Raw genomic sequence first — 72,089 nt, 5'->3', positions numbered from 1 at the left:
TCATCTTTTTCATCAGGTATGATCCCAAGTAACTTAAAAGAATCTTGGGTCCTTCCACTTCTCAAAAAACAACCATTAGACCCCTCCATACCTACCAATTACAGGCCCATCACAACAGTGCCTTTCTTACTTAAAATACTACATAGAGTTGCCTACCTACAAATTCAGGAGTACCTAGAGTCTAATCAGCTCCTGCGCCTCCGACAATCTGGCTTCGGGCCTCAACATGGCACAGAAACTGCATTGATAGATCTTAAAACCCAGATCGACGACCTCAAGGACAGGGGGAAAACAGCCTTGCTGCTCCTCCTTCACCTCTCGGCCGCCTTCGATTTGGTGGACCACAAAGTACTATGCAATCACCTTGACTCAGCAGCGCACTTCTCTCAGGATGCCATATTTTGGATTAAATCATTTTTGGCAACATGACTATGGGAGTCTTCTTGCCTACTGTGGCGGCAGACCCTATTCCCATTACTTGCGGAGTACCGCAGGGGTCCTGCGTCTGACCCACAATGTACAACATCTTTAATAAGCCCTTGTTTAATGATCTGTATGGTCTGGGTGTTATCTACACTAGCCATACAGATGATACCCAGATCCTCATACCACTTACGGGGGATTATGATAAGGATGTGGGCCTAGTAAACAAAATATACCTCATCATCCAGTCATGGATGGCCACCCACGGTCTATGCTTGAATGATGACAAAACGGAGCTCCTCATTTAAGGGACTGCTCCTAACCTCCTTAAACGTGCCCCAAAATATGCCTCATTTAACATTGACGGCAACATCATTAAAGTTTCTACTAGACTCTACTCTCACCTTTGCCAAACAGGCTAACGCCTTGGCATCGGCCTCAGCAATTACCCGTAAACTGATTAGAGCAGTTAAACCATTTCTATCTAAAGACAGTTGTACCATTCTTGATAGAACCCTAATACTGTTGAAGTGGGACTACTGTAACTCACTGTACTTGGGCGCCAGCAAATACACCATCAATGAGATCCAATGACTACAGAACAATGCCTTGAGAACAACACAAGGCATAGCAGGAAGAGAAAATATCTCGGAAAGTAGAAGGCAGATCAATTGCCTGTCCATCAATGACAAAATTCTGCTCAAAACGGTATCACTGACTCACAAATGCCTTAACAATGCTGCTCCACGCTACTTCATGGAGAGAATCAACAGAAGAATCACTAACCACCCCACCAGGACTGTTAATTCTGTTTGCTTAGTATTACCTAGGTTTAAATTGACAAAAGGAGGGATTGGCTTCCCAGTCAAAGCAGCACAATTTTAGAACTCTCCCCCCCCCTCTTTGAGGGCTGAACAAACCTTTCTCAACTTCAGATCCAACACCATCAAATGGCTTAGAGAAAACAACCACTAACATTTCACTCTGCCCCTCTCTAGCACGCTGCAGAGTTGTAGCAATTAGATCTAACTGTGTCATACATATCCTACATGTGCATTTTTTAGATCAACACTGTAAATTGTGCAGCCTTAGACTGCTTCAATCTTTTGTATGTACATAAACTGTTAATCCTAACTGTAGAAAATATGTGTGATCGCTCAAATATGTTGTATATTAAGACTGTAAATCTAGTATTCTTAGTCCTCGTGACCAATTGTTTGTATATATTTGCTGCTAGCTCCCTAGTGGCTTTGTATTAGGGAACTACTGCTCAATTATTTTTGCAACCAACGTAACATAAAGATGAAAGTATACATTTACCTTCCTGCTGCTTGCTGCGACCTGATACCTCCGGGTCTGGTGTGCATTACAAATGAATCAACAAACAATAACAAGGTTGTACGGTTTTGAATTTGTGGTTGAGCATATACATTGGGAGGAAAATGTTGTGGATTATGCATTATCGAGGCAAACGTTTTCTTGAAAATGATGAGCTTGAATTTTTGTCTGATGAAGGGATTAAGGCTATATTTGTTGTGGTGGAGTCATTACGTGAAAGAGACTGGCATGAAGCTTGTCATGATGATGAGTTATATCAAGAGGTAAAGAGGTTGGCGGAAACTTGACGGAGGCAGAGCAATGATGAAGTTTTGGGTGATCGACGCAAGGAATTCAGGAAAGTGAAGGATGAATTGAGTGTGTCGGATGGATTGATGTGCAGTGGTCAGAGATTATTAGTCCCTGTGTGGATGCGAGAAAAGATGGTAGATGTAGGACAGAGAGCATACATAGGAATCTGTAGAACCAAGGCACTCATAATAATGGATTATTGGTGGCCTGGCATGGACAGATTTATTGAGGCAAGGAGTGTAATGAGTGCAATAGTAGTGACAAGGTACTGGAGACTAGGACTCCACCCATGGTGGTACCCAATCAAAAGGAGTTCCGTGGGACACCATTGCCATTGTTTTATTGGGACCCCTGAACTTTCATGGTAGTAGGGACTCGTATGTCATGGACTTGCTCACTAAGTGGCCAGAGCTGGAGTGATCAGAGACAGCATGTTGAAGAATGTGATAACATTTCTAGAAGGCATATTCTGGATAGAGGGTTGGCCAATCTATTTGGTTAAGGATAATGGTCCCCAATCCATTTTGAAGGAGTTTCAGATTTGTGCTGAGGGGACGTCTCTATATCATCCGCAGAGCAATCTGTGTGTGGAGCGTTTTAATAGAATTGTCATGGACGGCATTTGCTTGTCGGTAGAAGGGGGTGGTAAATTGCAGAAGGAGTTACTCAGGATGATCTATCTGTATAGCAGCACACCCCATTCGGTTAGTGGTGTGTTTCTGTTTGAGTTGACAAGGGGTAGCAAACCAAACACATTGTTGTTTACAGGATGGATGGGTCACTCCAAAATGGTGGGAGTGAACACTGGTTTATTCATGAAAGAATGAGATCATGTGGGGGAGAAGTCTAAGAAAAGGTTTGATTTGTGGCAGGGAAGTGAGTCGATGAAACTGAAGCAGCGATTAAGTCAATGTCAGACTCCCAAGATGAAGTAGGAAAGTGGACACAAAGTTTTTGGGTGTCAAGACTGTATGGAAGGACTATGGCATTGTGGATCCGTTGGAGGGAGGTGAAGTGTGGAATATGGAGGACATTGCAAAGAGATCATAGTTTCCATCCAGCTGTTTAGGTATTATGTGTAATGACATATGTTTAATTTCTTATAACATTGTTCATTGATTTGTCTAATTTCACAGGTACAACTGTTATTTTAACATTGCTCATTAACCTGTTCTGTTTCACAGGCACAGCTCATGATGTCATTTTCTTCAAGCCATTGGAAGAGAAGAAAGTATGTTATATAGTGTGCATAGTTAAAGGGTTAACAATGTACATAGTTGCATACTTAATATGTAGAATTCTACATCAGCTGGTGACACAAAGAGAACCTCATGATATCTGCACAGCCAACATAATGTTATGATTAGAATGCTGTCAGTTGGGATAAGGAAGTCTGTAGCCCTGTAATGCTTACGTTAGTAAAGCTTTCTGACCTACCTTCATCCTCAGTGATGTCATATTTTAATATGCTTGTGATTACTACCAGGCAATAGAGAATTCCAGTGACCGCCTTGCATGACATACACACTTGTGACATTTGTTGTAAGTGCGTCAGTGACTAGGGACAAGAAAAGCTCAGAGACTACCATTTAGTTGCTGTAACTGAGTGTACCATCATGGTCTGACTATCTAGTAGAGAATACCAGGGAAGAGTAAAATCCCAGAGGTGGTTGGAGGAATGAGATTACATTCCCTAGTTGTAACTTGGTGTGCAGTGCATGTACATCTTTTTTTGATGCATGAAGATTAGAAGCATGGAATGTTTCTGGCTGCCACCAGCAGACACATCCACTGATTAGACATAGAATAATGATGTTCATAATGACGATGAGCAAGTTAAAGATGAGGACTCGTCCAAGTCCAGGCTTCAATACAAGACTCTAGGAAGCACACATACTGTACAGTTTGGGAAGGAAGACTAGCCCACAGTTACAGAGACAAGAGGGAAAGACAGAGCTATTTTACCACCTTTGCACAGTCTTTCACACACAATTTTGTAAAACTTAAGTAGAAAATATCAGCATGTGGTGCCCACATCATCAAACCACCACCCTCTTTCTAGACATCTGAGCATAGTAGGATATGGCTTAACCACAACAAAAAGCTCATAGTATGGAATTTATTGATACATGACAAAAATCAACAACTTGCCATCTTCACTCTGTGCAAGAAAACATTGTGCCCCGGAAATGTGTTATCAACCTGTGTACCACATCTGCATGGTCCCCTGACATGTGACACAATGCACAGGACTGGGATTAACTCACACACCATCAACTACAGTCCTCCCAATGCTTGCTAACAATTACCATTGCATCCCAGCTCAAAATGCACCAAATAAAACTTAGCTTCAGTGCCATTTTATGGGTTTCTAAGCCACATCCCTGCATTTACAGCTTAGCAACGTGTACACTGGCTAAGCAGTGATCTCCCTTTGAGACAAGTCATTTTGATGGAGGTATTGAGTGTGGGAGTACATATCACAGGTCACATTACATGGTGTGCTTCCTTAGCACTGCCTGCCAATGATGGTGTCAATAGATCTCTTGTTGCATTGTTTTGTAGAAAACAAGGGTTTGTTTCTGTTGAGATATGCCAAAAGTCAGTGGGCCTCATTACGACCCTGGCGGAAATCGAAAAACGATGGCGGAAATGCAATACCGCCATCGAATAGCGCTCGGTGCGACTATGACCCGTCACCGCAAAGTACGAAGCCATTAGCGACACCGTAGTGAACGCCAACGCTAACTGCACCAAGTACGCGCGCGCGCGCCATGTCAAACCGTAAATACCACCATGGCGCAAGGGTACGCGAATTCCGACCCTAGCGGACATGTACCTAACGCCATCAAGCATGGCGGAAAGTACCATTCCGCCATGGTGAGAAGTACGGCATCGCGAATCAACCGTAAACGGCCCCACTGAGTGCCTGTACACCGCTCCCTGCCCACAAAGTACAACTCCCCGTAGGTGCAATGAAGTCACAATGCAACCAGTGAAATGTACAAGTCACCCATGCATGCCAACGAACAAAAGAATCACAAGAGGGGCCAATGGGAGCTGCAGGGCACAGATGGCACGAATACAGAAGCCATCCCAATGGACATGACCACAGTCCCCCCCCCCAGAAACGCACGCAAACACAGGCACCTGTGACCAGCAATATTCCGAAAATCACATCATTCCACCAGTCGACCTGGCTGACCGGCATCTGTCACACAAAACCCAATCCCCCGCCCCTGAGCATGACAACATTCAAACAGTCATATTGGCAGCCCCCATCCCTGACCTCACTGGGCTTCGTAGGCAAACGCGCCCAGCACAGTACCACGCAACTAAACTCCGAAGCTGGAACCCAATGCAGATCTCCTCACAATACATCGCTCCCCAAATAGGAATATGCCACATCACTCGCAAAGAAGAACGCTACACGGCCCATATCAGAATAGAAATTTAATGCACAACAAAATCACCAAGCCCATACAGCCATTAGGCCATGAACTCCAAAACACATATCACCATTGTGGGCTGCATCCGCAAGAAATGACCAGCTACTACTTGTGTGACGCCCTGTTCCATCATGGTACACAGAGCCACATTCACGTACGAAAAGGCAACATGGAAGCGCACAGAACCGCAGGGCCGTCCCAATGGGGAGGCACTAGTCCAGCTGAAAGGCCGAAATGTTGCTCCGAGCCACTAGTACTGCGTAAGGGCATGTGGCCCATTGGCGATCGTCCCATAAGATCGTAATGCTGCTCCACTGATTAACACGAAGCAGCAGGTGTCGGGAGTAAAAGCCATCTGCAGGAGTGGCATACAGATGGCAGTGGCAAAAGGGGAGGAGATACCTGTCAACCAAAAGAAAAGAAAAAGAACAGAATGGCCATCAGAACTACATTCGAACTACTCACTTCAATGATCACACTAAATCCACAGCCATATGCATGCTAGCCCACTCCAAAGGATCATCACCACCCCAAAACCACTTGCGACTCATAACCATCTATATCGAGGTGTAAACACCATCACAAACGAGTGTACCTGTGCATGCGTCTGTGAAAACAGAATCCATCAGATGGGAATGTTAACGTGCATGGACACAGGTGTCTGAAGGCGCGTCGAGACAGGGAGGGCTCAACAAGGCCAGATAGACGATGGTCCCACTATGGCAGCCCTGCATCACATAGCGCAGGGGAGGCGGATAGATTCCAAGAAGCCCTGTACATGGCAAACTCTGTATCAAATCACCTGCCCATGCATCCATTCATCATTCCCTCATCCCGGTATAAAAACGCCTGAATATTTACTCACATAACATTAGAAATATCCATTGAGTCTGTGCGTTATGCAGCCTGCAAAATCCACAGTGCCCCAGCCCGTAATTCCAGTGTTGTGAAGTAACATGTATTTGGGAACGTCCGGCCTCATCGCCCACGTCGCTATTGCGCATCCCAAACTATTCAGATCAATCATTGCATCCTCGCCATGGCCCCTGTCTCAAGGACATTGAACAATAGAACGTTATATTTGCAGTCAGACCTGTGGGCATCTCCTCGCCGCTAGCTGGGAACCGAAAGCGCCGCCCTTTGAATTCCTCATTTGCAACATCACGTCGAAAAGGCATCTGTGGCCGTTTGAAATCACAAATTAATCCATCTAGTGCGGCTGTGTGTGAAAATGGCAAATGCCTTCACCCACAAATGGGACGCCCCGCCCGTCGGTGCAACTCGGTACAGTGATGCATGAGGGCCCACCGTTACTCGAGTACTACGTTCCACTGACCCATCACAAGTCTGTTCGCGACTGCAAAGATTGTATGTGAAACAATGGGACCATAGCCGAATGTACATATCAACCAATGTTACACGGCCATCGGGTACAAATACATGATTGCAATAGCAAGATGCCATTACTCGAATTGCAGCGTTGTGTGCGGGACATGCTCGGCCAAAGGGGAGAGCAGCTTGCACAGGTGGAATGAATCACCACAGGTGGAGGCCATACAGCCTGAAAACACATAAATTGCACACCCAGTCTCCTCCCACAACCACACCCACTCCGAAATGCTACCGGCAGGACTCGCGATGTTGGCCCTGGGGGACCTGATAGCACTGCAAGTACTCCAACTCCAAGAAGAAGACGAACACCAACTACAACCGGCCGCACGGAGGAGACGCAGGAGGAGGAGGAGGCCAAGGCAGGGCCAGCAAGGGCCGCCAGCACAGCCACTACCACCACGCAGGCAGCCCGCAATCCCACGCCTCCGAGCACATCCGTTCAACCTCACTGATGAGCAGATCCACACCCTCTACCGTTTGGACCGGGACACCATAGCCGCCATTGTGGACATGACACAGGCTGACCTTGTCAGCATGATAGATAGCCCAACCGCCATCCCACCCCTACTGAAGGTGGTGTCTGTACTCCACTTCCTGGCCACAGGCACCTACCAGCACACAGTCGGACAGTTGCATGGCATTTCTCAGCCACTGTTCTCACGGACACTATTGCAAGTGCTCGATGCCCTCCTGCAGCACGCAGACGACTACATCTCTCTACCACGCTCGGAGCAGGATATTACCAACACAAAAGTGGGATTCCATGCACTTGCCGGCATACCGGGTTGCATTGGTGCCATCGACTGCACCCATGTGGAATTGGTCGTCCCACATGCCATGGAGGCCCAGTACCGCAACCGAAAACAATTTCATTCCCTGAATGTACAAATGGTGTGTGACTCCAACAGGATCATTACACATTGTTGTGCCAGATTCCCTGGATCAACCCATGATTCTATGGTCTTGAGGAACTCTACTATACCACGCTACATGGAGCGACACGCAGGGAACAGATCCTGGCTACTCGGTGAGTCTCATTTCATGCATGATGATGTGGGGTATGTGATGCGGCAATGACCTGGCAGGAAGGGGGGGGGGTGTGCGTACGTAGCAATGGCATTCCACATCATACGTTTCTCGTCCACATACAGGTGATGCTGGGTATCCACTGAAGAGATGGCTCCTCACACCAGTCCGGAACCCACGGGACCAGCATGAGGAGGACTACAACCATGCCCACTCACGTACCCGTGTAGTCATTGAACAGGCATTCGGCCTACTGAAGACTCGTTTCCGCTGCCTCAGCAGGTCTGGCGGGGCACTCCTGTACCGCCATGAGAAGGTTGCAAAGATGGTCATGGCATGTGTCATGCTCCACAACATGTGCGTACGTAGAAATGTGCCCATGCCCCCTGACGCAGAACTGCAAGCACCTGAAGATGGTCATGATGAGGGTGGGGATGTGGCAGCACCTCAAGGAGTCTGCGAGGCACCGGAGGGCCGTGACATTCGTCAGCATCTCATTGATGCATGCTTCTAGCACTCACGCCTGGTGGCTGATACATGGACACGGGACTCGTGGCACTGTGTGTGTCTGGTACATGCACAATATGGACTGTACGCCTATGATGGCCTAGTACACAAAGATCATTGTCCACACATCTCATTGGTTGATCGTGCACTGTTTATGGCATATGTGATATCATGTTGAACACCCTATCGACCCGCCACCCAAGTGAGCCCAACACACCCCCTCCACCCTCCTACCTCCCCCCCGAACACCAGTGTCCAAAGATGCTCATTGTCAGTGGGCTGTCGCTATTGCAAGCCCCCTCTGCGGGTATCAGGGGCACCCCTGCCTGTGGAGCGCAGGTTCCTCCCAGATCTACGTTGGGGGCTGCCCTGGACGGAACTTGCAACGGATGATGTCTCTGCCTGCTCACGTCCATGCATGTCCCTAAGGGTTTGTGAGAGCTCAGTGAGCACACGGCGCACTGCGTCAAGTTCGGCACATACGACTTTGGACGTCGCATGCAGTTCCCCCCTCAGGCTCTCGGTGCTTCTCTCCATTTGGACTCTCAGGCTTTCGGTGCCACTCTCCATTTGTGCCCTTAGTGTCTCTGTACTTCTCTCCATTTCTGCCCTAAGTGTCTCAGTTGATGTTTCTATGTCTGCCTTAGTGCCCCCACATTCATCGGCATGGTCCTTGAGGAGCGTGGCCAGTTGCTGCTGTTGCACGATTAACTGGTCGAGGGACTGTTGCCTCTGCTGGGCCATGGCCATTTGCGGGGGTGTCACAGAGGGGCTGTTGACCTCATGTTGCCTTGCCACAGGGCTTGTGGGGGATGGCCAGTCGTCGTCTTGTGGGTGCCCCTGCGTGGTATCCTCATGTTGTACGGGATTGGACAGACAGGGGGATTGGGACAGGTCATGGATGGATCTGACTTCGACATCCCCGTCTTCTGTGTCGGAGCATGCTGCCATCAATGGGGTGTCACCTATGGTGCTGCTGCCACCAGAGGCAGTGCCTTCTGTGGCATCCGTTGGGGGGACCTGTGGTGGTGGTGTTGTGGGCATGCTGGCTGCTGGGGTGCCTGTTGATGTTCCCTCCTCTGTGCTGCCACCTGATTTGTGCTGCTGCCGTGTCTTGATGCGTGCAGCTGAGGTGGAGGGTCTTTGGCCGTTGGTCTTGGCCCTCTTTGCAGGTGTGCTGGTAGGGGTGTCCTGATGCTCGTCGTTTGGATCGGACCCTGTGGTGGAGTAAAGGAGGGCGAGGGTTATTAATGGGTCTGTGGGTATTGGAATGGCATTGTATCACATGCATTGGGGTGGTACCTGAGGGTGATTTGGGTCAGGGCCTTGGAGGTGCTTTCATTTGTGTGTGGAGTGAGGGTGCAGTTGTTTGGCAGCCTGCAGTTAGGGTGTGCCTGCTGCACGTGTAGTGGGTGTTTTAGGGGTTTTTAATTATTTATGTATTTATTGTGAGTTTTAAAGTGCGCTATCAGGCCGATGTGTGTGGACGTTCTCCTGGACATGTGTTTCTGTTGCACTGTGTGGACACATGGTACTTCACATGATTGGACATTGTGGATTTAGCATTGTTTTATCTGGCCCACCTACCTGAATCTTCGGATGTCTGCACTCCTTTCTCCATCCCTCCGACTCCCTCTATGCTCTCCATTCCGATGGTGGAGGCACAGATTTCTTCCCAGGGGGTCAACTTGATGGGTGATTCAGGACCTCCCCCGGTGGCTGTGGCAATGTTGCGGTTGGCAGAGAGTATGCTGCGGACGCGTATCCGCAGGTCGTCCCATCGCTTTCTGCATTGCTGTGGGTTGCGGGGTGCGGTCCCCACCGCACTTACCCGCTGTGCCACCAGAGCCCATATGGCCTTCTTGTTCGCAAGTGCCGTCCTGGTCATTTGCGTGGAGAAGACGACGGCAGCATTCTCCTGGAGGGTCTCTGTTAGCACGGTGAGTTCCTCACGGGAGAAGTGGACCTGCCGCTTGCGGTCGCACGCTTTCTTCGCTACTTTTCCCATTTTTCTTGGTTTCGCTAGGGTGGATGACGGGTTGGGGTGTGTCTCAGGGTAGTGTTTTTAGTGGTTGTGTGGTTTTTGTGGTTTTATAGGTGTACGGCGGGATGTTTCCCGTTCCGGGCCCATGTTTTTACTTCCGTTTCCGTATATTTACGGTCACCGTACTTTCCGGTAGGCGCACACTGCGGTGTCTGCTGTGATGGGTGGCGGTATTGCACCTAGGGCGCCGTACGGCGGCGGTGTGGGCCGTTTTGGGGTCATTTCCGCCATCGCGGACTTTGCACTTCCGCCATGGCGTGGTGCTCGTGCCCGATGGGTCGGAATGGGCCGCACTTTGCTCCATCGTGCAATGGCGGAAACGCTATTTACGCTGTGGCGGTCCGGTCAGTCACTTTCCGCCAGGGTCGTAATGAGGGCCAGTCACTACTGAGAAATTCCCAGTCCCTGTTACTTTTTCATTCAAGCCTGTACCAAATTGTACAATGAGGTTGTTTTCACCATGGGGCAGGTATCAGATCAATTAGACAGTTAAAATGTTCACTTCAACATTGATGTGTTGACTAGTGGAGAGAACACTGACTACATGGCTGCCACGGTACCTTATGTGACCTCCCTTCCCTTGCCAGCTAAGAGGAGCGCCGATCCCAAAGTAATCCATAGGTTGGCAAATGAATGCAGTTTGCTACCAGACCACTTTCAGGGTGCAATTATTTTATAGTAGATTTGACATCTTGGAGAAGGTGGAGGAGGAGGTGAAACGGTGGATAAGATCCTAACAGCTGGGATTTATTGCTGCTGACAATGTCCCTGCCGCAAGCGAGATTATCTCCATGAAACTGAACAACCAGGGATTAACCTGTGACTAGAAGCTGTTTAGAAGAGATCTTTAAGCTGATGAAATGTGTTAGCAAACCACTGGCAATGAGATAACTAATGTTCAGTTTTGACAAAGGCCAGGGGCCGAAACACATGTTAACCTGAGGATATCAACCAGAGGACATACGTGAAATAATCTTGGATCCGACTGATTAGACTGAATGTTATATGTCTTGATTATTTAAGGACATTAATAAACAATTATGGAATACAATGTTACACGGGAGACGTTCAATTTCATCCGCTCTCAATTTGTATAAAGTCCAGGGATGGGCAGCAATCCTTTTTGGGGCTGAATTGTGGGGTCATTGTTCTAGTCCACAGATTGATTCATGTGGCAGATAATCACTTCCTGAGGTCATTATTCTTGCAACCTAAGGGTGCCCCGATGGCTAGCCTGTGATTGTCGTGCAACCTGAAGCCTTTGTCTGAAATTGCAGCAAGCAAGCCACTTTGATTTTGGACTAGCAGTGGGCTGAGCCTATATACACGCTCTTGGCACTTAAGGGGTTAAAAGCGCATCCCAAATTCACAAACGGGATGCACTTTTAAATGCCCTGAAACGAGGGCCACCCCCCTGCACCTTTATGATATGATATATGATATGATATGGCATTTGTAACGCGCCTATACACAAGTGTTTCAAGGCGCGACGAGGCAGGGAGGGGGGGACAAGGGGAAGACAGACAACGATCCTACTAGGCCAGGTGTCATTTAGATCGTGCAAGTGCAGGGGTAGGAGGAAGGGAGAAAGTGCAAAGGGAGGAGGAGGGGGGAAGTGCAGTACAAAGTAAGTAGAATTAAAATAAATAAATAAATAGGGCCAGCTGGTGGCAAGTGCAAGGTAAGTGCACACAAGTGCTGGGAAGGGGGGGCTGTAGGGATACAGATACAGTCCCGCAGTGCAGGGGTTGCCAGGGAGGCAGTGCAAGTGGAGAGTGGCTGGGCCCAGGACCAAGGTCGGTGAGAGTGGCCAAGTTGCAGATTCAGTGCAGTTTCAGTGAAGAATTTTGCAGGGGACAGGGAGAGAGAAAGCAGAAGCAAAGAGGAAGGTTTTGAGGTGTTTCGGAACCGGAGATGGTTCTCCTCCTGAAAGGAGGCACAGCTTGAGTCAAAAATGTTGTTGCTTTGTTTAGCTCCTTTCTTTCTAACCATACCTATTCTGTTTCTTGGGGTGGTTCCTCTTCTGAAACACTTCCTCTCTGTCATTGCATCCCCCAAGGCTCGGTTATTGGCTCCTTTCTTTTTTCCCTCTTTACTTCTCCTCTTGCTGCCATTATCTCATCCTTAGGGATTTCCCACCACTTCTATGCTGATGACACGCAATTATTTCTCTCTTTCCCTACCTTTACTCACGCCATTCACAATAACTGAGTACTTGCTATTAAACCATGGATATCATCACTTTCTTGTTCTAAACTCCTCAAAGACTGAAGTTCTTTTCTTCCCTGCCACCACTATTCCACCCCTTCTCCTCTCTCCTCCTTCTGCTTACCCCTTCTTTTTACCTCTCTCCAGTACTGCTCGCAATTTCGGTCTTTACTTCGTCACATACTTATCCTTTCCCCCCACATTTCTACTATCACTCGGTCTTGTCGCTTCCATCTCTTTAATATTCATAAAGCCTGCTTCTTTCTGACCTTTGGCACCACTGAATTCTTGATTTCATCTCTAATTGTTCTCACCTTTTCTTCTGTTCTTATACTTTCTTTGGTCTTCTTTGGTCTTCTTTGTTCACGTTGGGCCACTTTTAATTTCCAACAGTTCTATTTGTCTTCTCTTTCAATTATCACCTCGAGACTCGCAATTTTTTTATTTGTTTACATTTTTAGCAATGCCCAGACCCAGGGGTATCAGAGCGTCAGTACAGAATAATGGTGAGAGAAACAGGTACAATAAACAGGGAAACAAAGGATAAACTCTTATTCATATTTGTCGAAAACCATGTTTTGGCAAGTTTTGTAAAAGTGGTTAAAGATTGCTCATTGCGGATGCGAGCAGGTAGTGTGTTCCAGAGGGTAGGCGCAGTGACAAAGAAGCTGACTCCACCAGCTCTTTTTCTCTTAAAGCGTGGGGTAAACAGTGAGATACTGGAATTAGATCTGAGCATGCATGTAGGGGCAATTCAAGTGATGCAGTTGTTAAGGTACTAGGAGGCATCTTTGTGCACACAATGGTGAGTGATTGAGAATTCTACCCGGGCTTTGATGGGCAGCCAATGGGCTTCGCATCTCGTAGCAGAGATATGGTCTGAGCGTTTAAGGCCAAGGGTGGCGCGAAGAGCTTTATTTTGGAGAAATTTGAGTTTTGACATGTTAGCATCTGAGGTGCTCACAAGCAGGACATTGGAGTAAACGAGTTTGGAAAGGAGTAACGCTCGTGCTAGTGTGATTCAGTTGCTCAGGGAGGGAAAATGCCTTCACAGGGAGATAGAGCCCGGCTGTGAAAGCTGTGGAAGAGGCAAGGGCATTATTCTATCTGTTCATATTTAAGTTTGTTTCCCGAGGGTTTTTATTTGCTTTGAGACCAGGGTAGGTATGCCGTCAATGCAGAAAGACAAGAAAGAGGAGTCGAGGTGTCTGATCCTGTGTGGGGATCCAATAATGAGGAGCTCTGTTTTCTCATCATTCGGGCATAGGTTGTGAGTGGCCACCCAGTTCTGAAGACTGCAGTAGACTGCATTAATTGTAATGGGATCAATGTCATGGTCACCAGAGAGTGAGACAAGGATCTGTGTGTCGTCCGTGAAGTTGGTATAAATCATACCTCTGGAGTCAAGGAGGTCTAACATGGGCTTTGTGGAGGTGTTATAGACACAATCGCAGTTCTTGCTATGAGTCCCTAATCCCCCTTGTGCCCAATCCCGGTTCTGCTCTTTTTCCCTTCTTGCCCTCTTCCCTCTCTGTTCTGCTACCTCCTACTGTGCATTTCATACTTTTCTAAAGACCTATCTTCTCCAATCTTAACTTCCCAATTCCAATTGCTTTTAACCTGAGAGCAGACCAATCCTACCTCAAATTTAGATCCAACACCATTACATGGCTGAAAGCTAATAACCTGTAACTGATCCACTACTCGGGACAGAGCTAGTATCGACCGGCTACTACCAAAGTACCCACTATTTGACTTGACATCCTCACTCGATGCCAGCATCCTTTATTTATCTCTTAGCTACTTTTCTACTACACACTTATATACTCTGCACGTCTGACCTTACTCTGAACACAATGCCTCACCAGAGACTGCCTGCACACTCTCCTCTTGCATACTCTTCTGTAAATAAGTATCCCATGTATGTAGATCTCTGTAATTATTACCTGCGTGTAAACTGAATACTTCCTCATGTAATTAATTATTGCCTGTATGTAAATTGTATATAACTTTGTGTAACCAAGCTTTGCATATACTTGTGACTATTGCGCCCTGTTACCCTAGGGTATGCTGAGCATTACAAATAAACAAACAAACGAACAAACAAACCTAACTAATTCTTGCTCGATTGCACCTAAGTCTTTACCTGAAACATTTCTGTAACTTTACCAATTTTCACTTTATTGTACTGTAACAAATGTTCATGCTCATCGCTTTGGGGTAAAGGGCTCAATAAATTCCAAATAAATACAAAAAAATACAAAAAACAATTCATGGCAGGGTCTTTCCTGACCCTGCCAAGATTTGTTTTTGAAGTGTGGCACCTGTGGACAACTGCGGTTTTAACCGTGCCTGTCACACTAGCATTTCCATCCCCAACCATGGATGGAAATGCTTTTTTTTGTCATTTCACAGAGACTGGCCCTTTAATATACTGTGTCAGTGAAATACCCTCGGAGCAACCCTGTGGCTGTTGGGAGCCTGTTATAGATTAGTATTGGGATGCTCTCCTGACACTAATGATTGCAAAGAGACTGGGCAGCACAACTTTGTGCCACTGTCCAGATCCTACTGAAATGCACTGGTCAACTTTAAAAATAAGGTCACTTACACATTTGTAAAAATATCACAAATTGATTGAGCGCATTCTCTACGCTACTTTAATTTACACTATTTTTGAGAATCTGCTCAGTTTTCTACCCAAACTTCCTGATTTCTTTATTGCGTTTTCAAAATTATCGACATTTTGCATTGTACAAAATTATTTTTAATTTCGCAAATATCTGTATAACAGACAGGTGAGGTGTCTCTTGCAACACTTGCAGGTTACCTAGTTAAAATAATAGGGTAACCTGTGAGATCAACCATTGACTAATCTTTTCTTAGGGCTGCATTAGTGGAATCTGTTGTTGATTTCGTCCTTTGCTTCTGCGCGTTTGCAGGTTCTGAACATTTAGAACCATTTCTAAGTTCCTTGTCCTGCAATATTTAAAAAACATGATAGAAAGTGATATTGTAGAAAGTGTGACCTAATTCATTATTTGTTCTGGTGTGTTCGTAAACCTATTGCTACTGTTAATTGATATTTGTAAAGCTCATTGTTGATGGGCTCTCAGTTCTGAAGCATGTTGGGGAAATGACTTTTATTGCTGGTAGGTGTGCCATTTGTTTTGAGTGTGACCCTGTGCCCCAATGTTAATGTCACTGTGACTGTATCCCAGTGTTTAAGGGTTAGTGTGTCCTCTCCCTGTTCCAATGGGCCTCATTACGACCCAGGCGGTAGGGGGTTAGTGGCGCCGGTAGAGCTGCCAGCGCCGTTTACCCCCTACCGCCTCCCTACGAGGGCTGCTCGCGGGACCCGCTTGGGACGCCTGATAAAACCAGGCGTCCTTAGTGAGTCCCGCGAGCAGACCAGGATGCTAACAATGGGCCCGTTGTTAGTATCCTCTCTGTTCCCATTGAGCCCTATGGGGGCTCAAATGGGAATGGGGGTGTACCGGGTCCGGGTTCCTTGAATGGGAAATACCAGACCCTCCAAGGTCGGAAAGGCCCGGTATTTCCCCATTCAAGGAACCCGGACCTGGTACCCGGTATGGGGGTAGACATGCCGCTAAATGGCTACCTCCATACTGGGAATGAGGCCCTGTGTCTGTGTCTCAGCATACATCACTATTTTTTTAGTCCTTGTCCATCTGTATGTGTCCCCATGCCCCACTTCTGAGCCCTTCAGACCCCCTGCCCATCTCCAACATTATCCTGGGTTAGTGTTCCAATGTCTATGCCGGGTTCAATGTTTCAGTGCCTGTGACACAGAATATCTGTTCCGACTTCTCTGTACTAATACCCAAGTGTCTGTCTCAGAGTCTGTGGTCCAGTGCCATATTCTGATAACAAAGGGTCCAAAGGGGGCTCATTACAGTTAACCGGTCTGGAAAAAATGCAGGTAAAATTGCTGGTTATTCTGGCACCAGCATTTTGTCTGGACTAGGGAAACACAAATTTGACAGTGGGGGCCATGGATCTACCTCCAGGCCTGAACTGCCGGTAGATCAAGCCCCCACCAGCAAAGAAATTCCACAATTACCAGCACCAGTATTTACAGAGATCCCTCCATGTAGTACAATGGGACTCCATGGAATGGGGAGTTACCGGCATTCCTGCTGCAATTATATCCCTGTGATTCCATTTTGGTGGCATCCTGCCAGAATTACTATCGTGATACCACCAAACTCGGAATGAGGCCCATCATGTCTCAATATTCCCTTGTCTGTGTTAGCCCCTGAGCCTCTGTGTCCTGGGCATGTGACTCATTGTTTGTATAAGTGGTCAATGGTAGGTACAAATGTCATGCGTAATGTGCCAGTCATGTATATAATATGTCGATCTTTACCAAACATATTTTTTGCACATTTGCTTCCAGCCACCCATCAGAGTATTTGTGAGTGCAGGAGCCAGAAACAGGTGAATTGGTGTACTGGCAGAAAACTGTCCACAGTCAATGCAGCCCAGTTTGAGTGTCCACATGTTCCAGCATCACATTTTAAGGTCCTGGTTTCCTTGCATCCATGTCTGTAGTGTCCATGTACCCGGTGTTTTTGTTTCAAGGGCTGTGCTGCATAGTTTACACTGCAAAGCCTGTGCTGAAGTGCCTGTGTCCCTGTACCCATGTGCCTCAGTGTCTGTGTCACAGGTCTTTCCCCTGTGTCCTCATCCTGTTGGGAGGCAGATGAATACATCATCAATGACTTCTGTCCCTCCTCAGCCCGATACCACACAAGTGAGAAGCGCTCCTCACTGAGGCAACCGTACCACCCTTATCCCAGGCAGGTGCAGCAGGGCAACAAAACAATTTAAGCAGAAAATGGCAAAAGCAGTCAGCCAAACGTTGCAATAGTAGCAAGCACAGGCAGTAGACAAGAAGCACATACACACTCCACATAAGGAAAACGTACAATAGGTAATACATGAATTTATAGAAGAAGAATATTAACAGAGCATGCACAGACATGAAGAACACTACCGTAACAAATGTATACATTGAATGCAATATGAACGATATGCGAATATAGTGCACTAACATGGAAACACAAATGTAAGTGGACAGCTGTCATCTTAAAAATGGAAACTGCAGTGTGTTTTTAAACAGACAAAGGCCCCAAGACTTTGAAAATGCTGAATCCACAGAAATACAAATAAGTGGAGAGATCAAGCGTTAGCTTGCAATTAGTGTCAAGGTTCAAATGAAATAGGGAGGATAGGCATGATCGAAAACAGGCGCAAGATACCAGTTCCCAAGGCACAAGCAGGATACTCCCAGATTAATTAAAGTTTTATAACAGAACAACTGACCATTGTTAGTCAGGTGCCATAAAACTGTAAGCCAAAAGACTCCCTGAAGAATAACTCAAGCGTGTCTGCGGTGGTAACAAAAAACACGACACTTAAATTAATATAGCTAAAACCCCAATAAATGCAGGCTACATCTATTCCAAACAGGGTCCCATTGCATGCGACCCCTAATTGGAAAACCAAGTCTATTCATTAGAAGCAAACTTAGATTGGACTTCTGCCATATTCCCTACATGTAAACACAGACACGAGACACCATACAAGGCTGAGTACAAAGATATCGCCTTGGCTAATGGCCTAGGAATAAGTGATGGTAGCTCTTAAGTTGAACAGAGCACAATCAATGGGCATCCCTCCTCTACTGCCCATCAGCCTCATATCTTGATGACCTGTCAAGTGTCCAAGGTTGGTTAGCAAGGAGCCAACCTATCAGAATCCCTATTGTTATGCCACCCATGAAATAGTATGCCAACCAATCACTTGTTATAGGGATGATGCATTTTTACCTTTATCAAAATAGAGGTGGTCCTAGGTGGAGCCGTCAGATAGTTGTAACCCAATAGAAAGTTTAACACCTATAGGGCCTCATTATAACATAGGCGCTCCCGTAATGAAGGGTGCTGGTACGGGACCGGCACCCTTCATTACGGGACGCCCTATTACGAGGTTCCCTTTGCGGGACCCGGTGAGGACGCCTGGTAAAACCAGGCGTCCTTAGCAGGTCCTGCGAGGGGAACAGGGAGCTAATAACGGGCCATTATTAACGGGTCTGTTATTAGCTCCCTCCCCATTCCCATTGAGCCCTACGGGGGCTCAAATGGGAATGGGGATGGGTTCCTTCAAGGAGGAATTACCGGGTCCTCCAAAGTCGGAATGACCCGGTTATTCCTCATTGAAGGAACCCGGTACTGGGACCCGGTATGGAGGCCCATAGAGTCTATTTGTAGTCAATCCCATTAACCTTTCCATATTCCCGTAGGTTTTGTAAGCTGATAATGTGATGTGACGACATTGATGATGCAACTTTGTAAAAAAACGAGTGTGTAATCATTTCAAATGCGAAACACACGAATGCTTTTATGCTGCCCATGCTTTATCTGAATGATAATAAAGCTGTATTCTGCTGTACACTTTTGGTTCTACTTCATTTGAGTGCGGTTTGGATTGCCTCCAGTTCCTCTGGGTTAGTGTGGATTTTTGGGACCTTCTTAACAAATGGTAGCAGAGGAAGGTTGGCTAAGTGTCACCAGATTACCCGGGGGTGCTTGACGTGGCCCGAGGACTGCAGAAGTGACCTGTGGAGAGCGGGATCATGCGCAGCAATGAAGGGTCGACTGAAGCCCCCTTTGAAGAAAAGTCATGTCCAGTCACTGCTGGCCACCCCCATAGGGCATGGAGGGTCATAGGTGCTAGGGGATATTTGAGACCAAAGACCTTCAGCACATGCGTGGATTGTAAATATGACATAGGTGAGGCAAAACGAGGGGAGGAATTTTTGTGTATTGCGGGATTGTGAAGAAATAAGAGATTAGGAGAAGAAAATGTAAGCTTTATTACTGGGCAGTAATAAAAAGGATGAATACCTCACACAGACTGAGAAGACAGCTGTATTGTATTTTGTTCTGTAATAATTTCTGGCACCAGCCTCATGTTGTAAGATAGCGTAGGCCTCGTTGAGTGGATTTTTGTGTTGTTGTGACAGACATAAAGTGGTGGTGTGCACGGAGGAGTGTGGTTTGGTGTCTAAGCAGCGAGGTGGGGCTGCTGGAAGGGAGAGTGATTGTTGTTGTGCCACTCAGAAGAATTGTGGGGAGCAGCCAGGTAAGCCTGCTCAGAGTGCGAGTAGAGTTTGTGGTGCCGCTCAGAACGGTTCAGTAATGCAAGAGAGATACGTAGAGATGTTAATTTGTCGGGTAATATTGTTGGGAGGGTGTGTAAATGAGATAAAAAGGTGAGCGAAAATTTAAGTACAGTTTTCGATAATTGGTAAATTGAGTTCTGAAGCTATTACCATTGGGGACACTGTCCTCATTTACCTATGTAAGTCATTGGGCCTCATTACAACCTAGGTGGCCACGGAATGAACGGTGCTGGTAAGAGACCGGCACTGTTCATTCCGGGCCACCCTATTACGAGATCTGCAGCGGGTCCCGCTCTGGAATGCCTGGTCAGACCAGGTGTTCTTAGCGGGACCGGCTAGCAGACCAGGATGACGGGCCCGTTGTTAGCATCCTCCCCATTCCCATTGAGCCCTATGGAGGCTCAAATGGAAATGGGGATGTACCGGGCCTGAGTCCCGCGAAAGGGATTTAGCGGGCCCTCCAAGGTCGGAATGGCCTGGTAAGTCCCCTTTTGCGGGACCCCGACCTGGTACCCATTATGGGGGCAGCCATGCCGCTAAAAGCGGCATGGCTACCTCCATACTCGTAATGAGGCCCATTGCCTCGAGATAAGGACAAAATTATTAAGTACCACATACAATGGGTTACAGACATGGCAGACAAAATGTTTATGGCCTGGCCACAAGAAGGCACTCATTCAAAGACCGTACTGCAACACATGTGCATCTATTTACATGCAGTATATTATGGAAAACAGTTAAAGAACAGATTAGGTATACTAAAACTATGGAAAATGTCTGGCGAAGACATAGTAGAGCCAAATACGAAAGAATGAATGCTTAATCAGCATGACAATGGATGTATGACACCCATTGCTCCTCCTCCTCTTTATCCGAGCGATGAGAAATCCTCAACTGCACACAGATTATACACATTAGACATATTAAAAGCAGCAGCAGGATTTGCTAATCCCACATGTGCACCTCCCGCATACAACAGTGAAAACATTTTATGGGGAGAATAAACAGGCAAAGAAATACCAGCATCCACACGTGTAGAATATGATGAGCATTTCAAATTACAAGCTAGGATAACAGAAGGATAACGGAAGCAGGGGGAAAGGTTCAGAGATAGACAGAGAGGCAGGCAAGACGGCAGGGGTGGTGACAGTAATAATAGGCGGGAGGACAAATAATGCTTAAGTTGGATGAGAATAGCAGCAATGATTCTTAAGAGAAGGCAAAGGAAGTTAGGGAAAGACAGGGTAAAGAAGAAGAGAAAAGAATGGAGGAGTAAGGGAAAAAGATCAACGAAGGGAAGAAAGATAGAATAAAAAAAGGAAGAAGAAAGGAGAGGGAAAAGAAATTAGAGGCAGTACAAGAGAGAGAGGGGAGACTAGAAGAAGAAAGGAAAAATGAGGAAGAGAGGGACACACAACAAGATGCAAGTAGAGAGAGGCAACAAAATTAAATTGATGACATTATTAAGGTATATACACTCCCAGACACAGAACGAGAAAGGAAATGGGAAGACAAAGAAAGAGAGAAATGGTAAGGTGAAGAAAGAGAAAGAGTGTGGAGCTTAGAGACACTGCAAGTAATATGATGACTTTATGAGCAGATATGCAGTATCCGATAAAGAGGAAGAGTGGTTATGAGATGGAGAAGTTACAGTTTAGACATGAACACAAAGGGTGACGGTGGGAGGTTGGAGAATAGATAAGCCAGAGGATGGCAGGAAACATCCACTGCGATGGCTAGATTTTGAGGATAGAGAGGAAGAAGAGGGCAAAGACAGCGAAGATACAATGTTTGAAGAGAAAAAAGACACAGCAAGCAAGGAGAAAATGGTACATGCACCGCCTACATGTACCCAGATAGAGAGTGAGGTAGCGTGGGCAGAGATAGAGGAACCAGCGATAATGCCACAACCTGTTCAATATGTGAGACACCTGAAGGTGTGCTCAAACAGTTTAGAAGAGAAATCGTCATATGTGAATAGGCTGAGGAATCTACCAGGACGGTTGAGAGTTAGCATGATGGACGTGGTGACAAAGACGAAGGGTGCTGTCGCGGTTGGATGGGCACTGGGATAAATCAATTTCCCCTATTGGACAAAGGGGGAGGACTAGCACAATATATACCATGGCCACAGACAGATACAAATAACTATTTATAAATTGCTATCGCTCACAGCCAGGGTAGGGAAGTAGATATATGAGTTGAAAAGAATGACAGCAGGGATGATGCTAGTATCAGTTGACATAAAGAGCCTGTTCTCTGCCATATTTGACGAACAATCAGAGGACATTTGGAAATGGGCAGGGTAACCTGGGGTGACCGAACAAAACACAACACATGATAGGTACCTTTTAATAATTGCAGAGCAGAAGTTTGGAGGGCGCTTAGAATACAATACCGAGACACGTGAGATATGGGTGCAATCATCACATGGAAAATTGGCCTGATGAAGACCCTCCAGCATATATTCAGGACATCCAAGAAAAATGGAGACTAGAGACTAGAGAACAATGGAACAAACATATTGCCATTTTGTACTCACATAATTCAGGGACTTCCCAAAGAGGTACAGACGCAATTAAAGAACATTGCGCGAATAGCTAACCCATGGCCTGAGATACAATTCACTATTGTTCATCATTGCATATTTAAAAACAAGAGAAGAAAAGAAAGAACATAAAAGAAAGAACATTGAGGAAAGAAAGATAACAGAAGCAAAGTTAGTGCAAAAGAAATTATCAAAACTAACAATGGAAAGGGCTATGTTAATGAAAGCGTGAGAAAACAATGCAGTGCAGGAGGCACAGCAAGTGCAGCCAGGGCCCAATGGAAATTTTGCATGCAGGAAGAGGGGAATATAACTATTACCCCCGGGGATGAGAGTTTGCACCCAGAGCCAGAGGGTTTGTATTTCAAGCTCAGCAAGGAGGAGGGTTTAATGGACAGCCACCATGATTTGGAGAGCCACCACAACAGTGTTGGACATTCAGAAAAATGGGGCATATCTCAAGTGTGTGTAGAATCAGGGGAGTAATACAACAGAATTGACAAACAGTAGATGCAAGAGGGGGGCCGGCATACTCCCACCTTATAGTGCAGGACTGCCAACATGTTACGCCCTAGATCACTCGTAGTATCAGGCACAAGCAACCCAAATACAGCAGACGCAACAGGGGATGCCACCTCAAACCCAACAATCACCAATGCAAACACAACAAGCACCAATGCAGGCCCAGATACAACATAATGCAGTGACACCATGGAACCGGAACATACACTTAGACTAGGGGGTAAGTTTTGTAACACTGAGATTGAAACCTGTCGCCATGTTTTGACTTGCTGTGACTCTTTGAACCATCTATATGTCAGGGGTTACGTGAAGCTGATTAGAAATTTGACTGACTCTTCAGGAGATCAATTTTGGTCATACTTACTTGGTGCAACATCTGTGGTTGCAAGCAAGGCGGCATTTGATACAGGGACAGAGATTCAAAATACGGCGCTTTAGCTCTTATTATTTTTTTGTCTTGAGTCCTCCTTTAGTAGAAGGAATTTAGACATGCAAGGATTATACAAATCAACATGTTGTACTATACTGATGAATGGTGTACAATGGCAGATTTTAATGTAGAAATGTTGAACATGCACTTGTACAATGAAATTTAATTAGAATTTAAATGATAATTTTAGTGTTTTGAATGTAAAGATTTTTTAATGTACTGTATTGATGTTTTTTTCTATGTAATTTGCTTAATGTTTTAAACAAATGAAACTAAACGCACAATACAAAAAAAATAATAGGAGGTGTGACAGTAGTGGGAGGGAATCCTTTCACTGGTACAAGACTGAATATGTAACCACGATAGGACAGCCCACAGAAAGACTTGTTGTCTCCCATCCTATCAATTACACCAGACCCACAAGAGGAACCAAGGGTCAGCATGATGATAGGTGAGAAAACATTATCCTTTTTAGTGGATGCAGGAGCTACCCTATCTTGTGACAGAGAGGGAAAATTACCAATGTCAGGTATGATCAAGGGCGCACAAGGTATTTCTGGGTCAACGACAAAGGTTCCTTTTACAGACAATGTATTACCCATAACCATAGAACAACAAATCATGATTATTTCATGGTTGTATTGCCACAAGACACTAGTCAACATATTTGGAAGAGATTACATGAGTAGACTAAACATGACAATATCATTTACTGACGAGGGGATAATATATTGCACCCAAGGGATCCACTATGTGAATGCACAAGAATTCATAACCACATTTTATGGGAAGACATCACCAAGAGGGGTGCCATTAAACTCAGAAGTATTCATTTAATGGGTACTCATATTGTTAGCATGGCTCCCAAGAATTCAGGATACATTATTGAGTTCATCCACAGAATTTTTGTTTCAACCAGAAGCACCCATGGACTTGGAAGAAGGGTAGGTAATAACAATTAAGCTAGAAGCCACAATAGTCATTTTGCACAGAATTGTCATGACCCCTGCCCCTAACCCTCATAGGCAAGGCATTGGGGCAAGGTTACGACCCTCCATCATGGCCTTAAAGTCCTTGCCATCTCATCGGAGACTCTCCTGGAGTCAGTCCTGGCACCTTATGGCTCATACATAATGTGAGGAAGACTTGAGAACTGGACTTGGTAATGAACTTTTGTACAATATGGATGCCCCCGCATAGCTCATTTCAATGAACCGTGCTATGCGGTGTAGTGTTTTTGGTGTGATCAGGCCTACGGATACCTGTGATACCAGGGGGCTATATAAGCCACGCTTGGGCAGAGAAACATGATTCGCGTTATTCAGCGCTCTGCAGTGTGATGCTCACCACGCTCTGCTTGGATCTTCGCCTGTCTTCCCGCAACTGTGTACCTAAAAGAACATCATCAGCACAAAACTTACCTGTGAGTGAATCATGTTCGCCATCCATCGCTCCTTTGGTCCAGAGAACACAACATCTCGGTGACTCGTCTTTGGAAATGCCCCTACCTGGGAAGAAGAGAACGAAGACATCATTAGTAAGCGTTTATATTCCAATTCCGAAAATAGCAAGAACATTCACACGCTTACCTGGGGTCGAGCCGCTCTTGGTCAACATCCATTCTGGGCCATAACAACGACCTGCAAAAGAGAGGAAACACAGGTTAGCACACGAAAAGTCAAGAAGGCGCAGCGTACTGCGCATTACTCACCCCATACTACTCTCTCAGCCAGCATCCACTCTGGGACTTTGCAGCGTCTGCAAGAAAAAGAGAAAGACAGGTCAGCACAAGAAAAGACAGATAGCGCTGCGCATAGCGCTTTCACTCACCATCTCGTGCTCAGCCCCAAGCAGCATGACATCACTAATGACCTCTTCCTGCACCTAGAGGAAGAAGAAGAGACATTAACAGGGGCAATTGAAAAAGAAAAGGACAAACTGCAAAAACCAACAAAGCTACCTTGATGGACTGGAGTCACAGCAGGTGTGGACTCTTAGGGCTGCACCAGTGCAGCAACTAGGTCACGGTGCGCCGACATCAACAACGCACCCCTACACCAAGAGGCAGGACGGAGAGCGCATCATACAAGAAAGCAAGGTTAGGAGAGGACGTAAGGGGAAAGTTGGGTCCTCAAGGGAGGTGGGATCCAAGCAACAAGAGACAGTAAGATTAAATCCAAAATTCCTGTATTTCAGGCCCGATCCTCGGCCAAACAGATTCCAAGGGAGGGGTTTGAGATCGCAAGCGGTCCAGTGGCATCCCCATGGATATCAGGTGAGCGTTACAAGAATAGATGATGAAGGGGTACATTAAATTGGTACACAGTAATAGCACTTGACAAGGCACATAGACTGACTGACTTGACAGATGAAAAATTGTTTACCAAGACTGAGATGATGAAGTGATGTTCAGCATCAGTCTCACATATCATTTACAAGTTGAGAACAGGGAAATCCCACAGAGAATGTCATTAGTGAGGAACATCCCATCCTTTCTTCAAGAGGATTTGGCACACGTGCTGAGCCCACTGTGGACCAGCAGTCCATATGACATCAGACTAAAAAAAGAAGTAGAGGCAGTCAAAATTATACAAATAAGCCTTTTTACCATGAGTAAAACAGTATCCCATATCAAAGGAAGCTGATGAGAGTATCTATGAAACCATTGCTAACTTGAACTTGATGCAATAGGGCATATTAGTGCCTTCAGAATCAACATGCAACACAGCTGTGTACCCAATCAAAAAGGCAACAGGGGGGTTGTGGAGATTTATACAGGATGTATGCTCCTTGAATTATATTGTTGAAGCAGAATTTCCATTGGTGCCAAATCCAACCACTATTATGGAACATCCCATCTGAAGCTAAAGATTTTACAGTGATTGATTTAAAGAAAGCCTTCTTTTCAATTCCCTGGCATCCAGATTCTCAGTATTTGAGCGCATTCACTTATCACAGAATTCAACAGAAACATTCCTGTTTACCCCAGGGGTACTGTGAATCACCCACAGTCTTCAACCAAGTGTTACAGATAGACTTAGGGAATGTATAACTTGACAGTGTGGTCATCCATTATGTGGATGACATATTGGTCTGTATCACCACAGAGGAAGAGTGCAGGAGAGATTCAGTGAAACTGATGACGGTACTGCCAGAAAATGGATATAAAATGGACAAAGAGGAACTACAATATTGGCATGAAGAAGTCCTTTACATAGTCCAGTTAATATCAAAAGAATGGAGGAAGGTGATATCTGAAAGAGCAGAAGTAATCATCAAAACATGCAGGCCAGAAACAGTGAAATTATTACAACAATTCCTAGGCCTTTGCAATTACTGTAGGGCATGGTTATTTGACTACAGCACGTGTGTTAAATCACTTTTAAAAGGTCTAAAGAAGCACAGAAGGAACAAAGTGACATAGCCTGGACAGGTGAAATGATAGAAGCCTTTGACAAGCTGAAGTTAGCAATAAGTATGGATCCAGTGTTAGGGATCCCTGATTACAATGAAGACTTCTTTCTGCTTTCCCATTCGAATGGAGTAGTGATGAGAGCTGTCATCCCACAGAAATCTACCAAGGGATATGAACCATTAGCATTTTACAGTGGAATATTAGATCAGATGAGAGGCCATTACCCATGTGAGCAATCATTGGCTGCAACAGTTTTTGCAACAGTACAATCGCCCAGTATAACTATGGGTTGTGCAGTTACATTATATGATGAGCATGCTCTATTCGCCATCGATGAAAAGCCCAAAAGTATCTAGGCTATACAGAGAGCATCAGGTTGGGAAGTAATCATGTAAAATCCATTGATCAAAATTGTCAGGTGCCAAGTCGTAAACCCAGCCAGATTTATAGCAGAACCAGTGAAAGAGGGAGATTATGTGCACAATTGCTCAAACTACACTGAGTACCATGATGAGGAACCTATGAGGCAGATATTTTGCTTTATTGACGGGTCATCATCAATAGATCAGAGCACAGGTGAGAGGTATAGTGGAGCATATCACAAATGTTGTTATTAATTGTTTGATCTGTCAGAAATTCACTGCTGACCTCACCCTGACAATGGTAAGAGGAGCAATCCCCCGTCCCACAGGACCATTTCAGCATTTGCATATCCACTATATGGAAATGTTCCAAATCTGTAACGGCTACAGGTATATGTTAGTAGTTGCATGTACCTTTTCCAAATGGTTCAAAGCTGGTCAATGTACAAATCCAGATGCCACATGTGCAGCGAAGTTCCTCATACGTGAGGTATTTGCAACATGGGAAGTGTGCGATGTGTTATTTTTTGACAACAGGCCTCACTTTGTAAATGAAATATTTGAACACTTCACAATCCTCTTGGGGATATGGCACAAATTCTCATCCGCCTATCACGCACAAAAGGCCTTTGTGAGCACCTCAATGACCTCTTAAAGGAACCTATAGGCAAACTAAAAGAGACTTTTAAAATTAGTTGGTTACATTGCCTGCTGCTAGACCTGTTTGCCTTACGTAATCAACCAGGCTTGACCATCACCTGACTCCACATGAGCTGGTGACGGGGCACATAATTCTGACCCCCATTGATTCTCCCACAGAGGCTCAAAATTATGCTGAAAGTGCTGCTGTTGTGTTATGGAAGGACATGCATGATTATTTGACAGCTATGAAGGAATCTCTTCAATGTAGTTCTCGGCAGCTACAAACTTGGCAATCAGGTTCAATAACCTCTGATGAAAAGGACGAACAAGCTGACCCAGATACTTAGTTGAGGCCTCTTTTATTGTATTGAGCAGACAAATACAGAGGCAACACATCATATGATGGATGGGATCGAGAATAATGCTCACACCAAGTAAGAAGACCGACTCAGGAAGTTGGCAAAATGTCTCTGTTTTATTCTCAATTATCTAAAACTTGGAGTTACAACAGACATAAACGGATATCGCACAAGAAAGTCTCAAAGCATTTCATAAAAAACAGCAGTTATATCGCAAAAACTCATCATACGTGACATCATACTACGTCACAAGCTAAGAAAACCTACTCGGGATTGTGATAGGACTAAGGGGAGTATCTAAGTATACTTTTTGTAAGGGATTGGGTTGTGATTGGGTCTCTACAGTCAGGTGGGCAACGTATGCCCACCCTTAGAGCAAGCCATCTTCAACGTTATTAGAAACACAATACATCATTGGCTCTCAAATTATAAGGGCCTTCCTTATACGGCCTTCTACAATTGGCTGCCATGCTTGTACCCTTCTGGAACATTCGATTCACTAGCAGCACGTAAGCTGGTACCCTACGTGCTGGTGGGTGTAATTGACCATACCTCCCCATCCAATTAGTCCATCATCTCTCATGACTTCAGCCATTCAGATTGTCTTTGAACTTGGCCTTGTAGTTGCTTTTCTTCTCTGGGAATATAAAGGAGTGTGAGCATGTTCTTATCAAGGTTCAGGTCTGCATGCCCACTTCTATTTCCATCCTGGATTCATGTGACAGGAGACCGTGAATCAGCCCATTTTATAGCATTTAATTGTCTTGAATAAAGAAACTTGGCACTCATGGTGTTCTCTCTTTGCAACTTAACAAGTGATGCCTAAGCATCTCACATTCACTGTTCTTCAAGGACTGATAACCAGTTTTGGCTGCCTTAGCCTTTGACACCAGGCCAAGCAGCCTTCCTTTAGTCGATTTTCAAGCCTTGGCTTATTTCTTTGCTGCAACACACACAGCTATCCATTCTCCTTTCTCCCTGGGTTGAGCTTACTAAAATTGTGACATCGAATATCCAGATTCTTTATACATACATATATTGGCAGCACCGCCTGCAGTCTATTGACTACGTATAGCCAGCCTTTACGATTACTTAGTCTAGTTGCGTTATGGCATCTGTACAGTTATAAAACAGCTTGCATTTTCGGCAGTGCTTCTTTACACATGCAATCTTCATTCCGCACATGGAAGTCTTCTTGATTCTATACTTTGCCATCAGATTCTATTAGGTCTATGCATTCTCTTCTTCAGTCATCCTTCTCAGTGTTTCACGCTAATTTCTTGTGTCTCTCCTTTTCATACTGTCATCTCTTCGGGGATACATCACGTAGGGTTTTCTCAGTGGATACCTTGTCTCAATGGCTCTTCGTGTAACAGGCACCATTACTGTCGTTGCACGTGTCGCAATTTCTGCTTTCCAACATATGGGCAGAATAAGGGTGGGACTTCCTGCAGAGGCATTCAGCTGCTCCTCTACACACTGGTAACCAGATTTTTCTTGTAAACAACTGCCTTCTATGCTTCCCCTGGTAGAATGATGCATCTCTTGAATGGGATGAACTATTCTCCTTTAGGTTCTAGAATGCCGAATACCCCTAGCTACTTGCAGAAGAGGGCCACTATAGCCATAATGATAGGAGCAGCGTTGTCATCCTTTATGTGTTTGTACTATTTTTATTGGTTGGTATTACAGCACTATAGCACATAAAGTCTGACAAGACAAGTCTTTTATGTTTTCTATGATGTTAAAAACAGTACAATAGGTATAGTAATGCCAGATGAACCAACCCCTGAGTGAAGCAAGACAACGCAGAGCAACAATGGTTTGCATCCTGCGTCCGCTCTTTGGTATTAAGCATGTCATAAATAACAAATTATAATCATTTTTAAAATAGTAATAATAATATCCCAAACATTGCACTCTAGGGAGGAGGGTAAAATGAAGTATGCCTGCTGATCAGCATGTTATCGGACAGGATTTTCATAATGTAGCCCATGTCTCCAATAACATGCAGTATCGCCTCATGAGCCATGTGGGGAGAGAAACATCTGATAGAGCTATTTTGTGTGTTCCCTCATACACTACACCATGAGTCACTCCAGACTGTTCATACCCACCAAAGTAACCGCACAATTAGAACACTGCCTGATACATATTACAGCATATATGACAAGAGGGCAGTTTCAGGGCAGAAGAGTTTCAGTGATGAGCGATGTTGAAACACAAAACGAGGTAGTACTTTATATATTTTCCGGCCAGAGAAGAGGGGGTGATAATAACAGAAGACTACCAATTTCTGAAATGTACTGACAAACAGGGAAGAGAGATTCCTGGATGTTGGGAAAGAGGCCAGTTACAAATAGAAGTACAGGTATTTACCAAAGAAGGCTGCGCCATCAGACTGATCAGCTGTAAAGCAGAGGTGCTAGTAGAGCAACCACAAGTGATTGGGCAAAAGCTAAATAAGCAGTGCATCAAAGAATGGGATAAATACACCAAAATGTTAACATGGGTAGTGGATGAAGCAGGGCCACTACACACACTACCCTTGAAAAATGCCACTCTTCATATTAGGTACACGGGTGCAGTAAAAATAGGGGGAACCAAAGGGTACACATTAATTTACGACTTGCCTAGAATGAAGGTAGGCACAGCAGTATTAATGGATTTAAGTGATTTCAACCCGGCACGCCACCTAAGTCAGTGCCTAGCGTGTGATGCACAGTTGGAACCCTTAATTATATATTTTTGTGTATAAGTTCTTTTATTTCGGAATGATGTACCCTTATATCACGCCCCTCTCTTTGAATCCCCCCGGTCTCACTGAACCAAGAAGCAGGTTGTTTTGCAAAGTTAAAATATTTATTTTATGGATTTGAACAATATATATATCACACTATTTAATATTTATACAATAATCACCAATGGGTGATGTTGCAATCAACAATCTCTTTAGTCAGAGCAGTATGGATAAGAAGAAGAATGTAGCATAGAATAAAACTTTGTGTGGGTTCAGTCAAATGCAATGATATCACTCTTTCCTCCTGCACATTACTCAATTCCCCCCAATATGCAATATAGAGATGGAAGGGGAGACACAGGCTTCAGGAAATACACACTCAACAAATACAGTTTAAATCCCAATTCCCCCAGCAAGCATAGAGAGAAACAGGAATGATTTCAAAACAGGTCAAATGCCTTTGAATGTGGTTTGGAATGAATGGGAAAAAACACTAAAAATGGAATTCATTCGCTAAATTGGATTCAAAATTAGTGGGAGCCGCTTTGTATAGTTTCAGTTAAACACTAGCAATGATGATTGAATAACTAGCAGATTGGAAACTGAATTCTGAGGTTGGATGTAAAGAATAGCTGTTTTACATGTGTTGAAATTGAGCCAAACGCGAATTTGTGGCAAACCTTTCCACACACGAGAAACACGGCAAAAGAGATTCTACAATGCAGTTCTGGATATGATAAAAATGGTTTTGGATTGGATTACTTAAGGATAAGAGATTGGCTATGGACAATTCTATGCTATAGATACTCACAACTATGGTTTTGAAATAGGCCCGTCAAAGATCTGGTCAAAGGTTTTGGACTGGAATTCTGCTAACCCACCGCACAGGATTCAGGCACCCGGTTTTGCACTCAGCACGGCACTCTGGTCTCTGCACGGCCCTCTGGATTGGATCTGACGGGTTGGTTCTGGGTTACAGCTATCTGGTTACAGCTTTGCTCTACTGGTTTGGATCTCTGGGTTCTAGCAAGAGTTCTCGGTAAGAAAGCAGAAACAGCACAGCCAGGCTGTTCAATTTTTGGAGTGCCTCTTGGAAGTCTGGGGGTAAAATCAGGTTGCAAGATTTTAAAGGCCTGCTGAGAAGGGTTCAGCTTTGAAATTGGGCCTTATGCTTTCAGAGTTCTGGAGTCTTGGATCTGGGTTCCTCCTGCAGAGCGCTTCGCCAGTAAGTCAGTTGATGGGTGAATCTGTCTGTTCCTAGGTCCTAAGCAGACTCTATTTATGTATTTCCCAAAGGGTGGGTAGGCTGAATTATACTAAGCACACCCTCTAGGAATCCTATTGGTCAGAGTATTTCCCCTCTCCTGATTTGAGAAGGAAATCTAGTGTCATAGTGATGCTGCATTTTACAAACCAGGGAGTACCCCCCCTTTGTTTCAGTACAGTAAATCAATTTTTCACATGAATCATATTTACAATATCACCAACTTGCTAATAATACATATTCACATCACAGATTCAGTAGAGCACGTATCCGTCCGAGTCTCATTTTAGTGCATGCTTTGGTTCAAAATTGACAGTTTTTCATGCTTTTGGTTGGTTACACAGTGTCAGATCTATACACATCTTTCTACATATATGCGTATGACATCTGGGCATAATCCTGTGAAGCTTCATATTTCTAGCATTATCACAATTGTTACACCATCAACATTTTGGTAATCCTGTCTCTGAGTAGTTTCAAACTGTGAGCAAACATTTCATTTTAACAACACTATATATACAGATTTTTACAAATTGTGCACAGTTCTCTGTGAGTCTTTTTCAAAAAGATATTTTCTTGTGGGTCAAGATACACATATCTGTCTGGTCCTGCCCCCAAGGTTTGGCTGGGTCCAGAGCAGTCCCAGGCTCTCTTCCTGCTGGCAGTTGTTTTCTGTTGACAGTTGAATCTGCATATCTTTTCAATCAAGGGAGCCTTTTGTCTCTCCTCAGAGCAACAGGCCAAAGTTTCCTCCCACCTCCATTAACAACTCAATGACAATTCCTGAACAGAGAGCATGGGGAAGATGCCTTTATTTGGGGCAAACTGTGGAATGTGCCTTTGAAGTACTGTGGCTAACATTAGTTCACTTTTAAAACCCCTTGTTTAAAATTCTCTTTTCTAAATAAACTTACATTTTCAACAAATATACACACATATCTCATAATTCCATTCTTTTTCAAACATAGCGATTGAATTGTAGCAACCTATATTGCTTTTGATGGCAAGTCTCTTCTTTTCCGCAATTTGATTTTAAGACACAAGTTTTAAACTTCCAGTATAAGTAAATGACAGCTCTGACACAGGCGAGCGGCGGTACTGCGCCCACATTCTGACCTATTTTTCCAGGCAAGCACCTTTTTGAATGTGGATTTTCTTGTGATGAAATGTGCTTCTCCTGACATTGTGCTTAGGTAGATTCTTTAAATAAAGTGATGTTTAACACCCAACAAGGATGTTGGATCTTTTCTGATGTTTGGGAACCATGATTTTGCACTTTCAACAGCCAAGGAAAAACAGATTTTAAAGCACTTCTGGGTTTTCCTGGCAATGCAGCCTTGCCTTTTCAGGTAATTCCATTTCACTCTGTGGGCAGCCCAATGACATGTTTTGGTAGTGTGGTCTCCTGTGTTACCACTGACATAGGCAAAATGGATTGGTGGCCTCTTTTTCCGGTTTCCCTGCACACTTCTCAGAGATTTTTAGTACATAGAGCTTTTTGGCGGCCATCCTGTTGTTTCTGATGTTGCAGGGTAGAGCCTAGTGGGTCAAACACCCCACAGAATCATAATTGGGCCTGTGGTTCCAGAGCCTACATTCATCTCCCTTTGAATTGGGGAGCATTTGCTCCCTAGTGTTGATAAGTGTACCGGCCCTAGTGATGTCCCAGAGTAAGGTCCAGATTGGGCATTTCACCCAAATGAACGCACACCTAAGAAATAAGAGGTCTCTCACCCTGAAACACACAAAGAGGGATAACTATTCCTCAGTAAAAGCAGCCAATGTGTATGACGCAATACCAGACACACATAAATTGTCCACTGTTGTACTCACAGAAAAGGCATTTACCCCACCACCCTGGAATCCCACACTTTGTAACTACTACCTGCATTGCTATACACCCAAATACCCCCATTTATACCCCCAACCATATTTCCAGGTGTCCCAAATCTAGGTACTACCACATTTTACTATCTACTGTTACAACCCCCATTTGGACAACTCTCCCACTATCCATGACTTTTTCAAATAGCTCTAACAGCAGTGACTCTGAAACAACCGCCAGTGGACAGGCAACCCCATAACCCGTTTTTTTTCCAGGGCAAAGTCAACACGGCCGACCAAGGTACCAAGGACCACACCATATGCGCACCCGACAATGGATTCCGCCAGTACAACAGACATGGTAATCCCAATCTTCAATCTAAGCAACCACATTTTATCCTCTGAAGAAATCAGCATTCTCAGTAAATGGTTGAGTTTCATTCACAGCACGCACCCTGAGAAATTTAGCACAGAGGATGAACTTCGCAAATTCTTTAGGACAATCCGCCTGCGCTACTTCTTCAGAGACAGTCCCAAAAAAGAACCACCTAAATCCACTGGTTTAAAACCACCATCCACATTCACACCTTTGTCATCAATGTTCTGTCCAGAAATTCTCACATTTGAGAACCACATCCTTTTAGAGATGCGCAAGCTGTTCGGAGAAAAGAAGACCCGCTACCCAGATAACTTGACCAAAGAACAGAGACTCGCTCTCAAATCCTTGGAAGGAGATCATGATTTCTTAATCAAACCTGCAGACAAAGGTGGCGGGATAGTCCTTTGGAGCTGCCTCCTATACAACAATGAAGTCACTAGACAATTGTCCAACACTCAGTTCTATAGACAGATACCTATCAACCGTAGATCAAGATTACTTTCTGAAATCGAAAGCCTGATGTGCGATGCCTGGCAGGAGGGCTGGATAGACGAGAATGAGAAGGCCTTCCTAATCAACCGACATCCGATTTTGCCTGCTTTCTACCTACTTCCCAAAGTCCACAAAAACACACACACTCCACCTGGTAGACCCATAGTTGACGGGATCGGTTCTGTCCTAGAACCCTTATCAATTTACATCAATCATTTTCTAAGACCATTCATCAGTCAAATGCCATCGTACATACAAGACAACACGGCTATGATAAAGAACCTAAGAACCATAAATGTCAACCAAGAAAATCTACTAGTGACTCACGATGTAGAGTCACTCTACACAAGTATTCCACAACTTGAGTGTATACAAGTGTTGGGCACATATCTAGACCAAAGAACCGATTTAGAACCACCAACATTGTTTATCCTAGAATGCACAAGAATCGCATTAATGGAAAACTACTTTACTTTATCTATCAAGAAACATTCTATCAGCAGTGCCACAGCACTAGCATGGGGGAGACCTTCGCCCCAGATGTGGCAAACCTTTTCATGGCAGCTTTTGAAAATAAATCAATCTACCATGACTCCAACATCTTTAAAAACTCAATAGGTTGTTGGTTCCGATACATAGACGATGTCTTTATGGTCTGGAAAGGCACGAAAGACCACCTTCTTGCTTTCAAAGAATGGTTGAACAAATGCAACGCCTGCATCAAATTCACTATTGAATACAACTCGAACCAGATACCATTTCTAGACCTTCAAATCTTCAAAGATTCGAACAATGTTTTAAGTACCACCCTCTACAGAAAACCCGCCTCCAAGAATACCCTCCTTGAATATACCAGCTTTCACCCTGCAGGGCTAAAAAAGAACTTACCATTCGGCCAATTATTAAGATTAAGAAGAAATTGCAGTACTGTCAATGACTACGAAATCAAGAGTAGCAACCTTTCAAAGCGCCTGAAAGAACGCGGATAACCAAGTCACAACATCCGCCAAGCACGTAAAAGAGCTAAGCCCACAAACAGAGAATCATGTCTAACACCAACAGCAAGAGAAAAACACACCACAAAAATGACCTGTGTCACTACATTTACCTCTCTCAGTAACTCGCTCAAGAAAACAGTACTCCATCACTGGGACAAACTCTACACGGACTGCTTCAAACCTGAGAAACCAAGATTCGCTTTCAGATGTAACAGAAACCTGAGAGATCATCTGGTACACACTTACGAAGACCATGCCAGCGAAAAAAAACGCCAAAACAACATTGTGGAACCTCTACCCTGTCAAAGATCACTTCAAATGTGGCAACTGTTCCATCTGCTCCCTGACTAATAACATAAAAAACATCAATCTAAATGGCAATTTGTGGACCTTCGAGTCATTCACCAACTGTAATACCAAGTGATCAGTCTACGCCATCATATGTCCCTGCAACTTGATATATGTTGGCAAATGTAAAAGCGAGATAAGACAACAAATATGTGAACATCGCTCTTGCATAAAGAACTTAATAGAGGACAAACCCCAAGTAGCACATTTCAAGTCAAAGAAACACAGTCACAATGACATCTTCTGGGTAGTTTTACAAATGGCCAAGAACCCATTTCGCAGAGGTAACTGAGACCTGGCCCTACGCAAACTGGAACAAAAATGGATCTACCATTTAGACTCTGTAAAACATGGCCTCAACATAGCCATTGAGTGGAATCTCTTTTTTAACCAATAATTCTGCCCAACATCTCTGGTCCTAGCACACCCCTCATTTGCAACACACTTGGGGCAGTCCCATACTTTTACAGCCAATGTATGCCATTACCTCTATTTATCATGCTAGTACAACAATCCACTCTCCAGATTTACGAGGGACACATTATTATTTAATGTATAAACAAAACTGGGTATTTTTGGAAAGCTTTACACTGAATACTATACAGCAACCTTTCACGTTGACTGCAGCCAATTCCACTCCAGATGGACAGGACACAGCCTGGCCATTCGTTCATGCCAGTATTTGTTCAAAAACTAAAAAGGTGTCTTCTTCATGTCTTGTGTTGTAGATTTCATCATTTTTTGTAGATTTCATTTTTTGTATACTTTTTGCTAGTGAACAGTCTCTACATATGATTTTTTTTTCTGTGCCATAAATGACACATTTATTATGTATTTATATTGAGTTGTTCATGTAAAGATGTACACACGAATAACAATGTACTAAGACCATACCAAACATCCCCTTTCTGACTCGTTCATACATGTGCAACACGCTACAAAATATCCTTCTACATGCCGAACACACACGAACACACACGGGCATGAACAGTGGTGGACGCACACTACCATGCCAGCTTGAGACATGCGCAAAACAGAGCTTTTCTGTCGCTACAGCATACCAATAAAGTGTCTGTCAACTTGACAATACATTGACAGCACTCCCAATACGCTTGCACCGATTCCAGATGCAGCTCCATCACAGTGACACAGCTCTTCTATTTCGAGGTAAGCCTCTACCGCTGTCCATCCAATTCATCCGTGGCTTGGATCGCACTTTCCAACCACAACCATTTTGTGCAATTGCCACTCCGAACACACCGGCAATGCTCACCTCGCAGCCATAGTCCACACGGACCCCCATTTTTTGTAAATTGACGGGCGAGTGCACAGCCGTGCCTGTAAGCATACTATGACAGCATCACTATTCACTTTCACGCCTGTTTTAGTATCTAGCATCTGTCATTTTCACAGGGTTTTTTCTAACTCCTTTCAGAAATGTCTGCCCCATCATGTAACCACATACAGCGCACCATGCGTACCTCATAGCCACAGTCCACACTAACCCCCCAATGTGCTATTTGACGGGCGAATGCACAGCCGTGCTTGTAAGTGCACTTCCATTTTCTGTGACAGCAGCACCATTTACTTGCACACCATTCCTAGTACATAGCCCGTTTTAGCCCCTGTTTTACAATGGTTTTTATGACTTCTTTCAGAATTTCTCTGCGTAATCACCTACCTACGGATAGCGCTCCATGCTTTGAAACTTTTAATGCAATCAACTACTTTTGGACTTCAATCCACCAAACCATACCAGGTAATTACCTTGTTTGGCCCCCTATAACTATACACTCTCTCATTCTAGACTAATCGCCACAGAATCATTTCCTGCACCTAATTATAACTGGTTCTCCAATTTTTACTGAGACCTCTGTCCGGTCCTCGGACATAAACCACGCCAGACACACGAAAGAAACCTGGCCCCTTAGCAACATACAGGCCATGACGCTCCCTGATTAACTTAGGTAGGTCTCCTCTGCAGTGTCCTTCCTGTGCAAATCGCTTGCCTTTGATCACCTTTATAAATACTCGTCCTCCCTTCTCTCACCACCTGTAGGTGCTTGCCATTTTCTTAAGGAACATCGTCTATTCAAGATTCTATAGTCCTGACGACAGTTCGGTGCCATAAGCAACAGGGCTCCATCTCCAGCCCCTGCATCTCGCTCCAACAACCGACCGAACCAGAAACACCTGAACCTTGTGTGTCGACAATGTTTGCGTATTGCTAGCATTTCAGCAATACATGAAATAATAGTCACCTACTATTAACTAACTCACTTACATGCATATTCAGTTTTGTATTTTATGTTATGCATATGCCTCGTGCCTGATAAGGCACATGTGTTCTTTTAAACCATGTTCTATGTATACAATTACATTTTTGTTTGTTTTTGGAAATACTCCTAATCCTTTGGTGATCTTTTTATGAGCTAGTACACATGTTGAACTAGCCCCACTGCTATAAAGAGTTGACCACCTGTGTGTCAATGACAAGGGTAGCTTTTGACTCCTTTTTCTCCTTTCACTCCTTTCACACATCCTACTGGATCTCCAGAGACACAAATCCAGTCCAGAAAGTCCCCACATCCGAGTGCTGGATATATTACTCACCTGTGATTTAGTTGTGCCTCTTCCCAAAAGTAATGCTGTTGGTTTCACTTTATTATTCCTGTTAGAATAATTCTATGAGTGTTCCCCAACTGGGTCTTGCTTCCCCTGACATGCTGTTAGCCTGTCCTTAATAAGTCTGCATTAGGTTTTATCTACCTAGAATAATTGGGTTTTGCTTTCCCTGATCCGTTTTAGATACAAAAAGAGTCTTAGGTTTACACCTGCCTTTTTGGCTGCTCGTAGCTCCTGTACATAAAAGTGTATACGCTTTACTTACCTAGAGCATAACTGTGTTATCCTAAAATAAGTTAGAGTTATTGCTTCCTTTAGTCTGTGAACTGAAAAGCTATTGTAATTGAATATTACACCCCAAGGTTCAACTCTGCTAGAATAACTGTCTTATACTGAATCAGAGTTATAGGTTTATACTGTTCCTAGTATCTGTGGTTCACTAGATCAGAAAAGTATATTGTCCAGTTGATATGACTTGGTGATTTGTTGCTGAGCGTCACAGTACAACTGGTAGGGTCTACTACCCATGAATTACTGAATGCAATCTGAAAGTAACCATTGTTTTTACTCCCCAGGAATAGCTGTGACCTAAACTGAATGTGTATGAAAAGGATTAACTTCTGTAGAACTACTGGTAGGTGTTCCAAATAAGGTTATACGCTTTGGTCTGTGTACCTCCAAGCATAGTGTTGTATTTTTATAATTGTGGTTAAATATAATGTGATAGTACTTATTTTCCTCATGATTTATCTGGGACTACTTGTATTTAAATAAACCATTTAATTTTACAATGCATGGGGCCTCATTACGAGAAGTACGGAATGGGTTTAACGGCGCCGGTAATGGTGCCGGCACCGTTAAACCCACTCTGCACTAATACAAGGCCCCCTTGCAGGACCCGCTGTGGACGTCTGGTTTTTCCAGACGTCCATAGCAGTTCCTCGAGGGAACCAGGGAGCTAACCACGGGCCCATAATTGATGTGCCTGATCTTAGCTTCCTCCATTCCCATTGAGCCCTATGGGGACTCCAATGGGTATGGGGAAGGACCGGGCCTGGGTTCCCTGAAGGAGGAATTACCGGGTCCCCCAAACTCAGAATGGCCCGGTAATTCCCCATTCAGGGAACCCAGACACGACTTTGGAGGCAGCCATGGCGCTAATGCGCCTCCAAAGGCGTAATGCGGCCCATAGTTTTTCAGTGTTTCTTTGGACCATTTGTATTACAATTTCATTTGTACTGATTATACAGCCCTCTCCCTCCTAAGATGGGCCTGGCTACTCTGTCTACCCTTCCAACGAACTTAGGTGGTACAGCCTTATAATAAAAGTGGAGTCTTGTACTGCCACAGTTGAATGGTGTTACTAAGCCCTTAGTTGGACTTCAGAAAAACTGTCCTAAGACCGGAACATCCCGGACTGCCCAGCGACCCAGGTGATACAACCTTCCTACTGCACCCATCCTGCTAGCTACTCACCCGCACGCTCTGCTCACACCTCTCCTGAACAACATAGCACCACCGCCACCAACCCCCGCTTCCCCTCTCTAAGTGCAGCAAGAGCAGCCCTGGCCAAAACCCCAACATCCACAGCACCCCCACTCTCACCCACACACATTGGGCTGCCCGGAGTCAAGGAAAGGCCCAAACCAAGGCCACCTCAGGCCCCTTCTAGCATCTCCCATTCTCAACCCAGATCCCAAACTCTGCCATCTCACTATAGGTACCCAAACCTCCCCTCCAGCACCCAACCTGGTCCTTGCCCTATTCTCCTCTTCACCCATCCCCCCTGTTCCACCTCCACTCCATGTGCCCCCTCCCCACACCCTGTACTGCTCACCCCTTTGACTCTACCCACCCCGACCAACCCTTTCACCTAATGCCCTGCCCTGATCACAGCCACCCCAAACCCCAGCCCCAGCTCCTCCACTCCCGCTTGTTTGGTAAGATTTTCATATTTATGACAAATCATCCTGACCTGTGTCAACCCCAGAACTTTTTTGCTTGGACTTGCTAATTATTTTACCTTGTCCCTAGACGAGAGGCAATCTTTTTCCCCTCTCATTTAGCCTTTTACCCTTTTTATTGTTGATGCTTTTATGTCTCTCCATAGTGTATGGTTGAAGTTACAGTTTCCTACATCTTTTGGGCTTAGGATGGGTTCCCCTTTGGGGTCCCTCGTTAATTTCTCTTTCATATACTGGGGTGAACTACAGTTCCCAAGTAGTAAAGATGGATTTTGATCCCCTTTACATTTTGTATAAGTGAGCCAGCACACCCCACCGTTTGCAGAGTACTGGGGGGATACCTTTCTTACTTAAGTGCTAACATTTTGTTTATAATTGCAAGTTTACATGAATGGCTGGTGCAGTGGTTTTATCTTCATGACTTATAGTATTTATTAGTCACAGGCTGTTAATTCATCCTCAGTAATGAACAGAACGGTCACCACTTTGCTAAAATGGTGGACTCTTGAATCGCCATTTCTATTTCTTGGGTGCTCGCTGTTTCTCAGGACTTCCCCTGCCATTCTAGGTGTGAACAATCTCAGTGGAAGTTGTGCCTTTGGCAGGAATCTTTTGGATTCCCCGCCCAAGCTCCAGAGTGTCTGAGAAGGCAGGAAGCAAGGAAGGAGTCCAAAACTCTGCAGCCCAGTATTTCACCTTGCCTGAAAGGAAAAAACTCCCAGTGGGGGGCTGGCTGTACGATTGGACAGCCAGACTGCCCCTTGCTGTAAAATGAAGGCAGATGATAAAATGTGCCCCTGCGCCTCCTCATCATAGCCATTGTACGCTACTGTGAAACCGTAGCCATTGTACTCTACTGTGAACTGCTCACATTTAGCCTACTGTGATATTTATGTTATTGTGAGCCCTCGCGCCTAACATTTCATAGACACTCTCACCCACCTATATCAATTATGCTCGGCTGGCTACTCATTACCATGTTTCCCTATTGCCTCATACCAAGTAGCACCCAATGCACAGGCGATCATTTTCTGGTATTCAGAAATGGCTTATCAAGACTGGCATGCCCCCGACACTACTCTATACTCTGCCTGACTCCCTTCCTTCCACCCATGTCACCCTTTCCTACCAACTCTACCCATGCACACAAGCTCAACCTGAACACCAGCACCCCCACCACAGAACCTACTCCCATCCATCAAAATATTGAGGCTGTAGTACTGACCAACCCCATTACTAATATGGACAGGACACTGCACCTTAGATCACACACCAAATCAAGTCACACGAACACTACCAATATTTTCAATACATCCCAAACTCTGAACTACAATGAATTCTGACCATAGCCCAACTACGAACCTAACCACTACCAAAACCTCCAAGATCACCCAACACCTTACACTCAAAACAGACCCCATAACTAACCACAACCCCCTCTTCAGCTTCAAAGTGCCCTTATATACGCCCGAACAATAGCAGCCCATGCCATCGAAATTCACGACCTTATCACTAAACAAAATCTAGACGTTTTGATGGTCACAGTAACCTGGCTCCACCAAGCCTCAGGGCCACTACTTACCCTGGCCATTCCACCTGATTATAGCATCTTCAGAGCTGACAGAACTCACACCACAGGAGGTGGTGTAGCCATCATAACCAGAAACAACATACACCTCAAAGCTAGCCCGATCGAAGACACACCAGGGTACAAACTCTTACTCTTGAAACTTGCCATGAATGCAAAAACCATGATTAACATCATAGTGATATATGGAACTCCCAGTGCAAATAGCCTCCCGGAAACTGACATTCCCACTTCTTATCACACCCTTGATCAAACCCAACACAAAATGCATCATTCTTGGAGACCTGAATCTAGGATTCAACGACGACTTACACCCAAATACAGCACTCAAAGACATGAACTTTAACCAACAAGTGAATGCTCCCACACATGCCAAAGGCAGAATCCTGGACTGGATCCTATCGCTTAACACTAAACTTAACATAGACTCAATCAATCCCCTTAGTTGGACGGACCACTCCTGCATTAACTTCACTATATTAAGTGATGAAGCCCATCCTCCCAAAACTAAATGTAGACACGGTCGAAACCAGAAACCCACCCAAACTCACGGTAGAGAAATTCACCCCCACCCTCAACAAATTCCTTGAAACCAATTCAGTCACTAGCAACGACCCAAGTATCATTGCAGACTATTACCACTAATGTCTCACCCTCACCATTGATGAAGTAGCATCCATCACAACTAAAACGCGCCGAACCGATAAAAAGAACAAGTTCTGGTTCGACGAAGAACCAGCATCACTGAGGAGATCCAAACGCTCCTTTGAACACACACACACATCAAACACCCCACCCCTGACTCGGCTAAAGCATTCAAGAATGCTAACAAAATATATAAAGCAGTCATAATTTCACACAAAGCAAACACCTACAACACACACATTAGCAATGCCTCCTCAGACTCCAAAGAGCTTTTCGCTATTCTCAGAGAATTAGAAAACCCTATCCTCATCACAACCCCCACCAATTCCAGCAAAGAATGGTGAACTACCATTCAAGACGCACTCTCGGCCAAAATCACCATGTTACAAAAACAAAATCTCCACCAAAAGACAATCACTAGCACAGAAAAACACGTCCACCCCCCCTTTCGTCACATCCTCTGTGAAGCCTAATACCTTATTCCATTTTGCCCCAGTCATCCAAGAAATGATTCTCAATACTATGTCCAAAATAAAAGCATCCAACTGTAATGTAGATAGTGTCCCAGCAAAATTAATGAAAGATTGTGAACCTACCCTTGCCCCTATTATCACTAATTTCGTCAATGCCTCCTTTAATACGAACACAGTTCCAGCAAGCATCAAAGAAGCCTGGGTTACTCCATTTCTAAAAAAACCCTCACTCAACCCCACAGTGCCCACAAACTATCGACCAATAACATCAGTCCCCTTCCTATTGAAAATCATCGACAAAATAGCATATACACAAATACAATCCCATCTCGAACAGAATAAACTCCTAGGAACTAGACAATCAGGATGCAGGCCCAACCACAGCACTGAAACGGCCCTCCTAGATCTTAAAATCCACATGGACACCATCAGAGACTCTGCTAAACTCTGTATCCTACTGCTATTATATCTTTCTGCAGCATTCCACCTTGTTGACCACAATAAATTATGTACCTCCCTAGCCAACGAATGTAACTTCTCCAACGATGCCACCATGTGGGTAACATCCTTTCTTGATGAACGCACGTCCAGAGTGGCTATAGGAAAGGAAGCGGCAGACCCCATACCAGTACCCGTAGGAGTTGCCCAGGGCTCCTGTCTATCGACCACCCTCTACAATGCCTACACTAAACTCCTCTTCTCCGCCCTAGACGATATGGGTGTCATCTACACTAATTTTGCAGATGACACCCAGGTCCTCATCCCCGTCACAGGGGAATACATCCAAGACACCTTAACCATCAACAAAATGTACTCTATCATTCAAAACTGGATGGCTTTAAACAGCCTCTGTCTCAACGATGAAAAGACAGAAGTCCTCATCATTGGATCTCCAACCAAAATAGCGGCCTTTCACACAAATTACTCTTCCATTAATATTGACCAAATTACTCTTCCATTAATATTACCCTGATCCCTGTCCTCAAGCAAGTGAAAACATTAGGCGTACACCTAGACGCCAACCTCACGATGACTAAGCACATCAGCACACTTGCATCCTGCACAGCATACACATCAAAACTCATAGCACTAAGCAGACAATTCCTGACCCCAACCAATTGCCTTACCCTGGCCAGAGCATTGGTATTATCCAGATTGGACTATTGTAATGTGCTATTTCTAGGGATTTCCATCACTAACATCAACAAACTGCAACTTTTGCAAAATAAAGCCCTCAGGGCAGCACTGGGGATCCAAAAACATGACCATATAACCAAGGTCAGGAAGGACGCCCACTGGCTGACTGTCAAAGCAAGAATCCTTTTCAAAACACTATGCATTACGCACAAATGCACTACTGAAAAAGCTACAATCTATCTAAATAATGTCCTACACAAAAAAGTAAATGTCAGAACCCTAAGATCCAATGACAACCAATGCTTAGTGACACCACGCTACAACAACAACAGAGCAGGGGGTAGTAGCTTCCATGTCCTAGCCCCCAATCACTGGAACTCTCTCCCTACCCACATAAAAAGAGACCTCCTTCCTTTTGTTCAAAAGACAACTGAAAACATGGCTGTTCAACCAATACTAAGCCCGACACCATGCTAACTGCAATGACAACCAATTTGCCCTATGTATTATCTGTATAAAAAAAAATGTTGTGTATATCATGTACTAATTAATAAGATGTCTGTAACAACGCCGTGATACCCCAGGGTGAACCAGATAAGAGGACTCCCAATCACATGGATCAACCCCAAAGCTTCACAGAAATCACACAGGGCATGTAACAATTGAAATAAATAAATAAATAAATAAATAAATAAATAAATAAATAAATGAAATAGTTAAATAAGAGAATGCAGAAGTTGGGCTGTGGTTCCTGTTAAGTAGTCCGGACCTGGAAGCTGCTGACAACTCGTCCACTGGAGTTGAATCCGAAGAAGATGAAGAAATGATGGCCATAGTTATTTCCAGCAACCAGAGAGCCTGCTGTGTAACCAGAGACTGCTGTTACGTTTCTTTCCAAGCAACCTGCAGATCCCGAAAAGGATGACCCCAACCCAGTGCCTGGTGAAACCCACTAGACTCAAGCAGACAAGCATTTTGAGCCAAGCATTGACGTGCTGCAACCTTCGATGGCTGCAATACCCCAATACTCTTGGGCCTCAAGTCTTTAAGCAGTGCTCAGTCTTCCGAATTCTAAATCATTCTGAAACTTTGGTGGCATTCGTCTGGACCTCCAGAGACTTTTTTTGATTCCTTGAAGTCTCCTCACCAGAGTGTTGAACCAGATTCGAACCGAGAAGCCAACCAGCGATATTCAGTCTTCTCCTGGCTCCTGAAACAGCCACCAAAACCACAGAATCACATCCATCCACGAAGAAGCCCTTGCCTGGAGTATTCCCCAATTGGACTCTGCTTCAAATTCCCTTCCAGTGTCCTAGCTTCTGCCTTCACGACAAGGAAGACATTGACCGGGTTTTTGGCTGCAGATCCTGAAGACGTCTTGCTGCAAACTCTACTTTGAGGTACTGTTTTGGCTGTGGTATTACTAACCACAAGCCTTGTATGATTTCTGTGAAGCTTTGGGGTTGATCCATGTGATTGGGAGTCCTCTTATCTGGTTCAGCCAGGCCCATTGCTGGAATCCCTCTAGGGTGTCTTCTCTGCAGTCCCTGGAACCTTTCTACCACTCTAAATTAAAATACTAAATATTTAGTTTTAAAGAGCTTTCCTCAGGAACTCTGACTTTTACCACATCTGTGCCTATCTTGACCTGTCTGTTGGCCAATAGATCATTAGTGATTGCTTCCTGCCACTGAGAACACTCATGCTTCATGAATAAGGAAAGACTTATGAAGCTTGGGGCATTTGCCTAGAAATGTAACACATGTTGAAAAGTGACTTACTTAAAAAGAGTTGGTTTGGTAACAGTCCCTCTGAAATATGTGCAGTTACAAAAGTTCTTACTATCCTTTGAATGTGCTTTGCCATTCTTAAAAGTATTTATAAGATTATCTTACTTGCCTGTGAATTGGATCCTCCCCTTTCCAAAAGTAATGCTGTTGGCTTCACCTGTTTATTTCTGAAAATAAGTGTATACGTTTTTCCTCTGACCTGCTGGATAGCCTGTCTTTAATAAGTCTTCCTTGGGTTTTACCTACCTTGAATAGCTGTGTAACATTCTTATTAAGGGTACTCTGGTTTTACTTACCTTGGTCTGCTTTGTGCAATCTTAAAATAATGTAGAGTTATTGTTTACCTCAGTCTGTGTTATATTGATCTGAAAAGCAACTGTAATAGGTCTTAACTAGTTTAACAGAGTCTTATCCTGAATGTAGTTATAGGTTCATACGGTTCCATGAAATTGCGTTCCACTATTCAGAAATGTATCCTGGTAATAGGGTTGGTTTATTAAGTGATTTCTTTGCTGAGTGCCACTGCATAACTGACAGTGTTTACTACCCTTGAATTACTGTAAGCAATCTAAAAAGTAACTTGTGATTTTACTTCCCGCTTAAGCATTGTGTTGTGTTTTTAATACTGTGTTTATGATTCTATGATAAAGTACTTACCCACCAAGATTTACCTTGGCCTATTTGTATATATAATAAACCTTTATTTTTTATAATACTTTTTGGTATAGGTGTTTCTTTTAAACCGTGTGTATGATACAGGTTCTTTGTACTTTCCTACAGCCGCCTCTCTCCCCTAAGATAAGCCTGGCTGCTCTGTCTATGCTACTAAATACTCAAGTGATACAGCCTTACACTAATTGTGGAATTTTGTACTGTCTCAGTTTAATGGTTTTACTTAGCCCTTAGTTGGACTTCAGAAAAACTGCCCGAACACTGCTCCTCCTACCATGCCCAACCTGACCCACCCAGCTCCTACAAGCATAACCCACCAACTCTCTTGCACCCTCATCAATGCCAGGTCAGTCTCCAAAAACAAATTCCATATCTTTGACCTCATCACAGAAGAAATTCCAGATGTCCTTTTCATCACAGAGCCCTGGTTTGCTAATGATTATGAGCCCATTGCGCACACAGCCTTCCCACAGGATATAACCTTACAATTTGGAACAGATCGCAAAGGGGTGGAGGACCTGCGATACTACACAAACACCAATTCCCACTAATAATTAAAGACACCTCAGCCAAATCCACAGACTATGTATCCCTTCTGGTAAAACTCCAACTCTCACCCTCAACATCGCACAGTTCCTACTCCTCTAGAGACCCCCTGCCTACAACAAAAACTTCACAGACAACCTCAACCTCCATCCAACACATACCATCCAAGGGGATTTCAACATCTGATTTGAATCACCCTCAAACCATATGACCCGATCTCTCACAGACAACATAGAAGCATTCAACCTGACAAAATGCATCTCCACACCCACCCACATTGGAGGTAACACCCTTGATGGATCTTCAGCACCTCAAATAAATCCACATTGCCCCCACACCACTTATCATGGATTGATTACTCAGCAATCTTCTTCTCTGTACCACTGACCACCGCAGCTCCCACCCAAGGTCATGCCCAACCACCACCACACCCCACACCTCTCACTCCGCTATGGAATAAAGTCATTATCACCCGAGATCCAGATAACTCCCTCCTCACCTCTCTACCAACACTATGCCTCCAGGAAGGGCCAACCCCATCAAACCTGTTGATCTGTGGCTCTCGAATGCCCTCACCCCAACAAAACGGATCTCTCCGAGATCAGGACCCACGCCCAGGTGGCACAACATCAACCTCAAATCACCAAATTCCCTCAAGCACCCTCTGGAATGGACTCAGAGAACCATCCCTATGGCCCAGAACAAAACCACTGTAGCAAGACTAACTAGAGCACACAGACTGGAGATCAGAAAAACCAAAAACCCATTCTATGGGAACAGAATCTAAACTCTTGCAACGTGAGCAAGTAACTGCTTAGAATCATTTCCGAATTCAAGACCCCCACCCACCCATTTCCCAATCCCTATGTGACCCTTATCAGAACACTTCCAAAATGTCGCTATAGACAGACACTCCACCATCATCTCAAATTGGAACACATGCCCCCACCCACAGCCCAATCCCTGTCAAACCCCCTTCAATACAAACCTTCACCTCTTTCTCTCCAATCTCACACCAGGAGTTCCTCTTGCTGTTAGCACAAAGCCATCCATCAGGCTCCCCCAATGACCCCTGCCTGCCTACCCTCCTCAAAAACATCCTAGCCTCTACCTGTGAAAACAACATTGCACGCTCAATCCTCCACCAATCCCTAACATCAGGAAACATCCTAGAAGCCATAATAACCTCCTATATCAAACCCCTCCTCAAAAAACATACACTGGACACACTCCTCCCTCATAACTACTGGCCAATCTCCAACACCCGCTACATGGCCAAACTAATATACTGCACAGCATATAAGCAGCTTGGCCTTTTCACTGAAGCCAACAACCTCCTGGACCCTGTGCAATCTGGCTTCAGACCACTCAGAGGAAAAGAATCCTCCCTAGTGTTCATCTGGGATGACCTAAAAAGAACATCTGATGCAGAGGGCTGTGCTGTACTCATCCTTCTTGATCTCTTTGCCGCCTTCGATACCATCAATCACACCATCCCTGTAGACAGTCTACACTAGTTAGGAATCAAAGAAACATCCCTCTCTTGGATTTCCTCTTTTATCTCTAATCGCTCACAAATCATGCTTCTCCACCCATTCACCTCCACCTCACGACCAGTAACAAAAGGGGTTTCACAAGGAGCATCCCAGTCTCCCCTGATCTTCAACAACTATCTAAACCCTCTGCCTGCACTCATCCGCTCCCACAATCTTATCTGCTACAACTATGCAGATAACAATCAGATCATTCTTAAAATCCCAGAATCACCAGGCCCCAACCATGTCATTCCTCTTGGATATTGACTACTGTATGACGACCAACCTCCTTATCCTCAATCCTGGGAAAACTGAAATCCTAGTCTGAAGGAAAACATAGCTCCTGCCCCAAATTATTCCCTGGCTGCAATCCCTAGGTCCCCCACTGGCAACCGCCCCCTCTGTGTAAAACCTTAGATGCACACTGTGAACAGATTTATCCCTCTCCCAACACATCAACTGCATTTCCAGAACCTGTTTCTTCCACCTAGGAATCCTCAGGCATAAGTTCCCTTGCCGCACCTATCCACAGCATTTCTCCGCCATCATCTCCATCATCCTCTCCCACTATGCAAACTCCCTTTACCTAGGCACACCAACGTTTCAGCTTAGCAAACTGCGAAGAATTCCAAACACTGTGGCCCGCCTGCTCATTAACTTACCTCCAGAGAAAACATCAGCCCTAAGCTAAGGGCCCTCCATTGGCTCACTACCTTTAAAGCTATGTGCATCACCCACCAGGCAATCCACAACACTGGGCCAGAATTCCTTCAAACAAAGTCAGTCGCTACCACCCCTCAAGAACTGGACAGATCCTCTTTCTCCGTCCAAGTCCTGTTCATCTGGAACTCCCTACTCCTGCACATTTGCAATATTGACAATAACCTGGCATTCAGAAAGGCACTCAAAACCTGGCTGTTCCCTCCCTCTCAATGAAACACTCCCCGACTCTACACGCTCAATACGTGCACAGAAACGATGACCCACACACACCAACACTCCTATCCACCAATACCACACGAATGCCAGTAGCATTCGTAGTGGCACACCATGACAAACTCGTCCTCCTCAACTACAACAACACTCCTGCCCACCAATATACCCCATGGATGTCGGCAGTGTTAGTAGAGGCACCGCATAACAAACTATCATATTTCACCCACCGCCCACCCACTCATCCCACCCGGCCCTTCTCCCACTGCCCAGACTTTATTTCCAAGGAGACCATGAATAGCGAGACCAGTCAATTTCCTTGAATCAATAAAAAGAACCTTGCAGTCGAACTCCAACCAAACCTACGGTACATATATAATACACCACGTCTTTGGACACAGGCCAAAGGCACGGCCACCTATCAATGCACCCTAGAATGCAGCTATGGCTATGCTACTCCGGTCTAGCAGCACACATAGCCATCCACACTGAGTTCCATGACATACCTCAACACCTCTGCCATTAGTATACAGCGACAACCAACGAACAAAAAAAAATGGTTTAGCTGGGCACACATCAAATCTTCAGCACTAGCACTCTATTCTAAACCACCAAGAACACCCACCTAAGTGCCTGAACTCCAGGATGCCTACTGGAGCCTAACCAGCCCACCTAAGTCCTAACCTGGCAAAATTGCACACAATCATTTCATATCGACTCTTAGAACCTCGTAAACATGGACTGCTGTCACCAAGGGTTTTCCAACCACAAAGCTCATTGAGGCCATACGAATGCGGAAAGGGCATTATATAAATGACAAATACAATAAAATACAATACAATACTGTAGAACTGAAACATTCTTGACATCCTTCTTTACTGCCCACTTGCAAGTAAATACCAATGCTAAGTGGTTGCAAATAACATGGTGGGAACTGCAGCAAACGATAAATGCCACTGTGAAATGCTTTAATGCCATAAGCGAAGAGTTGATAGCAGTCAGGCTTATGACTCTCCAAAGCAGGCATCTCCTTGACCTTATTACATCCATGTAAGGGTTTGTGTCTGCATAAATTGGGTCTTCTTGCTGCACGTACCGCCCTGCCCACAATGAGAAAAATTGAACCCTCACAAAGGCGATAACAACCTTGAAAGAATTGCAAACAAAAATGGTGGAAGAGGTGCTAGCCATTGCAGATGATGACTGGTTTACCTACCCGTTCTCATCCATACTCACCTGGTTGGCTAGCGCATTCAAAATATTAGTGCTCAAAATGGTACTAGTACTATTCACTTTTTGCATTCCAAGTATAGCAATAAGCCAATGTAAAAGGACAGCTAAAAAGGCAGTAGGAATTAAAATAGTGATAAACCTGGATACTCACATTCTTGAGTATATACAAATGGATGACTTCCCCTGCTCCTAGACAACAGAAAGCCCTATTGCACCTCTCGGGTCAAAAATGATATTTCCTCTGGACCCTCATAATTACACTGAGCACTGGGTATATTGTGATACCAATGGAGAGTGCGGCTATATGACTTGGTGTCCAGATGAACATGTGAAACATGGAGGTAGCTTGAGCGGGGTGTCTAAAATGTGGATACCCAAAGAGCCCTATATAGGGGAGAGCAGCAGGAAGAGTGTGGTTGTGGACTCGACCAGAAGGGGAAATGTTCGGAGGCAGATGAATACGTCATCTATGGCTTCTGCCCCTCCCCAGCCCAATACAGCACAGGTGAGATGCGCTGCTCACGGAGGAAAGCGTACCACCCTTATCCCAGGCAGGTGCAGCAGGACATAGGAACAATTTAAGCAGAAGATGGCAAAATCATTCACACTAACATTGTAATAGGAACAAGCGCGTGCAGTAGTCACGAAGCAGATATGCTCTCCACATGAACAACATGTACAATAGGTAAAACATGCATTTGTACATGAAGAATATTAAAATAGCATCCACAGACATGATCAACACTAACATAACCAATGTGTAAGTTGAATGGAATATGAACAATAGATAAAGATAGTGCACTAACATCGAAGCACAAGTGAAAATGGCCAGCCATCTTCTTAAAAATGGAAACCGCAGCCTGCTTTTAAATTGACGTAGGCCGCGAGACTTTGAGTGGACTCAAAATGCTGAATCCACAAAAATAAAAATCGATGCAGATCTCAAGACAAGGTTAGAATGAAATAGGGTGGATAGGGTACGGTCGAACTAAGGCAGTTCCCAAGGCACAAGCAGTATATTCCCAGATTAATTAAAGTTTTATAAGAGCACAACTGACCATTCTTAGCCAGGTGCTGTAAAACTGTAAGCCAAAAGACGCGCCGAAGAATAACTAAAGAATATCTCTGGTGGTAACAGGAAACGTTAATATAGCTAAAATACCAATAAATGCAGGCTTCATCTATTCCACAGGTTCCATTGCACGTGACCCATAATTAGAAAACATAGATAGGACTTCTGCCGTACTTCAAAGACACGAGACACCATACGAGGTCAAGTACACCCTGACTCATGGCCTAGTAATGAGGGATGGTAGCTTCTTTAGTTGAACAGAGTACAATCCAAGGGCATCTCTCCCCCTACTGCCCGCCGTGCCTCATATCTTGATGACCTGTCAAGTGTCCAAGGTTGGTTAGCAAGGAGCCAACCTATCTGAATACCTAGTGTTTTGCCGCCATTGAAGAAGTATGCTAAGCAATCACTTGTTCTAGGGATGATGTATTTGTACCTTTATCAAAATAGAGGTGGTCCTAGGTGGAGCCATCAGATAGTTGTAACCCAATAGAAAGTTTCACACCTAGAGTCTATATGTAGTCAATCCCGCTAACCTATCTACATTCCCTGTAGCTTTTGTAAACTGATAATATGATGTGATGACATTGGTGAATAGGTTTAATCGTTCAAAATGCGAGAGACACAAGCTTTGAATGCTTCCCTCCTTTATATAATAAAGCTGGGTTTTGCCGTGTACTTTGTCTACTTCTTCATTTGAGTCTGATTTGGATTGACTCCAGTTCCTCTGGGTTAGTTGGGACTTTTTGGGACCATTTTAACAGTCCCAGTGTTGATGTTTCAGGCAGCAATGTCTTTGTTTTTGTTACAGGGGCTGCATCTATTTCGAAATCCTGGGCTCAGAATCCCACTATCTCAGGAAGCTCAGGGTTGGTGTCAGCATGTTTTCTGCGGGGACAGAAGCAGGCACACATGACATTTGCTGCTTGCCAGCCATATATAGAAAGTGTTTGCCTTTAACAGCCTTTTCTTGCACCATGGCAGGGCAGCCTGGTGTAAAACACAGTAACATAACAATACACATTCAACTTTTGGCATTCTCCGCTTTTTGTTAATATATGAATCACACAACAGCTAATTGACGCGGTTGAGGAAAACCGGATTAATCACGGTTGATAACGGGCAGAGTGCGTAACACATATCCACGTAGAGAATCTACGTTTGCGAAAAAGTAAATCCCATGTGCGTGCGCATGGTGAACAATCTAAGATAGTTCAGCGGGTTGAGCGCTCGCTGCTGCGATCTATGTGTGATCTGCAGGTCGCAGATTTGAATCCCGGCAAGGCCAACTCAGCCTCTCATCCGTCCGAGGTCGATAAATGATTACCAACTTCGGTTGTGATGATACATGTATGTAAATATGTTCTCTGTAAGGCACTTTGGCTTAAGGCGCTATATAAATAACAAATCATTATCCGTCTGATCATGGCCCCACACACGCTCCTTACACAATGCACTCTTTCGCTCTGGCACGGAATCAAGTTGATTAGTCTGTGGAGCTGGACTGACATTTGTAATTGGAGTGATGACTAGAAAAGATCAAACTCTTTTTGACTCTGCATCTCATTACCGCCAATCTGCCCTCCCACGCGCATGCCACCCGACCTCTTGCAAAAGGACAGAGTGATTGAAATTCACAACAGTCGCCGTTAAAGCCCAGACTAGAGAAGCGGCGTATCCTGGGCACTGCCATACATCACTCCGCACAGTGACCTGTCCAAAGGCGACACATCCCATCATTTTAATGAACTGGCTTCGCTAATTAACATATTTAATGAAGGTGCTTAGGCCACAGCTCAGGTATTGCATTGCCTCACGCTGCATCTTAGTGCCAGGGAAAAGCCACTCAATAACGAACAGAAAGGGCATTTGTAGCGATACACATAACCCGCTTTGTGAGTGGCACTGGCCTTCCAGTAACACAGGGCTAGACAGACTGGCTGCAAAAACGCTCTTTGACATTATACATGTGTGAACTCTCAGACCTAATGCAAATACTTTTTTCTTTTTTGTATTGCTTAAAATGCTAAAGATTCCCTGCCAGACAAAAACTCATGTATTCTTCATCTGCTCATCAACTTTTTATCATTTGCATTTAGGTGCAATTAAAAGACGGCGGCGGCGGTTGCACTTTGAGTGACTTTTCTCATCTCCCGGTAAATTGCAGTCTGACAGTTTTCGCCCCCACACCGCTCCTGACATCACGCCCTGGTGTTTTGACTTTTCCGTGCCCAACGGAAGACAACGAGCAACAACGTTTCTCTGTGGCAGAACCCGCCTTCAAAGAAAAAAGTCATTGTGTACGTCTTCCACGCTGGTTTTTCAGACAGCAAGAGTCACGATACATCCTCATGATGAGGCGATACAGGCTGCAAGTTTTATTTAGTACGAAGTGGGCGCTGCCGGCGACTGTGCAGAGTGACATATACCTGCAGAGTTATTCCGGAAGTGCAGGCCGCATTGCAAATGCCTCTGCTACAGGCCAACACAGTAGGCGTCACTTTGGTCAGTATTTGCTCATTTAAGGTTCTATGCATTCTTTTATATTTTAAATCAGAGGCATATTCTGAAATCTCCACACTCCTTTGAGGCTCCACATGTCATCAACAGAGCCGTATTCGTTTTATTGTGCACACATTATTGTTGTCGGCGGCTATGTCAACTGTCACAGGCCCGGCAACACACACCCCTGTGCAGAGGACTCACACACAATGTTATGCCTTAGGCCTCCAGGCACACTGCGTGTGTGGGAACACCCCTTTATTTTCAGGCGGCAGAGTTGCGTCACACTTTCGCGCGCCATCAGGTGACTCACTACAATGCTCCTTTTTTCATAAGGATAACACATAACAGAAAATTAAACATTTTAACATCGGGAAACAAGCAGTCAGCATGGTGACAGATTAGAAATGGTCCGTGAGCGTTCGTACTCAAATGAACCCATAAGTCATGCATGACATAGTCATAAAACAGAGAGGACCACCTTTCCCCTTCACATTGAGGGAACCTCTGAGATCCTCCCCCTCCTGGTCATCCCTCACTTACTGGACAAGGATCAATTGAGTCTTGGGGACGCCATTGGTCTTCATCACCATCATTGTCCCATATGCCAACCTCCTCGTTTACCTCCTTATGCGATGTAGTTTCCCCCACCTTCCTGGTCACAGTTCCTCGCTCGACCATTGCAGTAATCATCAACCCCTTCACCTTGACTACGTCCATGGGGTAAGGTTCATACGTGAGGGACAGTTTGCCTTGTGGGTGTCTATTTCTCACCAGTACTTTATTTCCCAGCCACCAGGTCATGGGGTTGCAGGTTTCTCCTCATGTTCTCTCGCTCATTCCTTGTCCTAGCATATTTCTCTCGGGAATCTGTGGGTTGCAAAAATGTTCTCCATTACTGGCAGTATATGGTCGAACGAGGTGGAATCCACCAGCTCCACCTCCGGGTATCTTGGCCATTGGGTCAATAAGCACTAAGAAATGGGAACCTCGCCCGGTGGACCTAAAGTCTATATGTAGTATGTCCCATGCTTGGTCACTCTTTGGCATGCACTCTATCTGGGGCTCCCGGTGTACTGGCACTGCAGCCTGGCACCACACGCACCCTCGCACACATTTGTCCACATAGGTTTTGAGGTTTGGGAACCACACTTTCAACTTGAACCTGGCCTTGGACTTGGCAGAGGCCTGGTGACCATGACAAGCCAGTTCTATCACTCGCTGGATCAATGCCAGTGGGGCCACTATCCTGTCTTCCCTTAGCAAAAGTCCTTCGTCCGTGAATGACAGTTTGTGGCGCACTCTCCACAATTGTTCTAGCTCCATTCTGGCTCCGTGCATTCCCTTGTTTAGCCCCATCAGGACATTTTTCCATTCAGCATTCTGCATCGCGAATCGGATTAGACCGAAGAATTCATCTTGGTTGGATGCTTCTTGTATCTCCTGCACAGATAGCGAGATAGGCGTGGTCACCTCCACTATTAGCTCAACATGTTCTTTCGCCTCTGATGCTTCCTTATGCCAACTTGCGTTTTTGCTCAATGGGGTGCGTTGATAGGTAGTCCGCCACATTGTGTGATCCTGGGTGGTATATCAGCTGTCCCCGTTATTCAAACAGCGCCAACATACATCATTCAATGCACAGTGGTAGCTTCGAAGATTACCCAGCCAATATAGGTAACAGCAGTTTGTGGTCGGTTATCCCTGTGACAGGCTTCCCTAGTATGTATAGCTGGAAATGAACACACCCCCAAAGGACGGTCAACGCCTCCCTTTCAATTTGGGAATACTGCTGCTCGGTTTCAGAGAGTGCCTTGCTCGCATATGCCACTGGCTTCACATTGCCTTCGGGGTCACACAGTTTCAGAACTGCTCCCAGGCCAAAAGGGCAGGGATCATCTTTGATTTCTGATTCTAGACAAGGCTTTGAAACACGGCATGATTCCCTCCTCCCTAAGAGCTTTCTTGATCCTCTCAAAATGTTCCTGTTCCATCAGGGTCCACCTCCAGGCCATGTCTTTTTTGGTCAGCTGTCTCAGCGGTTCGGAAATTGTTGCTTGATTTTGAATGAAGTGCCCGCAGTAAGTAGCCATCGTGAGGAAACTGCATATTTCTAATAAGTTCCCCGGGGGTCTGGCGTCTTCCATGTCATGTATCTTTCTGGGGTCAGGTGACTTTCCTCCTTTGAGAAACACAAATCCAAAGAAGTAGACTCAGTGGCACAAAAACTCACACTTTCCCCAGTGAAGTGTAAGTCCTGGTTGCATTATTCTATCCAGAGTCTTTTCCAGTCTCACCATGTACTCCAATCAGATCCCGCAAACACTAGACTGTCTTCAGTTATATTCAGTACTCCTTCCAGACCTGTTAGTGCCCCCCTGATGACATTATGGAACACTTCAGCCGCAGCTGACACCGTGAAGCTGAGTCATTTCTACGAATACAAACCCCTATGTGTCGTGAAGGTAGTCTTATATCTACAGTCAGGATGGAGGACCACTTGGTGATACCCAGCCCTCAAATCTAATCCAGAGAACACTCAGGTACCTTGAAGTTCTCCTACTACATCATCCACCGTGGGGGTCAGGTGTCTTTCCTGTTGGATTGCCTGGTTTGGGAGCGTCATGTCCACACATATGCGCACCGAATCAGGCTTTTTCGGTTTTCACACCACCACTATCAGAGACACCCAAGGAGTGGGTCCGTCCACCTTTTCAATTATGTCTTATTTCACTAAAAGGTCCAATGCCTTAGCCACCTGTTCCCTCATGTGGAAAGCTGTTGTTCTATGTTTCAGCACCATTGGGTGGACAGACCCATCTATGTGTAGTTTTAGCGGCTCTCCTGTCATCTTCCCAATGCCTTCAAACACATCCTTAAATCTTTCAGAGTAGAGTATACTTGCTGATATCTGTAATGAAAAATCTTGCCTTTATGGAACTACTTTGTGTTCAACTTTTTGGAGAGGAAAGCCCCCATCAATGGTATGGGATTTGTTCCGCCGAACATACATATCTTTGCTTTGGCTGCTATTAGTGATGGTGGGCCTGGTAGAACCTCATAGTGCCCTTGAGCCATCACATTCACTGAGGTACCTGTCTCTACAAGCACTGGTGTGTCCGCCCCATTCGCACAGACTGTGCATCTCGGTTGTCTTCACTTCTTCCCGTGTATGGCACTTATAGTGGAAATTAAAAATATTTCTTCATCATCTTCTTCCTCTTTGGCAATTTCCTGATCCGTCAGATCCACTTCTTGTTCTACCTGTGACACACCTTGCGGCTATCTCTGTGCACCGCTGTTTGGTTTCCAGGGCCTCTGGGGACTATAACTGTTGTTGGGCTTTTAAAATCCTGGCAAAATCACCTGGCGATCAACATCATTCAGACGTTTTCCCTTTTGCCGGGCATTCCCCTAGATGCGGGAGGTCGTATCTGCATCTCAGGCATGGCATGTATGATTCTTGCCCTCTTTCTTTCCTAGGGAACCACCTCTTATCAGATGGTATTGCTCTTTTCTGGCGTCTTACAGCACACACTTCGTCAATCTTGCATGTGCAAATTGCCTGTGTCCATCTTTGAGGCCTTTGCTTCCGTTGGTTCATACGACCGTCGCATTTCGAGAACGCGGGCTAAAGATAACCTGGCTACTCTCAGCACTTCTCGTCTCAGTTTACCAGACCTGCAACCTTGGATCAATTGCTGGCGAACCGTGCTCTCCTCATTGTCCCAGGTACATGTTGCTGCCCTGTGTCGGAGGGGTCTGTAAAAGCTATCTAATGATTTGTCCTCTTTCTGTTTGGCAGCACACATTACGAATCTCTCACAGTCCAAGTTTGCTAATGGCATGAAGTGTTCCATTAGGCATGCTTTCGCCGCCTGGTATGAGTTATCGACGGGCTGCTGCCTATATTAGAGTTCACAGTCTTGTGTTAATGTTTGTCTCCCCCGTTGCTCTGAAATACATTTCTAATCTTTCAATCCATGAACTCCATCTGGGTCCCAGACTTGATTGCATTCCTAACATGTCGGATAAAGGCATGGGGGCTAGGGTGCCTTGTTGCCTGGGCCCTTGTATTCCCCCAACAGCGCCAAAAGCTGCTGGCATGTAACCTGCTGCCGCGGCTGGCGCGTTGTCCAGGTTTGCTTCCATGATGTTACTTTAGTTGCCCGTCTGTACTAAACGTGCCTCTGTCTAGCTGGAGGCTGCAACTCAGGGATGTACAGTACTTGGAGGCTGTGCTTCCTTGAATTTGGTGTGTTGCACTGACTCTCAAATGCATATGCCCCCTCTTTTGTCTTTGAAATGTCAGTGTTATATTAGCAGTGAGAGGATCCTTACTTTTGATTAGAGCTGCAAATAGTTTCTTTCCTTCCTCTATATTTTGTATTCACATCACGTTGGCGCTTTCAAAAATGTATCCATGGGGCGCACAAGCACTCTTGAAATAGAGCCGCTACCTCTGGGATGAAGAGCATTTGAGGGAGAATTTACTGTGAGGTTCATGTTCTGCAAGTGCACAAGAGGATGTTCACAGCCATCCGTTACAGTGGGACGGACTGGACTGCCTTGCTTGCGCCTGTTTTGGATCAGGCTGATCTCCTCATCGCCAATGTTGCCGGCGGCTATATCGACCACCACAGGCCTGGGAACAACACCCCATATAGAGGACACACACACAATGTTACACCTTTGGGCTTCGGGTCTGCACTGCCTGGCGAGCGCGTGAACACCCCTTTATTATCACATGGCGGAGTTGAGTCACTCTGTCGTGTGCCATCATGACACTCACTACAATTATCACTCCATGCACCCTTTCATTTCACTTGGCTGGCTATTTGAATATATTGAAAATCTGGGGCGAGGCTCTTCAAATATTCACCCTATTGACTAAAGCATGTTACATTACATACTAAAGTGTGCATGCAAGGTTGAGCTATTTCTTAACTAAACATACATGTTCAATATTCCCACTTCCTCATGAATAATTTTTGCTTACCAGAGCAACAGAAGGGGGTGCAGCTCCAGTCACCATTTTAATGCAACAGATACAAGAAGTGCCAGACATCCATCTGTCTTGTAGTAGTTACTGGCATGCTGGTAGCAAACCACTTGAAGATAGTATTATAACCGGGAATCAACCACCTCAAATGGAGTTTATGATTGTGAATCCTGATAATCATCTGCAAGATGAAGGCCAGTGATGTACCGTTTAATATACACTGAAACTGGTTGGCAAGAAAGCTGCAATGGCCACCCTCACGATCAGGGTCAGACTGGGGCCTAACATTGTCTCGGTCACCAATGAAAAAGTGGCCCAGAGTTACAAAAGGTAATTCATTCCTCTTGTGACACAATGTTTGAATAGTACCCTAGGGGGAGTTTTTTGATAAAATGTAATGAAAATTGTGCCATTTAAAGAATATTTATTCATCAATAATTGTCCAAACTAAAAGCCGCATAGAGAAGGAACTCATCAAACTGGCCCACATTTGGGCAAAAAAGCATCCCACTTTGACCCCAAAAATTGGCCCACATTAGCATTTTTCACTTTGGTTTTGGGTATTGCACTATTGTCCTACAGGCCAGTCGGAGCCTGCTGGCGATGTCTTAGAGTCTCATGCTCTGGCCATGCAAATAAGTGATAGCCTTGAACTGTTCCCCCTGAACTGGTGAGATAGAACAATTTCCTGGATAGGATTTTTTTTTATAATTAGGTACAGCACTAAATATAAGCATTGAAGAAGGCAATACTGGCTATATACTAAGGGCACATCAATCAATGGCACACTTGATCAGTAAATGGCCTAAGGGAGAATCATTGAGCAGAAACAGGCTCTCCTTGGATACATTGATTCACTCTTTACAGTTGCCTTGTGTGTGCACAAACCCTTGTAATGCACATTCACACTTGTTTACAATGACCAGCAAATATAACTATTGTTTTTAAAAAAGCAAAACATTTAGCACACACAACCTTAGTTACTCTTGAAATCTTGTGTGAATTGTATGCATTTGCTCTTTAGTGTTCTCTGCTTGCCCCCATTGAAGACTCCAGCAAATCAGATGTTTAGAAGGTCTTCCATGAATGACTGTGATAAGAGAATGCCTTTAGCATTTTTGCTACTGGTGTTCTAGACTCCAGCTATGCTGGAACCTCTCTCAGGGTAGAGTGCATCCTTGACCATAATTCTGTTTCCCTCCACAGCGTGAGAGCTAGATGTGTTATAATGTATTGGCTCACCCTGCTACCTGCAAATATAGCAATGTTTTTGGTACTCTGAGGCAAGAAAAATGTAAACATGATCATCAGGACCTCCATGATAAAAGAGAGCCATGAACATTTCATGAACGCAAGACCTGCAAACAAGAGGGTTTTTCAGTTTGTCCATGCTAATTGTGCACCAAAAGCATGTGCGTTATTCAGATTCTCCTTGCTACAGGAAGAGTGTTGAACCTTCTACTCATTCTGGCGTCCCATCCTGCACAAGAACCACAAACTTTGGAATTCGTCAGGACCACCCAACTACATAAGACCTGTAAGTCTGAGAATGTTTCTGCTTCTCCCTCCTTTGCTTCTAGCAACTACGTGAAAGCCTCACACAGAGAATCCTTCACGTTCTCCCTGCTACATTAAAGCCACTCAACAAAGAATGTATCAGTCTCTCGAGGCAACATGCAAGCCACAAACATGAGGCTAATTCAGCTCTCCCCTTTACACAAGAGTCGTAAGCATGGCCATTTTTCCGACTTGGTCTGTTTTGCAACATGAGAAATGTTCAAGCTGTTCCTGCTACATAAGAACCACACATATGAACGTTTGTCAGACTGTTCCTCCTATACAGGAGCATCAAACATGATCATTTTTCAGGTTTCAGGTTCTCTATGGTTTGCAATAGCTGCGACCATAAACAGTTCTCTGGATCTCCTTGCTATGTAAAAGCTGCAACAGCAAACCTTTTTCTAGTTCTCGCTAATGCACAATATCTGCAACTCCAAATATTTCTTTGGGACTTCCTGACAGCAGAAACTCCATCGATATCCATTGGCACAATGGAACCACCAATAAGCAAGGGCATTGGAAACAGAAGAAAGTACCCGAGAGAGCTAACACAACCAGGGGTTCCATACTTAGCACAGCAACCTAGAAGATTAAACGCATGATTCTTCTAAGAGACATGGTTTAAAAAAAAAAATGTAAAAACAAATGCAATACAAATTCTAAGTGGAGTGGGCTTGTAATGGAAAGAATACTGAACAAAAAAAAACATGCATACGTTTCTAGTCATGCAACTGTGCATGCCATGTGAATAGAAGGATGTGTGAAATCTGACATGTGATCTCCAAGGGCATATTTATATTCTGATGACAGGAAATGGTTCTGTACCTAATGACATTAAGCAAAGCCACAAGCGGAGGGCCCAGTTAGCGGGATATCAATTACTATTAGCACCCTGGAGGGGGGAGCCTGCCAATCAGGCAGGTAGTAACGCACGCTTGAACCACCAGTGAAATCCTACATTCAATTCTGCCTTACGACCGGCTCCACCCGCTGCCATCTTTCCGCCAACCCCATCCTGTTCTTTTGTCGTTTTGTGCCCCTTCCCACACCCCACTTAACTTATTGCTGCAGCGGTGGCACTCCCTGACACTGCCAGTCCTTCCTCTCCACTCCTGTAGGCCGCCATGGGGGCCATCTTGGAAAAGTATTTTCAGTCGTTCAACGGGATGCTTTGCTTGTGCCGATAACTTGGGCTGCCGGGCCTTTACCCCCAGTTACAGTCCTTGGAATGGGGGATTAACTCTATATTCATTATGAAAGGTATATCATCAATCAATTAAAGTTTCATTTCTGTCCATTCACTGACCTATGTGCTATTTGAAATTGATGCAAGACCTCCCAATACTGTACGCAACTGCGTGCCTCTCTACCATCTTTGCATATCCTTGAATAAATTGTGAGTTACTCGTGACATAGCATTTGCACTCCATTGAGTGCTGTCTCTCATATGTTACTGTGCAAAACATTTAATTTATTTCTGTGATCACACAGGTTCCCGTTGTATCAATGCAAAACATGGCAATCTGGGGTAGCAGTATCCATAGTAATGCTGCACTAAAGCTGCTGGGTAAAGTGAAAGGGGAAAGACGATTTAAAACTACTGTGCATGAGCCACCCAAACACACTGGACCCCCCGATGAGAAAATCCTTCCGGAGGCTCTGCCAGTGTCACCGATGAAAGTCTCTCTCAGGAGGCTCTCCAAAGAGAGTAAGCCCATTCTTCCCCCGGGTTAAGTCAGGGATCATGGTTTCTCTCTCACTCTCTTCAGTTAAAGATGAAGACCCCTCCTCCTAAAACTATATGCCCTCTCTTAAGGAATCCCTTCATTTCCAAAACCCATTCTCAACTAATATGTTTTGAACTAAATCGGAGTTCTTCCACAGACCTAAATAAGAGATTACCCTGTTATGTGAAGAAAGAGTAAAGTGTTTATCCATGTCTAGACCTTACAAACTACATGAGTTTACACACTTGTACACCATAGTTCCTGTTTTGTGTTATAGTTCCCACGTTGGTGTTTGTTTATTTTTCCTGTGCCTTTTGCTTTTATAATGACTACAGCATTCACATTCATGTAGCCTTAGCAAATCCTTTGTGGCGGAGGTTGACAATAGCGCAGCAGGTAAAAATTAAAGAATGACAATCAAACAAACCACAGCTGTAATATTTAAAATACATTGTGAAGTAGATTGAAACATAAACATAACAAGATTGATAAAGAACCAGTATGCTGTAGAGCAGGTGGGGAAGGCAAAAGAAAAATAGGGCTGGAATGGTGCTTGTGAGAAATGTAAAATGACCCCCTGCCCCATTTTTAAGGCATACCTTCAATAGGGTGATGGGTTTAGCTGGAGGTATGGCAGGTTTCCATGGTAGTGGTAAGTAAATAAGCAATCAAAAGCACATTTTTAAAACAGAAACATACATGTTCACAGGACTTGCTATTTTACAAAAATAATATTAAAAACACATTTAGTTATGTTTCCTTTTTTTCATTTGTGTTTCATCGTTTTTACTCTTTGCATTACCTTTAATGTAAAATGAATTATCTTTATCTCTTCTTTTTGAGTCTGGGATCTTATTATCGGTATATTATAACATGGAAACCAAACAAGGAGCCAGATAAGGTTATTGCCATGAGTGGAAGTTACGTTTTGTATCATAGTGTGTGATAATAACACCCTAACTGAACAGTTGCCAGTGTTGGAACAGTTCTCCAGTGCTTCATAGAGTAATATTACATTTTAACAAAAAATAAAATGTATATTTACCCCGTGCCAGAAGGAGGATAGGTCCTCCCCAACATATGCAGGTGTGATCCCGTTTGATATCCCTTGCATCTGATCTTACTTTGAGGATTTGTGGCACACACACAGTTGAAGTAGATTAACAAACTAATTAACAACTGGGCCCTGTCTGTCTTGTGATTAGAACGTTTTGCTTCAACTGCAGCAGCAATGAATGGGTGCAATGAATGGGTGCACATCTGCTTTTTTTAAATTAAGTTTTACTGCTCCTATACTTTTAATTTCAAAAGAAACCCTTCCGGAATGGTTTCGATTTAAAAATAAAATGAAGGGAGAAGTTGAAACTTGAACTTCCCTGAACATGCCCTTAAACAGCAGACGCATTGTTTAGGGGTTTGTATGGCGTGTGGTGGGGGGCATGGCAATGGGGTTTGTGGGGAGTGGGGACATGCCAGGAGGGAACCTAGTTCCACTGCTTCTTTTCGTACACTTCGACCACTGATTTTGAGGATACAAGCAGCCTTTCTTTATTAGCTAATATGTGGCTGCTCTCTTGGCATATCCCTCCTGTGAGAGAATGGAAGCCTTTTGCGTTCGATTGAATTGTTTTTGCTAGAACATGAAGCTAACAAGTTGGGAAGAAAGGCTGTGCATTCCTTCTCTGTGCCTGTTACCCCTGGACCCCTGGAGCTAGTAGCAAAATAAATTGGGTTGTGACTGCCATGATTCATTACAACTCCCAATTTCTGGTAGACCTCCCTTGATTTTGCTGTCTTTTCCACCGCGCATCAAGAGTCGGCCTAAACAACAAACACCAGGCATGCTTAAGTCTACCCTGCTCACCGGGGCGCTCGCGCAATTAAACTTGCCGTCCTGGCTCCTGCCCCTCCAAATGCATTTTGAGCTTCACTCGTTTTGCACTGGGAAAATAGAAGCTTTTTAATGCGACGTGTCTGCGTCAAAGAGCACGGTGGGAAATGGCTGCCCCCCACTTCCCAATTAGTGCATTTTAACAACATGTCTCCTGAAGAACAAACTGAAAGAAAACTAAACCGACAAACTGCTAAGATGCCCGCTCCTCAGTTAGTTTATGCAACGGGTGAAAAGCATGTTCAACTGCACTCTCCTTGTCCTTATCCTTAAAGAAGAGGGTCCTTCCCTAAACGTAACGCAGGCCCCTGCTAAATCCATGGCTGAGGAAAACGAGTGCTGACATTTCTGATGAACCTGAATATTACTTGCATTTCCCCCTGAGTAAAGATCTCGTGCTAGGCCCCGCTTACGCTATTATCAATAAGAATTCAATACACTGCACGTGTTACAACCGGAGTACACAGCAAAGAACCTGTTGTCATGTGTGGTTTAAGAGGAGACTCAGTTGAAGCAAGTATTTGTATTTTGAATATGTATATGTATTTATTTGAAGAACAGGCATGCCATTTTGGTTCATAAATTACTCACAATAAGACATTTATAGGGGGCGGCACTATCCCTGTACAGTCGCACAAAGATGAGGACAAGTGGCGAGACAGCTTACAAGCGTATAAGAAAATGGCACATTAACCAGGGCAAGACAAAAAACATACAGAAAAAAATTGTATATAAAATAAAATTGACTTACTATTATAACATTAACCTGCCGGGGCAAGTGCTTCAAACTAAAGAGTACTATATGAATACACAAATGACATGTTTAAGAGTCACCGAAGAGGTGGTGGGGTCAGGTAGATATGATGGGGTTGGAGGCAGGAGATGCTCCCTCTTTAGCAAGTAAGTGAATTTTAAACTGAGCTTTGAAGAGAGCCACAGTTTGGCTGAATTCTATTATTTTTGGCAATGGGTTCTGGTGGAGTGGAGAGAGGAGGGAGAAAGAGCCGAAGTGAGGGGAGACACAAAGAGGGTATGGGATGGTGAGGTTGAGAGCAGAGGAGAGTCAGAGGGCGCGAGGTAGTGAGTAAACTGAGGTACAATCAGATAGTTACTGAGGAGCAAGACCATTGATAGCTCTGTAGACTAGGAGAAGGAATTTGAAAAAAGAGTGGTTGTGCTTGGAGAGCCAACCAGCATGTTGTCGGTAGGTAGCTGTGGGGCAGGATTTGGGTAGGATCTGTTGAGTGCGGGTAGCAGATTTGAGGACTTTTTCTAGAGGGATTAAAGGGGAAGTGCGCTCAAAGATTTTATTATCTCGAGAATTCGGGCATGTGTTTTTAATCATACTGTGATCGATCGTAAAAAGATGTCCTATGCATGTTACCTTAGTTTTCCTCACTTTTACACATGCAAAAACAACGGGTTGGGCGTGGCCTTCTTGTGCTAATCTTATCTGATGCTGCATCGCACTAAGTTCAAGTGCCCTCACGGCACTAAATCATATCACCCGCCCCTGAAGCTGACATCACTAGATGCTTACACCCCTTTCACAAAGCCAATGCACGTCTCATGTCAAGGTTCTTTGTGCGCAAGCCATTGATGTGTCTCCATGGCCGGACGCCTCTTTCCTCAATACCTATAAACAGACCCCTTCTCATCAGACAACATCAGAGTTGCTTTTTCAATCGTTTCACTGTCTTTTTTTTGGATCGCCTATGACTCGTTTCTGCTCTGTTCAGCTAACTTCGTTGCATGAAGCCCCTCGAACAGATGTTTACACTAGCATCACTATTGATTTCAATCGTTACTTGCATTTCATTTTAATACATTTCATATATTGGCAACAATAATGCCCTACCAGTACGAGCCTGAGTATTACAAGGAAGAAATAATTGAAAGAGAAAGATGCGCAAACAATGGGGAATCAAACGATAGTTGGTAATATGAATCACCTGAGCATGAGCCTGAGCCTAGTCGCATGGAAGATGTTTCCAACTGGTGTACCTGCAATTGTTGCAAGGCCATGCCAACCGAGGTGGAGAACAGGTGGAGAATTGCTGCTGCCAAGAAAACTCTGGATGGTTGGCCAACATATCAGACAGAGACACACAACCACTATGCGTTAGCGAGCTGCATGACTTCAAGGCAGCCTGCCTCACAAGGTCCGTGTTGAGGATTATGATGCTGCTTATGCACGAACTTCGTGCAACAGTTCGCCCTCGCAATCCAAGTAACAAGTAAGTGTATTCTAGATGTGATGTCATTGTGAACAGTGAGACGACTAACATTTCATGTTTGTCTCCTACATTGTCGTAACTTTGATCGATCACTGACAAATGAATGTAGTTTGCAAATTGAATATATTTCTTGCGCTTTTTGGAAATCAGAGTGTTCATTGCTTATGTATCTTTCATATTCAACTAAGAAACAATGGGCCTCATTACGAGTTTGCCGGTCCAGATACAACGGTACTGGTAAGCTTACCGGTACCGTTGGATCCGGACCAGCAAACTCCGAGTTGTGCTTGCGGGTGCCTTTCATTCCGCCAGGTCTGACCTGGCGGAATGAAAGGCATCCACGAGCAAAGCATGCCTGTAGCACAGGCACCGTTATGGACAGTGTCGGTGCTACAGGCATCCCCATTTCCGTTTGAGCCCTACAGGGCTCAAATGGGAATGGGGTTCACCCGATTCTGGCACCCGCAAAAAGGCTAATTACCGGTTCCGGTAGGCCCGGAATACCCGGGTAATTGCCGATTCGCGGGTGCCGGACTTCCTTGCAAGTTTGGAGGTAGCATTGCCGGTTTTACCAGCAAGGCTACCTCCAACCTTGTAATGGGGCCCACTATTCCTCTGTGTCCCGAAACATTATGGATTAAATGGGTGTTCGCTTTTGTAATGTGTCGAGACTTCAAAGCCCAAGTAAATGTATCCATGAAGTAACCTTTGTACGGGCAACTATGCCATAGAATACAAGGTGCATTTTCAAGTAAGGGTTGCACACTTGTCAGGTTCATTTAATAACAGTATATATATTTCTCTTCCATAGGTTGTACAGGCTGGTGGCCTACCGCTCATTTACATGATGGGTTTATGGGAGGCTTGGATTCTGCGTTCAACGAGTAATACCCACCTGTGTCGTTGGAGCCATTCGTGCCAAATTCCCTAGTGACAGCGGACAGTACAGGGGATTTTCACACACTGTGCTGCAATCTCAAGTATACAATTTGTAAACATTTTTTTGGGAGCCATCAACATCACCAAACTAAATAAAATACAAATGAGCATATACAATTTTTCAGTGAAACAAAAACACGCTCACTCGTTTATGAGGGACATAAAATAATGGTTGGTGCCCTTTTAAGCTCACCTCGTCCACTACAATCCATCCCCACTCCATTATACCCCACTCTGGTACTGGGTGGGTGTGAACGGCTAAGGTGCCAAACACCATGTACACTTCAAAAGGGATCTTATGCACAGTGATCATTGTTTCTCATGGCCTCCCCAGACCCAATGTCTCCAGACTCCCCTCTTCAACACCCCGCCACTGCAATCCACATAAGTGTGTCTCCCTTCAGCAGTGCTCTGGGCCTTTTGCTCTCGCCTCATGCCCATCCATCCCCCCTCCAGTATCAATGGCAGTTCGCACCTGTGGCCATGTGCTCGCAAGAGGGGTGGGGGATGAAAACGGCCAAGGTGCCAAACACCATGTGCCATTCAAAAGGTATCTTTTGCATGGTGACCATTGTTCTCATGGCCTCCCCAGACCCAGTGTCTCCAGACTCTCCTCTTCAAGACCCCGCCCCTGCAATCCACACAAATGTTTCTCCCTTCAACAGTGTTGCGGGCCTTTTGCGCTCGCCTCATGCGCCTCCATCCCCACTCCAGTATCAATGGCAGTTCCCACCTGTGGCCAAGCGCTCGCAAGGGGGCTGGGAGGTTGGGAACGGCCAAGGTGTCAAACACCATGTTCACTTCAAAAGGGAACTTCTGCATGGTGACCATTGTTCTCATGACCTCCCGAGACCCAGTGTCTCCAGACTCCCCTCTTCAAGACCCCTCAACAAACACATCACACATTCACATATAAACCCACATTTCTAATCCTTTATAAACACCTTAACATTTAACCGCAGAACATCTCTGAGCTCTGCAAGGTATCTCTTTATCGTGCTACCTGTTCCACGGCTACTTGCTCCTCTGCTTGCTGAATCAGCTTGTTTGTTCGTCCAGCTAAGGGTAGGTCACCTATTGTGCACCTGCTACTTGTCATTCACAGTCCTGTGTGCCTGCCATCTGGAGAAGGGGTCTTTGTGAGTCCAGAAGTGGAGTGCTTGGACATCTTGAGTCAAAGAAGTCCAGTTGCGTTTCCCAGGGTTCAGAAGAGTGTTTGTCACTGCTGGAAGCCAGATTGATGTCTACCACCCAGAAGAGAGGTACCCTGGCATAGTGCTGTTTGATGCCCGGAGCTGTAAAAGATCCACCTGATCAGAGAATCCTTCAAGGGACATCCCTGACACAACATCTGACCATGTTTCCCATCAAAGAAGATTCCAGTTCACTCTGTGAGAGGAAGTCTGCCGGTAGGTTTTCCACCACCAAAATCCAAAGAAGTCCAGAGGGTCCATCCTTGGTGATAGTCTGTGGTCCAGTCCAGGGGTTGAGTCCAGGATGCCAGAAGCCATCCAGAGGTCCATGTTGTGGCTGCAGCACCAAAGATCCAAAAGATGGTGAACCACAAAATCCTGAAAGCCTACACCTACTCAGACACTGCACCAGTCACTGCTTAAAGTAATCCAAGGTCCCCAAGGCTCTTATCCTCATAAACCAGGCCTTTTCGGAGTCCACAGCAAGTTTCACCTTCCTAGAACTTCCACATAGGGAGTAACAGCCATCCAAGGGAGACCACTGCGAACACCGAAAACTGCTGCCTTTCCCAGAGCACTTGGTTCCTTCTTTTCTCTTGGCCTTGACAGCCCAGCAACTTCTTCTTGCAAAGGTGGTCCATCCATCAGGCAGGGTTCCTGTTGAGTATATCCAAGAAACTCTGCCACTTCACCTTCCAACCTCGGGAGTCATCCAGGGGTCTCAGATTCATCTTGGATCCTGTTCTCCTGTGGCATCTCATGTACATCGGGGTGGTGGAACCTGTAAAAAGAAAGCAAAGCATTATTGAACATTTTAGGACTGGGCTGTAAAAGACAAAATAAGGTACTCTCTACCTTTTCCATTACTATTTGTGTCTCATGGAAGTATACTGCCCATGTTCTGAAACTAACGTGGCTTTCTTCTTTGATCTTTGAAAGCACACCTTAATTAAGAATTCACATGCCTGTTTAATACTATCATCAGTTGGTGCATGTTTAGTAATTCTAAATCTAGTGTGCTACAACATGGAGTGTAAATATGTTGCCATTTCTGAATAATTAACACGCTTATCAAAATATGGTGAGTTAATGAAGCATTTGGGTTAGACCGTACCCTAATCCAGAATGGGTTCCAAAGCTAGCTCATCCTGCATACAACTTAAGCCTATCTCATTATGAGATGCATTTTTCAGAGCAGGACTGGGGAGAGCTGGCAAATTGTTCAGAAAAGAGTTTTCATTTCTCAGGATAGCCATGTGGTCTGAAAAACCCCACACTGCCACCCCATACTTTACTGCCCCCAAAGTTTGGGCTACGTAAATTTACTTTGTAATGGTTAGATGTTGCTGCATATGTTGCTTGATGAAGCAAATTATGCCCCCTATAGACTGTTTCATTAATAGCAACTGTTTTATGGCGTGTAAAAATTACGGCGCCCGGCGGGGTCCTGATATACCCAGGTGGCTAAACATATAAATATCAAAATAATCAGGATGAGAGATCCTAGAGGCGGTTGTGTGGTTGTGAACAAATACATTTATTTAAAAAAAACACTGAATATTTGGGTGAGTTTTCAATTATTACAAAGTACTTTCGTTAAGCACGAAAGTAAGTAACAACGGACAGGTGTGATTATATTCAGTGGTAATACAAGGTAAGTATCAACCTCTATAATGTCAAGGTAAAGACTCCACATAGGGGCACAATCACATATTATGGTAGGATAGACCTACAGTTGAACGAGGTGCACCCGAGGCGGAAAGTAGTCCAGGGTGTGGTTAACACAGGGTGTACACAACAATATCTACAAAACATACACAGCGGGGGTATCACAGTTGTGTCACAGGAGATTGACACAGGTGTGTTTCGGCCATGTAGGGCTGGATTGAATCCTGTCTGTGTGTTGGCCTTCGTCAGGATTGACACCGGTTGCGGTGTTGTCCGTAATATCTGCTGCTGCAATAGCAGAGGGGTGCTGTAGACAATCCTAAAGTGGTTACTGGATTGCTGGTGCAAAAATGCACTTCGAGATGGCCGTGGATTCCTGATGGCCAGATTTGTCTCAGGGTCCCGCGGGCCGGAAAAGGGCCTGTATACTTCCCAGATAATGATCTGGCAGGTACAAGCGTGACCGCGGCGTCCCCAGCATGGTCGCTTGCACCCGCCAGATCACGATCTGGCGGGTGCTCATGGGAGGGGAAGCCCCTGATGTAACCAGTGACGACTATGGTGAGAGAATGCAGTATCTGCCTAACACCTACAACTCTCCTTCTTCCCCACTCTCTCCATCCCTACACTTCTATCCCATATACTTCTATATAAAACAAGAAATAGGAAGGACTCAGATGAGGAACAATAGAGGTAACTATCATGAAGATCCAAGAAAAGAAACTGTTATGAGGAAGATGTGCGGATCCACGGCGATCACTCAGATGATTTTGGATGAACACTCTGTTCTCTAACTACAGACCTTACTGGATGCCGACATAAAAACTGACAATGGACTCGCCCAAGTCCCAGATCCTCCCTGTAGGAACCAAGAGCATGGCGGACATTCACTGGAGAACAGCAGGGGGAGGCCAAAACGTTGGGAGGCAAGAGGCAAAGTGTCCAG

The sequence above is a fragment of the Ambystoma mexicanum genome, chromosome 5p, assembly GCF_040938575.1.
Source record: "Ambystoma mexicanum isolate Mex_15411 chromosome 5p, UKY_AmexF1_1, whole genome shotgun sequence".
Classification (NCBI taxonomy): Eukaryota; Metazoa; Chordata; class Amphibia; order Caudata; family Ambystomatidae; genus Ambystoma; species Ambystoma mexicanum.
This window is presented reverse-complemented; position numbering follows the sequence as displayed.